Raw genomic sequence first — 72,089 nt, forward strand, 5'->3', positions numbered from 1 at the left:
AGTATATTTACAAAGGTTTCAGAAAGTCTTAATATTCTCTTGTAGGTTGGGTTATCCTACCCAAGTGAAAATAACTCATTGTAAAAAAAGGAAAAAAAATTAAACATTGCAAAGAGATATTTTTTAAAAATTAGAAGGTAATAGTCACATCCAATCCCAGGTACAGGTCCTCCAGTTCTTTTTGAATAAAAGTATATTCAGCACTGAAGATACATATTCACACATTGTAAAATTACCCATGGGGATGGTTTGCATGTTCCACAGACACCCTTTCCTCAGGTGGGTGAAAGAGCTGGAGAAGAGGGACTGGTGTGACAGTTACACTGTCCTTGGCAAAGACCCCTGTGTACACACTGGCCTATCTGAGGTCCCCACCTCACATGCTGGCACACCTCTGCCCCAGACTGAGGAGATCTGGGCCAATAATAACCACCTACCACCCTCTATCTGTAATTTAGGGAAACTGCTGCTGCTTTTCAACACTGGCCCTGTCAAAGGACAGCCTGCTGCAAACACTTGAGGAAATAGTGGAAATGGGTAAAGAAGAAAACAAGAATCACCACCCCCACATAACCACTAATAACATTTTGGAGAATTTCCCAAATACTACACATGTGCATGCACGCACACACCCCCACAATTGGGGTTCACACCATATGTGTAACATGAGAGGCTGTGTGAGTCAAGGTTACGAGCGAGGCCTCTGGAGCCTGACTCTTGGGTCTGACCTGGCCCTACCACACACTAGCTCCATGACCTTGAACAAATGATCTCTCTGCACACATCCCCTCCCCTGTAAAGCTGGAATAATAGTAATAGCATCTGCCACATAGGGTTGCTATGAGCTTAAATGAAGTGATATGGATAGTGTTTCTAACAGCACCAGCATGTAAAGAGCTATGCAACTTAGATTTACCATGATCATACAGTTCTCCATCTTACCTTTTAACTTAACATTTTATCATGAACATGTTGTTAAATAATCTTTAACAATATTCTTTTTTATGATTATACAGTCCTGTATCCTACTTTTTTAAATTTAACATTTTATTATGACCATAAGTTTTTCAACATTCTTTGAAAACATTATTTTTGATGTCTATATAATTAGTACTCTATTTTCTAAATATACCACAATTTATTTATCATTTTCTCCTGTTGCAAGACATTTAGGTTGTTTCTTATTTATCACTACTATAAGTAATACTGTGATGATATACTTAAAACTTTGATCACATCCCTGGTTATTTTCTTAGGATGGATTTCTAACAGAATTTCTAGGATGAGGGGGCATAAACATCGTTTAATGTTCACGTTACCACACTGCTATCCAGAAATAATATACCAATTATACCTTCATCAATTCTGTGTGAGAGTTGTCCTCTCATTATACCCTAGAAAGCATTTTAGTATTATCTGTTTTTCTTTTTGGCCATTTGTGAAAAGAAAAAATTTTATTTCATTTAATTTTGATTTCAATTACTAGTGATATTAAACTTTTATTATATTGGTCATATGCATTTTTGATTGACAAAAAACTGTATATATTTAATGTGTTCAACGTGATGTTTTGATATATGTATACATTGTAAAATGATTACATCAAACTATTTAAAATATCCATCACCTAACATACTTATTTTTTTGTGGTGAGAGCATATAAGATCTACTCTTTTAGCAACTTTCAAGTATGCAATACAATATTATTAACTACAGTCATTATACTAGTCCTCCTCTTTAACTAAAACTTTTGAACGTCTCTTCATCCCCTCCCCCACCCCACCCATACCCCACCACACCCCATACCACACCCCCAGCTTCTGGCAACTACCATTCTATTCTCTGCTTTTATAATTTTGACATTTTTAGATTCTATATGTAAGTGAGATCAAGCAGTATCTGTCTTTCTGTGCGTGGCATATTTCACTTAGTAAAATGTCCTCCAGGTTCACTCATGTTGTTGCAAATGATAGAATTTTCTTCTTTTTCAAGGCTGAATAGTATTCTATTATGTACAATACCACATTTTCTTTATCCATTCATCTATGGATGAACACTTGGGTTGATTCCATAACTTAGCTATTGTGGATAATGCTTTGATGAACATGAGAGTGCAGATATCTCTTTGACATATTGATTTAATTTATTTTGGATATATACCCAAAAGTGGGATTGCTGGATCATATGGCAACTTTATTTTTAATATTTTTAGGAAGCTCTATGCTGTTTCCCATATGGCTGTGCCATGTTTTTTTCTTTGGGGAACTTTCTGTTCATGTCCCCATTTCTATTTGTTTTGTTTCATTTTTAGTTGAGGTTTTGACAAGTGTCCCTTATGTATTAGAAATTTAATTTTTCAATCACATTTAATTTTTTCAGTTTATGGTTTATGGTTTTCATTTACTCATTGATTAAGCACATAGTACTTGAGCACCTGCTACATGCCAGGCACTACTGCAGGTGCTGGGGATAATGCAGGGAGAAAAGTAGACTAAAATCCCAGTCCTCAGGAGCTTACATTTTAGTGCAAGTTTCTATTTGAGAGTATAATTTTGTGGACAGAACCTCCAGTTCCTGGAATGCCTGTTTTATAGTTTGACAAGTACGTATAATTACTTAAACATAATTGGCCTAGTAATGCCATCTTCCTTTCAGAAAACCATTGCACCCACATGAGTATGGAAGAAAGACCCCAAAACTTGGGCTAGTAGAGAAAATTAAATATTTTCAAATACGTATGACTGAAAGGACATCTTTAGACTTTCAGATGGGATTTGAGGCCTCAAGAGTATGCTTAATGGTTATTTCTTTTTCTTCCTTCCACCTACCCTTCCAGGTGCCTCTAAAACCTTACAACCATGTGTGATTCCCATATTCGGGGGCTGGAGAAATGGGGGAGTGCAGGTGGGCTTGATGAGGACAGAGAAACTTGGGGTCCCATAAACGGAGTGAAGTGTCCCCAGGAATGTCTTTATGGACGATCTGAAGCAACAAAGCCAACTTCACAAGAGATTTCTTTTCCTCAATCATAGGAGAGCCACCTGGACCTTCAGCAGGAGTAAAACTCCCTTTACAGCAACCAGTGTGCACACATGACTCAATGACCAGATGAGCAATCTCTCTCCAAAGCCTTAGCACTTGGAAACGTCTCCACGGCCGGGCAGAGGGGATCTTAAATTGATGGAGATTGTGTTTCCAGCAGCAAAATAATAGAGAATAATCAAAATAGAAATTTAATGGGGTTATAGAAAAATAAAGTTCTATTTCTTATACATTTGAAAGACCTTAAATATGTTTTTTAAAAAGGAATCACAAAAAAAAAATCATCACTCATACATTTACATAAGAAATTCCCACTGTTCTTAAGAAGAAAGTGAAAATGTATCCAAAATTCCATTAAATTAGCATAATTTTAAGTTAATTTCTAAAAATGCAATTTGGAAGACACTACCTGTTCCAATATTTCCAAGTCGCAGGCTTGGAACTGAAATATCAGTTCCTCCTTCCTGGTTGGTCACCCACAAGCACCACGTGCATAAATATCCCCAGCGAGCCACGGTGAAGCTAACTGGCTCCAGAAGTTACCCAGCACATATGAACAAGGACCTGCCAATGGCAGGATCTATAGATGGTCTTGCTGGGAAAATTCCTCCTTCTCTTCCCCTTGCATGTGCTGACCCAACTCTGTAAGTCCCCCTTAGCCCCTTCCCTCCACCTTTTATCAGAGGCTGGCCTCTACCGGTCTCATCTTCTTCCTTAATGGAGCAGAGTTGCCTCTTGCTGGGAGGAAGCAAGTAAAGGAAGGGTCATAGAACCCAAATTCAAAAGAAGGGTCCGGAAAAGATGCTCAACACCACTAAACATTAGGGAAATGCAAAGCAAAACCGCAATGAAATAACACTTCACACCTCCTAGGATGGCTATTATTTAAAAAAAAAAAAAAAAAAGTGACGAAATTGGAACCCTTGTGCAGTGTCGGTGTGAATGCAGAATGGTGCAGCCCCATGTGGAATACCCTGTGATCCAGGAATTCTACTTCTGGGTATGTTCCCAAAAGAAATGAAAGCAAGGACTCAAACAGGTACTCGTACATCCACATTCGTAGCAACATGATTTGCAACAGCCAAAAGGCAGAAGCAACCCAAGTTTTCATCCAGGGATAGATGGATAAACAAAATGTGGTATATACAACAATGGAATATTATTCAGCCTTAAAAAGGAATGAAATTCTGACACATGCTACAACGTGGATGAACCTCAGAGACATTATGCTAAATGAAAAAGTCGGTCACAAATGAACAAATACTGTACGACTCCGTTTACATGAGGTGCCTAGAGTGGCCAAATTCACAGAGACAGAAGGTGAAACGCTCACTTCCAGGGGTTGGGGGAGCGGGAACGCGGACTCACTGCGTGCTGGGCTCGGGAGGACGAAAAGCTTCTGGAGATGATGGATGGCGGTGACGGCTGCACAGCCACGAATGGACTGAGTGCCACTGAACCGAGCACTTAAAAACGGTGAAAACGGTAAGAAAAGAAGAACAAGGGAAAGAGGGGGAAGGAGGAGGAGGATTCCCCGCAGGTGAAACAGGATTGGAACGTGGATCGCACAGAACCGGACTCACTGTGTGGAGAACCGAGCGGATTCGCCCGTTCTGTGCGTGAAGGAGACGAGAGAAGGTCCCGGGGGAGCTCTTGTGACGGGGCTGCGCGGGGGGACAGCGACGCCCCGGAGCGCTTTTCTCTCACGTGCTCCCTCGCAGACGCGGAAGCAGCCGAGACGTCCGCGGAAAACCCAGAAGTCGGGGACAGGGCGACTTCAGTGGCCATCTCAATCTTAACGGCGTCTCTTTCCTGCCACTCCCTGCAGAAAGCCCTTTCTGATGTCCCCTAGGCCATGCGTTCTCAACGGAGGCCACGTCCCCCGAAGGGCGTGCAAACTGGTCCTCAGGAGGTGGCGGAAACCTTACTTTTTGTGTATAAAGCACAGATACACGTCCAGGACACACACGACACACGGTCAGGAACATTCGATGGGACTGGGAGGTGATTGGGGGGAAACGTCTAAGGCGGGGGCAGAACCCCCACCCAGAAAAAAACCAAAACTACCGCCCTAAAGTTTGGCGCCTGAACGGATGTGACTCTCGGCCCTTTAAGCCTACACGGCCTGGTTGTCCTCTCACAGGAACGTTCTGCCGTATCTTGTCTGTGCGACCCTCATCCCCTTCGCAAGCTCTCCCCGAGGGACCGCGGGCTGCAGGCGGTGGCACGTCGGGCGGGTCACGGTCCCCCGGCAGTGCACGCGCGGCACGCAGCCATTGCTGGGAGAATCTTTCCCGTGACGGCCACGACCGCTGCTGCGACGTGGTCTGGGCTCTGTCCCCACAGAAGCTCGCGGCGCCGCCCTTCCCCTCCCGCGCGCCAGGGCTCGGCCTCCTTCCTCCCGCGCGGGGTCCGCCCCGCAGCCTCGGCCTCCTCCGCCGCCGCCTCGGCGCGCCGCGCGGCTCCTCCACCCGGGCCCAAACTAGCGAGGCCCGCCGCCGCCGCCGCCGCCACCGCCGCCTCCGCGGAAATGTGTACACTCCGCAGCGCCGCCCGGGCAGCCGAGTCTCTGTGGCGCAATCGGTTAGCGCGTTCGGCTGTTAACCGAAAGGTTGGTGGTTCGAGCCCACCCAGGGACGGCGGCTCTTCTTTTCCCGAGATGAAGGATCATCCTAAAACTGCAAGCCTGAGATTTTTAATCGGAGTACCTACCATGCTTCTAGAGGAGAGCAAAGGAGTGCAATAGTCTCTTAGTTCTCGTATTTGGTTCCTAATGCGGTTGGGCCCAAAGGTGACACTGCGTCTGGATGGAAAACCCATGGTTTGACCATTTTATTCCTACCCTTTATCCAAGAGGAACTTGCGCGTGTACTTTAGGAGACCGCCCCAAGAAGGCTCACAACAGCGGTCGTTCAAACAGCAAAACCCAATTGCCCACTGATAGGTGAATGAATAAATACCACTGGTTTCTCTCGGAAAAAATCTGGCACCAACAAAAAGCAAGTGTAGGTATTCAATATTGCCTAATCTACTTCCAGACGACTGAGCAGCCTTCCAGATGAAAACGTGCAAAGAAAGAGGAGTCATTTTAAATTATGTGGAAGCAAACCATCTTAAGAAACTATTCAATTAAGCTCTGTTATAGCTTTTGGACAATGGAGTTGAATCTAGAGAAAGATGTTTACCTTAGATTGCTGACCAGAATTTTCCATGAAATTAAACTCAAGCACAAATTAATTGTATGGGTTCTTGTTAAAAGGTCTCAGGTGACATTCTTAACTCTAACAGAAGACACAAATATTTTTCAAGCAGAGGATTCACATACCCTCTGTAAAGATAGAGAATAACATTATAATATGATTGATAACATGATAACATAAATCACTTCTGCCATGAGGTCATTTGTTAGATGCTTTGTCTCTGGGATCTACGCATCTTGGATGGAATTTAGAGACCTAGAAGAAGGAATCGGTAACCGAGTCGCTAGGCTGTCTTTAAGGGAATGTCTTGGCAAATGCTGGCTGATAATTATTAATCAAATAATTGTTGATGACGAAATAGTCTCCATTGCCTAGTTAGGAGCCCAGAAAAAGAAGACACATGGTGGAATTCCAGGCATAACAAGTAGCTCCCGAAAATGTTCTTAGGTAGGGGACTTTCTGATGCCGGTTAAAACACCAAACTACACTCAAGAGTAGATTACAGTGGAAATAACAATATGAAGGGAAAATTAGGTTATGAGATCCTTTACACATGGTTCAAATCTAGTCTAACATTTCAAGATGAGGGGACATAATATTTGCCATCTCTAAAATGGTGAAGACTTAGAAAGCATGTCCTTCTACTTTAAAGCTGAATACATTTACCGTAAGTTACAAGTTCCTTAGGAGCAGAGACCATTTTCCATTATTAATGATCACTGTAGGCTCCAAGGGATTTCCTTCAGGATACACTTCAAATTCCTGAGTTTACCACGCAAGGGCTTTCATGATCCACAGCCCTGTCTCTTACCATGTTCCTTCATGAAAATGTCACATGGTTATATGTGGTTATCAAGGGCTCCTTGAATGGCCGGTGCTGCCTTATGCCTGACGTGCCCTTCCCCACCCCCACCCCACTTACCTGGGTAACATTCGCTGAGGAGTCACCTTCTCATGGAAGCCTCCCCTGATGCTGCCCCAGTCTGATGTAGACACCCCTCCTCTATGCAATGACCACACCACTCCGAAACGGTGAGCATGAATTCCTTGAGAGTGGGGACCAGCCGTCATTCACATTGCTTGCCATCTAGCGTATGCTCAGTACAGAAGTAAGCCCTGCCTTCTCAGGGCATGGTTCACAGAGATGGACAGTCAGATACAAACGCATGTGATGAAGTGTCAGCAAGACAGTGCAGAAACATGGCAGCAAAGGAGGCGCCTCCATAGGCTGCAGTTCTAAGTGTCTCCGGGAGGATGTGAAATGACTTTGAGAAATCTGGACGGGCCAGAGGCAGGGAAGAGGCATTTAAGGCTGTGGAAAATTTGAGACAAGATGGGGGCGGTGGCGGGCGGGTAGGAAATGAGCATAACCCGCATATAAAACAAGTGTAATTCAAGAGGGTGCAGCAGAAATGTTCTTAGCTGGTGGAAGGGTCCTGAAGGTCTAGGGATGAGGTTAGACTTCGCCCTGTAAAGTAAGGGAGTAACTATTATCAGAGGTTTCTGCTTCAGGATAAAACGAAATCTATTTTAGGTGGTTGGACTGGCAACAGTGTGGGGGACATAAGAAATCAGAAAATAGTTAAGAAGCAATTATATTTCACAGAAGAGGCAATGAGGCTGCAGCCTAAGGTGGGTATAGAGAAGGCCTGGGTACAATTCAAGGGAAGATTGGACATGTCTTGGAGACTGAAACAGGAGGGCAGTGCCCGGGGTGATGCCTCCGTTTCGAGCCCGGGTGACCTCATTAATAGATATTGGAAACGTAGAGGGGTCTTAAAAAAAACCTAGAAATAAGAAAAATTATGACTGTCCAGACTCTTAGCTTACCTTATTTGTGACTGATTCTCCGCCGTGGAGTTCTTCTTGAAGCTAGGACCTAATTCCAGAAACCATCTTCACTTTTTTTAAAGTTAAACTTTAAATTAAACTTCATTTATTTAAGTTAAACTTCCCAAGAGACTACCTTCAGGGTTCATGGAGCCCTGTGAAAATCTGAATGGGAACCTGAGGATACTTTTCCCAAAAGATGCATATTCACAGAAAAACATTTGTTTACAATGTACAAGAGTCACGGACCCTCTGAAGCAGAGTTCTTGGCCCCCAGATTTTGAAGCCCCGGCTTTTATTTTATTTATTGGATTTGTGTTCTAATAACTGATAAAGGCCATATCAAATGCAAAGGGTTTAGGTATGGAAAAGCTACTAAACTGAAGATTCTGAGGTAACACAAAGAGCCAGAATAGCGTAATACTGCTGACAAGTCACAAAAAGACACCAGGTTGATTTTTATTTTTTTGTCTGAGCAATTAAGTAGATGTGTAAAATGAGTACTAAAAGACTTGAGACAAAAAAATAAAGCTGCCTTAAGGTTTTAACACTTAACGCTTTATTGTTACAATCTGAATGACTGGATGTGAAGGGCTTTAATCTATTGACACTTTCAGGGTCACTTCTGTGGGGATTTACACCATCAGCAGATAACAATTTGTATTTCCTTGTGAGTTACCTTAAAGACATCCAACAAATTGCCATATTTCAGTTACACCTCATAGGAACTGAGCCATTTTTCACTGCTTTTTATTTTTTAGTAAAAACAAAACAAAAGTTATTGTCCATCAAAGATGACTCAAACTAGTTATTTCCAAACAAGTAAATCAAATACACACTTTCAAATAAGGAGATTCTCAGCTACCCTACTAATAAACGAAGTCAGTTATCATATGCACATGTGAGGATGATGATAGTTTATTTATGCATAATTGAACAATACATTCACTTATATTTGAGTACAGGTCTGATCATTGAAATTCACTATAATAAATACTATATAGGTGAAAGTGTGCAATGGATAAGGCCCAATATAGAACTGAAGTTTTAAATATAGAATTTCTCCATTAATTACCAGGTGAAGGGATTCTTTGCATCACAAGTTCCATGGCCAGTGGGACATCAGTTTACAACTGCAAATGTTTTCCCATCCTGCTGAATAGGCCTGGTTTACATTGCCTAAGGGCTGAGGGGAACATTAAATATCAGGTGAGTTGCAGAGACACTTGAACCTTCTCAGCATATTTAGATAATCTCTGCCTCCCAGCTCAGTGGGAAGGCTATAATAAAGAGAAAGCTTGGCAAGAGGGGCACTTTACTAAGATGTTAAGTGCCTGCAATAACTAAGTGGAAAACGCATTTTCATTTTGGGATTTGATGGATTTCACAGGATTCCTTTCCTCCTTTTGACCTCTTGCTTCTGTTGGTTATATTTGATTTTCTATTATTTTAAATTTATCCAACACCAGATTTATTGTCATTTTAGTGCCTTTGCTGTCTTGCAGAAGTTAACAAGTTCCTTTTCATGGATGAGCTGTACTCAGATGCACCCAGGTGTGCCTTTCAGTCCCCCTTGCTTCTTTTGTGGTTTCCTGAGGGAAGTCGGGATGTGGTTTTCTCAGTAGTGAAAAGCTATCAAAAAACAAAAGTTCAACAAGTTGAGTTTAATGATTTAACTGGCTTTTATTTCTATTTCATGAATCGGGCAGCATCTCATCTATGAAATAGAAGGGTGCTCCAATGAGCTGAGCAGAGAAAGTGGGCTTTACCGGCACAGAAAAGCCAAAGAAAGCAGAAATAAGGAACAAAAGTGGATTGGTCATTTCAAAGTTACTTTCCCTGTAGGGGTAAGCAGAGGGGCCTTCTTATCATGCTGGCTCAGGTTGACTGGGCCCTTTTGATTGGTTGTTGTGAATCTTTTGGTCTTTTTTGGAAAATTGGTCCATTTTAAAGTTCAGGTTGATTACATGGCACCTAGCACAAGTGACTTCATTCTAGCTTGGTCTGGTCTGTTGGGCCTAGTGCAGGAACTTAGTCCAAAACAACAGCCTCCCCAAAATTTTACTTAACAAAGCTTAGGACCAAAGATAGAGTCCCAGATAAGTTCACTGAGCAGGCCTGTTTGGAGCCCACAAACCATGGAGCTCTTTACCTGTGGCAGGGGTGCCCACACAAGAAGTTGCCTCTGGACACTGCTCAGAATAATGTCATTTGCTTAAAGTCACTTCTCTGGGATGCTTTCTCTTATCCACCAGATTTGTTCCATGTCTCTCCTGCCATGAACATAATACACGTTTTTTTGGCCCCCAGACTCTAAGGTTGAAGAGACCAGTCCATTGTGTGTTGTTTGCTTTTGCAATACCCAGAAAAATTCTCTAATAAATTGTATATTTTCCCTTTTATACTCCTTTTCTGACTTGAAGGGGTGGGTGCATTATTGTGATATGGTAAGTAGACAAAAAATGCCTAAAACTAAATAGACTTTCCTCCTTGCCTTTTTTTCTTCTGAAAAATTAGTTTTGAATCATTATATTTACACTTTTAAATTGGCATTTGATAATAGATCGTTTACAGTTTTTCCAAATAACCTCAACATACTAAGGGAATTGAACATTTTTTAATAAATGAAGTATAAAAGATATGTGAATGGTTTACACTGAATGGTTAAAGAATAGTGACGGTTATTCAACAAATGGAACAATAAGTTTACTATTTGGAGAAAAACAGAAAAAAAAAGAAATCTAAACATTACAGATCAAAATACATTCCAAATAATTAAAGATTAATACACCAAAAAAGAAAGAAAAAGAAACCTAGTTGTAAATATTTATATATTTTTGGGTGGAAATAACCCTGCTAAAACATAATACCAAAAGGAAAGACTCTAAAGTAAAGCTTCTATACGTCAAATCATTAAAAATGATGGTCAACTGGAAGTCCAAATTGTCAAATGACAGAGAGTTTAATATCTTTATACTCAGAGCTGGTATAAATAAGACTCCAATTCAACCACCGCAGGACTAAAGGGAGGCCCACAGAGCTTGTTCAGACACCTTGCTCTGTCTCTCCCTTCAAAAGATTCCTATCTTGCCTCACCTTCCAAACTGCCCAAGAGGCCAGTCCCATGAAGGATACTACAATTAGAACTCACTGTGCTCCCAATACCCTCTCCCCAAGAGATCCTATCATAACCTGTGCTCTGTGTATCTCTGTCATCCTATGAACCCTAAGCCTCCATTCAACTCCAATAGCCCACACCTGTCCCGCCCCCAATCCTCCTGCAGTACCCTCTGGAATGCATGGTCTGTCCTGGACAGGACCTCCCATGGCCTCAACAACTTCTGTCAATAATCTCTCTCCTGACGTTGTGCTAAGTGAAATCTGAATATCTCCTTAGAAAACAGCCTCCTCTACAGACCTGGCCAGTGGCTCTTTAATCTCCCAAATACTATTAGGCCTGGAGATGGGATAAGTTCTTCCTTGTTGCTTGTTGCTATTTCAGCCACTGTCCTCCCATCCTCCTTACAACCGTCCAGTGCCTTTAAAGTGAAGCCTTTACACTGAACTGCCCGCTACTGCTCCTGTCGCTGTCATCTGCCATTACGTGTTTTCCGCCTTTCCTTGAGGATTTTGGCTCCTGACTGTGTATTTCTTCCTCCCAGAACTCCTGCTGCCATTCAGATGACTTTGCCTTTCACAAAGACAATCCATGCACCGTCCCAGCCTCTTGGTTCCTGCATCTCCTCCCTTTTCATGGACTCTCAGCTAGCTTTGGCCGTGCACTTTCCTTGTCATACTTCGCACCTCATCCTCACTGATGACTGTGCTATTTCTAAAAGCTTAATTTCAAGCACACTACTTTCTAACCAGCTTACTTCCTCCACAAGTCCTGGTATTCTTTGAACCCTCCTCCAATCCACTGAACCTGCCACCACTTTTTAACTAGCACCCATCTTGTGTCTCTACTTGTGTCTTTATCAATCACTGTAATCATTATATTGACCTTAATTCATTTTCTCCTCTGTCCCACTTGCCTGACAATTCCTCTGCTTTGGCTGAATCCAGCTTCCCACTTACTCTCTCTGTCCTGCACCTGAGCAGCTAAACATGACTAGAGAAAATAAATCGCAATTTTGGCTGGTCTCAGTTAAATTTACGACCATAAACCTCAGGTGGGCTCTAGCATGACCTAGCATGCCCACTGCACATCCCTGTTTAGTCAGACTTGCCTTCCTCAATCTTCAATTCCTCCTCCTCTCACACTCTAACTGATGATCTTACTGTTTATTTCCCTGAGGAAATAGTTAGAAAAAAACTTTTTCATTCTTTTATCACCAGTTCTAACACATATACCTGTTTACTTCGTCTTCCCTAGTATTAAAATGATAAAATCTGGCTCGTAAGGTCAAACCCTCCTCCTCTTAAACACTAGACCCCATCCCTGGAGAAATCTCCAGCATCTTCCCCTTCTCTCAGCTACAGCATCCGTCTACCTCCCTCCATGGCAGACTCAGGTGTACACATAAGCACATAATGTCTCCCATCTCAAAAACAGTAGCAAAAACCTTGAACTCACATTCTCCCACCAGAAAACATTTCAAAAGCGTGGGTCTGTATCTTCACTTTCTCACTATCCCTTCTCTCCTGAGCCTGCTCTCACTTATATTCACAGCTCTGCTAAACTGTCCTTGTTAGGTTACCAAGGCCTTCCCTACTGCCCAAACCAGTGGGTCAGTTCTTAATCTTCATGATACTCTACTTCTCAGCAACATCTGACAGATAATTGCCCCTTCTTTAAAAAAAAAAAAAATGTCCTTCCTTTGATTTTCAGGACACCACACTCATCTGGTTTTCTTCTATCACACTGAATATGAACCATGCATTTATAATTCCCAAATGAGTATCTCCAGTGTCTGCCTCTGATCCATTGTCCTACAAAATTATCTCCACTTGGAAGTCTACTAGGAATCTCACACTTAACATACCCCAAGCTGAATTAACTAACCCCCTTTAAATTCTTCCCTTCCCAGGCCTGCCCCATCTCAGTAAACAGCACAACCCACTCTCTCAGGCAGCAAAACCTGGGATTCATCTTTGACCCATCTTTCTACCCCACATCCCATCTATCAATACATCCTGTTAGCTCTACCTTTGAAATGCAATGGTAATTCAACCATGTTTGAACACCTCCACGGTTCACCCTAGTTCTATTCTGACCACCTGTAGTCATTCTTTGTACTTCAGTGATCCTTTTAAAACTCAGACTAGATGTTAACCTCTTGCCTGAAACCTTCCAGTGTCTACCTGTTAGACTCAGCATAGATAAAGTTGTCACTTGTGCCCACAGTCACTCAAGATTTGCTGTCTGCTAACCCCTTTAATCCCATGTTCTAACTCTCCTGCTCATTCCCATGCAGCCACATTTGCCTCTTCCCTGGCCTCAATCATGTTGCTATGGTTTGAATGTTCCCCCCCTGAAATCCACATGTTGAAACCTACATCCCCAATGTATGAAGAAGTGGGGTCTTTTGGGAGGTGATTAAGTCATGGAAGACTCCGCCTTCATAAATGGGATTAGTGCCCTTATATTAGAGGTTGAAGGGCGCACTCCTGGCCATGCTGAGTATACAGCAAGCAGCGCCATCTATAAAGCAGAAAGTGAACCTTTACCAGACACTGAATCTGCTGGTGCCTTGATCTTGGACTTATTATCACCCAGAACTCTGAGAAATAAATTTCTATTATTTATAAACTACTCATTCTAACATGTTTTTTTACAGCAGCCCAAGTGGACTAACACACATGCCAAGCACAACTATTCTCATGACTTTTGCTCTTCCTGGTCACATGGCTAACTCCCTAACTTCACTCATGTCTCTACTCAATCACCACCACCTCCAAGAAAACTTCCAAGTCCACCCAACCTAAAATAGTTCTCCCACTCATCTGCCTTTTTTCTCCATAGTATTTGGAGCCATCTGACATTATATAGTCAATTCTTATTATTTGCTGATGCCGTATGTGTGAATTCACCTACGTGCTAAATTTACCTGTAACCCTAAAAATCAATACTCACAGTGCTTTTTGTGGTCATTTGTGAACAACACAGAGCAGCAAAACATTTGAGTCACTCAATGCTCACATTCCCAGCTGAAGTCGAAGTCCTCAACACTCCACTTTCCCGTTCGAGCCTTATACTGTAAACAAATGTTTTTGTTGTCTATTTTGGGCATTTTTTTGCATTTTTGTTGGTGATTTGACTGTTTAAAATGGCCCCAAGGGCAATGCTAAGTGCTGTCTAGTGTTCTTAAGCACAAGTGGCTGTGATATGCCTTACAGAGAAAAGCTTCGATCATGCCTCAGCTATAGGGCTGTTGACGGTGAGTTCAATGTCAATGTAATCAATCGATATAGATTAAATATGGTGTCTTTAAACAGAAACACACAAAAGGTTATTTGATTGGTGGACAAAAATGTTGTGACCATAGGCCCTGCAGAAACCTAACGCTGTATTTCTTCTAGGAGCAGTTTGGTATCTGTTAATTCAGTGTTCATAGCCAACCCCTTTAATCCCATGTTCTGACTCTCCTGCTCATTCCCATGCAGCCACATTTGCCTCTTCTCTGTCCTCGACCATATTGCTCTGACATAACTGCTGAAAATGACAAGAACCCACTGATAAGAGTATGGATGTGTTGTCCCCTCCAAAACTCATGTGGAAATTTGATCCCCAATGTGGCAGTGTTGGAAACTGATTTGAGTCATGGGGGCGGATCCCTCATGAATGGATTAGTGCTCTCCCTGGGGGAGGAGGGATTAATGAGTTCTCCCTCTATTAGTTCCCGCGAGAGCTCGTTGCTTAAAAAGACCCTGGCACCTTCTCTCTCTCTTGCTTCCTCTCACCATGTGATCTGCTTGTACCTGCCAGCTCCCTGCCACTTTCTGCCATGAGCAGAAGCAGCCTGAGGCCCGTGCCAGATGCAGCTGTCCCAGAATTGTAAGCCAAATAAACCTCTTTTTCTTATAAATTACCCAGTTTCAGGTATTTCCGTTATAGCAACTCAAACGGATTAATACACCCACCATATGTATATCCTATTACCACCTAACATTATATATTTATCTCCTTGTTTAGAAGGCAAATTCCTAAAGGGCAAGAATTTTTTATTTTATTGCCTTAACAGTAATCCAGAAATACCTGTTGAATGAATAACAAGCAAAAGATGGACAAGAATTCCTCAAAGAAACTCAACTGGGCAATAGTTACAAAAAATGTTCAGCCTCACGAGTAATCATGGAAATGTAAACAAAAATAGCCGAAGCTCGTTCTTCACCCATCAATGCTACTACATAGTATTGGTGAGGGTTCAGGGAAGCTGGTCATGCAGTCATTAAAAGACTAAACATGCATATTCTTTGACCCAGCAATTTCCACTCCCAGAAAATAAAACTTGGATCTGTGCAAAAAATCTATCAACAAGGATAATTGCTGCAGTGAAATTAACAATTGCAAAACAGTACAAATCGCTTCAGAATCTAAAAGGATTAGTGAAACAATGGTTATCCATATAATGTAATATTATGTAGCTATTAAAAAAGTTGTCAAAACTATGAGATGGAAAAATGCTCATTCAACATTAAGTAAAAATAAATCATACAAACAGGTACAATATGATTTCATTTTTATTTAAAATCTATATGCATAAAAATATTAAAATGTTTGCAGTAGTTATCACTATAAGTATTACAATGGATGATCCAAAATCATCTTCGTGTTTTCCTTATTTTCCCATACAATAAATATGCATTAATTTGTAATCAGAAAAAAGGGAGGGGGAAGTATGGGAGTAAATATGACAAATAAATTATGAAGTACTCAGTCTCTGGCAAAGTATTTTACCCAAAACCACTGACGGCCACCCTTAAACCTCAGTAATTACTATCAGCTCAAATCCCTATAGAAGTGGTGCTGCAGGGGTGCCCAAACTTTCAGTGAAGCCTAAGGTGGAACATACATGGAGAAGCTCAGCACTTCTAACTGCTGTGGTAACCACTTTACTCATTCCCAGCTCTACAACTTACTAGCTGTGTACTGTTCTCTTACCTGTAAAATGTGATAAAAGCATCTACTCACAGGAATGCTGAGGTTTAAATGAATTAACATTTCATATAACATTGCATATTAACAAACACATAGCAAGCCTTACAAGCATTGGTTATTAATCTCTCCCAAAACAAAACTGTTAAGATGGTATCCCACTTTGGTTACAGAAATAAATGTCTTGGGGAGAAAGATGGTACTTATAACAACATGTAGCTTTTAGTACGTTATTGAGAAAACACAAAATTTTTCCTGTTTATTGATCACTTAACATCACTCAAAGTTCTATTAATAAGATTTCCTGCCATCTTTTGTAAGGAGAGAAAGGAGACAAGCGGCATGGAGGAAGTTTACATTCCGTCGCACCCTACTGGTATAAGAAGCAGGCTGAGACTCTTGTGTAAGACCACAGAACCACAAGCGAAAGTGTCATGCATTCACATACAGTATACAACTTAAGTGTGTATAAACTAGTGTTTTTCCTGAACCAACAACATAACCAAAATTTAAAATCTGGAAATTTAATGCACCCAAATGTACAAACTGCCAAAAACTAGACACTACTTTTCAACTTCAACATTTTGAAATCTTCATTCTCCTACAAGTACAAAATGACACCACCAACAACACATTCCTAATGATTTTAATTTGTAAAACAGATTACATGCTTCAAGGACAGAACCAAAGGTAAAGCCTTCGGTAGCTGACATTTTGTTCATGGTATCACACAAGGCCAGTGTACAAACACTACCTGAAAACATAGTAAGTTTTTCTAAGAGGAATAATAAATATTAAACTAAAAAGATTTAACAAACATTCAACAATTCTCAAACAGATACTCATCAAATTGAGGTAAGTCTAACGTGTCATTTGCTAAAGAACTTAATTCAGAAGTAGAGAAAAACTCATCAAAAATATTGGTCTTCATGGAACTCTCCAAGTTTATAACGCAGGCATTACTTGTCAGTGCATCTGGCTGAACCTCATGTTGATTTTTCTTGGTAGGGCTGCAATAATCATGGTCCTGTCTCAGATGTGTGTCCTGGGGAATATCATTTAATTCACTAGGTACTGGTGCTGGGACATGGTTATTTCCCATTTCCAAATACCTAAAGTCAGCTTTCACATTTTCTGAGAGCTCTGTTGAAATAACAGCTGTAGGAGATAACAGCTCTGCTAAAATTTCTTCATGAGTTTGACTACTGTAGGGGGAAGCACCAGGAATAGTGGTGCATCCAGATTTATTATCTGCAATATCAATTTGATACTGTAGTTCATTTAACAAGTCTTCTATTGATTCACAGTCATTTGGAGATCCAGAATGGGGCACGTGTTCTAAATTTTCACTTGGAAGTGCTCTACTTTGGGGAGAAGACATAAGAGCAGCTAATTTTTTCTTCTTTGCCTTTAGTTTTTTTAGAAGTTTTAGACGAAGTTTATGAATCTGACCTTCAACTGAGTCTCCATGGCTTGCTGAAGAAACGCCACCTTCATTTCCTTGAGAACTGTGGTCAAGGTGAGCTCCACCTGAGGCGCGCTCACACTTCAAAACTTCAGCATTAGCAGCATTAGCAGCATTAGCAGGAGGAGCAGCTGGGCCACCTAGTGATGGCGCTTTTGGTGGGGGGCTGCTGACTGCAGGAGGCTTACTTGTAGACCTACGAGCTTTCTTGGATACCTGGTTAGACTTTTGGTTTACACCTTTAGTTTTAAAGCCACCAAAATTATTTGCCCCTTTAACTGAAGGCTGTAACTCAGTTACAGTGTTTCTACTATGAGCTGAAACACAAGGTGGCATAAAAGAAGCACCCCTGCTTAGTAAGCCTTTAACCCAACTTCCCACAAATGGTTTCTTCTGATTTTCTTTCAGAGACTGACTCTGTAATGACTTAGCTGTCATGGTTTGAGAACCTGCTGCAGTTCCTTTTTTCTTCAAATTAGATACCTTACATGGACCATGTTGTTCTGATTTTAATTTCTCAGTTTTTGGTGTAAAGAATTGTTTTAACTCAGTGTCCTTCTCAATTTCTACTGAATTCACTCCCTGTGTAAGACCAGTAGCATGAAAATTATTCACAGACTTAATAATTGCAGTATCTTCTGTATTCAGCTGTACTGACTGCATGTCTGTATTTACAACTTGAGATGGAAAGCTTAAATCCACAAATTTGTCTTGGATAAGCTTTTCTTTAAATGGAGCTGATACTAAAGAAAGCATTAGTGGTTCTTGCAATTGCAAAGTATTTGTTTTGACAATTCCTGTATTTTCTGCCACAGGTTTATTTTCAGATAGGAAAGTTTCAGAGTTAACCTGAAAAACTGAGGCAGTTTTCTGGACAGTTTCTTCAAGTGTCAAAGGTAAACTATTATTGTCAACCAAACCTTTTGGACTTGAAAGTAAATGATCTCCATGAGCTACAGCCTCATCCTGTGGAGGAGTATGAGGAGCAATGGACACGTTTGTAGGGTGAGTTACTAGGAATGTTTCAGCTGAGGCAGCATTGCCCATGGAACACGACGCTGGAGATACTGGTTCCTCATCCCCAAAAGGGCATTGATTATTAGTCTTTTTAAGTGGAAGGCAGGCAGCTTCTTTATCTGTCACCTGGGATGTTCTTTCCCAAATAACAATATGTATCTCTGAAGCAGGAACTTTAAACTTCTCATGCCTCTCGGTATGTGGGCCTTTTAAGTCATCGCATTCCAGCCAGCCTCCTGGGGATGGGAAAGACAGAGAGGAGAGAGAGGTCAGACGTTCAAAACCACCATCCTAGGTTAACTTTTCTCTGGCCTTAAACTGCTGTACATCACTGAATACCTACCAAAGGAGAACCACTCTAAAACACAACCTTGTCCTTGTCACCATTCTTCTCTGCAAATGTTAATGTCCTTATTTGGATAACAATAGTTATAGCCTAACATATTCAGAAATTTGAAAACCTGAGGCAGTTTTTTGGATAGTTTACACTCTTTCTAAAATACCTACAAAAATCAAGACAGACATTAAACTCTGGGACTAGAATATAGCACTGCCTAATTTATCCAACATTGGAAAATAGAAGTTGTTTCACATGCATGAATTCTCAAGATAAATGAAGCTTGTTACCTCAAGTACCAACATCTGTTTTAATTCTTTTTTGATTTCTGAGCTTCTGTTTTGTCATCTGTCAAGTGGGAATGAGAATATGGATGACAAAGAAAAACTTTAAGGACTAAGAGAGGTCTACGGCATTGAATACCATGGACAAGAACTGCGAAGACTCCATTATTAATAGCAGCTTGGTCACTGGCAGTTATTTTTGTCTGCCCAATTTCAGTGGTGTGGTAGGAACAGGAATCATTTTGTAGCGAACTAAAGTCTGAAAGAAGAGTAAGAAGGTAACTTGTTTAAAATCATTCCTTAAAAAAAAAAAAGGACACCCATTAGGATGGCTATTATAAAAACAAACAAAAAAAGAAATAACAAGTTTTGGTGAGGACGTGCAGAAATTGGAATCCTTGTATATTGCTGGTGGGAATGTAAAATGGTGCAGCTGCTATGGAAAAGACTGGAGGTTCCTCCAAAATTTAAACATGGAGTTACCATAGGCCTAGCAATTCCACTTGCAGGTATACACACGAAAGAACTGAAAGCAGGAACTCAGGTTCCGTCCACCAATGTTCACAGCAGCATCACTCACAACACATAAAAGGTGGAAACAGCTCATTGAGTCCATCAACAGATGAATGGATAATACATACAATAAATTACTATTCAGCCTTAAAAAAGATTTTAATCTTTTAGCTAAATGCTACAACATAGATGAACCCTGAAAATGTGCTAAGTGAAATAAGTGAAACACAGAAGGACAAATAGTGTATAATTCCCCTTAGATGAGGTACCTAGTACAGGCAGATTCATAGAGACATACAGTAGAATAATGGTTACCAGGGGCTTGCGGGGAGGATGGAGAGTTGCTACTTAATGAGAAGAGTTTCTGTTTGCCATGATGAAACAGTTCCGGAAGTGAATGGTGGTGACGGTTGCGCAACACTATGAATGTATTCACTGCCCATGAACTGTGCACTTAAAAACGTTAAAATGATAAATTTTATGTTATGTATATTTTACCACAATAAAAACAAACAAACAAAAAGCATGGCTAAGAAGAAAGGTGGCTAGGTACTGACAGGTGAGGTGGGGCTAAGGAAAGGTGCACTTATTTATATTTTACTTACTACCAGCATGATAATTTAGGAAAAGCTAACCACAGGCCTGGATGAGTAACCACTTTTAAATAATCAACAATTATCTGTGCTTTTATTACTGACTTTTCAAAATAACCCATACTTCTACTATAAATCAACATCTATATATCTATAAAATGAAAAGAGATACAAAAAGAATAATGTCATGAGAATTATGGCAAATGCGTAGCTTAATCTATTTCTATGAATCCAAATAGATTAATAAATCATGACGTCAAATACTATACTTCTTATAAAACATTTTCTATTCCTATGATTAAAACAGTGAGCCCCCAAACCACTATATTTCTTCTAGGGAGTATTATTTTAGAAAACACTGTTTTGGTAGAGAAGTAACAACCAATATAGTGTTCTTTAACATTGCAAAAGTATGTTTAGAGACACTTAATCTTAAATATTAAAAGTGCACTAAGTTTCCCTTTTCCTGATTCATGCACATCCATCCTTTTTGAAAAAAGATTTCTAAGAGACACACAGTTCACACAGATGTGACAAATCTATCAGATTCACTTTTTAATGCTGAGAAAGACCTTAAGCGTGTGAGGGGAAAAAGAGGACTCTGCAACAGGCTTCCTATAAGGAACTAATCTTGAGGAACAGGGAAAGTAATGAAAGAAGAAAGAGACCGACTGGTCAATTTCTAAGGTATCATTAGTGGCTAATTAAGAACAAACAAAGGTCTAAGACCCATCAAAGATTTAAAAAACACTCCCCAAAGGGAAAAATTAAAAACAAGATTAAAATATTAATTAAAATATATCTTATATAAATAAAGTAAAACGAGAGCATGTTACATAACAAAAGTATGGATTCTTTGTTAAGTCACAAAAAGGAAAACAAAATATACTCAGAGATCTGCTAACCCTCCACATACACAAAGACAAAACCATTCACTAAGTATGTGGTTTATGTATCCATGCGGTTTATGTGAATACACCATCATCAACTACCTGAACCTACTATTTCTCATTCTATACTTATTAAAACTTTGAGAATCTTTTGTTTTCCTGTCAGTGGTTCTCCACCACGACTGCATAGGAGAATCACCTGGAGGGCTTTTAAAACAATACTGATATTTAGGCCCAGTCCCAAGACGCATTCATTGGTCTGGGGTAGAGCTTGGAAATTTTTACAAGCAAACTAAATGATTCTTATATGCTGTCATGGTTGGAAACGATGCTGCTCTTGAAGTGGACTTTTCATTCCCTGGAATTCAATAGAAAGTGAAAATAAGTTGGTTGATGTTATTGAGAACTACTTCTACCTAAAATCTAAAACAGGGTAAAACTTTAAGGTAATAATTACATTTATAATGTGAGTTTCAATTTGCAAAGTACTTTTATAATACAGTATTGTGTCATCCATACAAAACATCCCCGGCAGGAAAATATCAAGTATGAAAAGTATCCAAACAATAGAAAATGCTTATATCAAAGTGAGCCTTTACCAATGGCCTGATACAACACTGTAAGGAAATTGAGTTGTCTTGTCTAAGACAAAATGAACACTACGAGAAAAACAAACCCAATAGTAAACCACATTAGACATGGAAGAGAAAAAATTCCCCAAATTCATGAACTATATTTATTTAGTATTGTACTGAGAAGTTCAATTATTTAAATAGGGTTTATCTTAGCTGTAACTGTTAGCAAATTATGGATTACAGATATTCTATTTGACTATGATAGAAAGCTACATAGTCTAATGTTTAACAGTCTTAGAAACATGTTTATTTTTGTATTGTTTATACTTACTAACAATTGCAAACTAAGCTAAATGTATTTGTGCTGTTCTTTCTCAATTAAAAACCTTCAGTATAATTCACTTTTTAAAAAAAGTACAAGGTATTTAAAAAATTAAAATTCCCACCATTCGTTTTTCTACATTGAACATATATTACTCATGTAATAAAAACAAAAAATAAAAGCAAAGCTATTAAGTGAGAAAAGCAAACTGTAAACCAATAGTAATATATGATCTCATCTTTTATCTAAAAAAGAAATATGTGCCTGGCTAGCTCAGTCAGTAGAGCAAGAAATATGCATATGCACATGTGTATACCCATAATATGTGATATAAGAAAAGGAAAAAGTAAGGAAAGATACTAAAATCACCAAACTTTTAATAGGAGAGGGGAGGGGCAGAAGAATTAAATGCAAAGACAAGAATAGAACGAGAAGAGTCAAGACAAAGTTTATCTTTTTTAAAAAAACAAAAAAACAAAAAACTAAAGTTTAGTTTCCATGCCTATTATCATATAAGAGAACATTTAAGCACTTACCATGAGTGTCTAAAATCCATGTTATAAAATGACTATTTGCTTGGTACTGAATTACAGAAGTTATCTGATAAAGACAGCCTTCAAAAGAAAATGCATAGCGCTGCAAGTCATTCTGTGGTAAGCCTTCTACAAAGTGCAACATGAATACAGGAGATGTTCTGTGGGGGACAAAGGCAAGAGAAGTCAAACAAATTTAATGCCATGTGTCTGGTAATACAAAAGATGGTCTGAAGCAAACTAGTCACATATAATACTTTCAAGGCTAACTGCACTAATTTTTCTTGAGCACCTCCAGATGTGTGCCTTAATTAGAAATGTAGAACTCGCTCTAAGAAGTACGTAACACTAAACCCTTTTCAGAATGGTATCACTGACAGTTGGAAGCCATCATGCAATAAAACTCTAACACAGACCATTAAACAAAAATTGCTCTGGTAAGCGACAATGCTGCTTTGGCTTAAAGAAGATCTCATGGTAGCTACTCTGTAAAATCAAAAGAAAAAATACAGACCTTTTAGAATTTTCTTTGGTATCAAGTGTCCAAATTAACTGCTTTTATTAGGTGGGGTAGGTAATATGTGAAACAAAAGAACCTAAGATATTCAAATAAATATTAATTTGGCCTATTTCTCTCAGTTATCTCTGCAAGTAGAGCAATTTATTCAAATTAAAATTTCTACTTAGGAAAAGTTTAATTTTAACTAATTAAACAAGAAAATATAACATACTGGTTGATTTACTATAAAGGTCAAAACATCCATAATTTCAAAAATACTTTTCACCATTAGAGCATAATGCTGAACCAGAAAGCAGAATCCAAAGATGGGCCTAAAATAACTGAATTTAACAAAGCTCTCAGGATTTAAGAAAAATGTTGACTATCCCTTTTCCCAATATTTAAACAGCTGTCAAAACTTACTTAGCTTATCAAAATTTGTTCAGCTGAACGGAACTTGAATCAGTGTCCAAAATGCAGATTATTTGGACTGACGAGGGATAATTTGTAAATTACTCCTTGTCAATCATTTCATTAGAGAATAATCAAGTCCTCAAAATTTAAGCACTTATAAAAAAAAAAGTCCTGCAAACTATCTATAAGACTAAACTCTTACCCATTTTTTTAATCATACCTATTTCATTAAACCTAAGATGTCACTGATTGTAAATGTAGCACTATAAAAAAACACTGCCAATTAAACAATACCATGCCATAAATTTTTAAATGTATTCTCATTTCAGATATGTTAAAATGTGAAGTGTATGTCTCTGAATCAATGATCTACAGTAAAATGAGTGATGTATTCTCACAGCTGGATATGCAGTGCAAGCTTTTGGCACCTGCCTGATTCTTTAATTACTAATATTTAGTTCCCTTGGCTTCATACAATACCTTTCAACATAAATCTTGAGGGTAGTTACTAAACAATCTCTTGTTGATCCCTAGACTACAAAACTTCACTGATTTCTGCCTTTGTGTGAGTTTACACATGGAAAATGTTTTTAAAACTACATATTAATATGAATAAAATAATGCATGTAAAACCACCTGACACATTTTTACATTTTGTACATTCCAAGCACTCTCAATGATTCTTTTACAAATTAGTAAAAGTAAAACCACCAAGACCAAAACCCACACACAGCACACTTTCTTGGATGTAATAGATACTCAAACTCCAGTTGAATACACGTAAATTCCCTTAGATAACAAGAAATTACTTGTCAGAAACCTCCAAAGCCTGCTTTGAGATCCAGATAGGGCAGAAATTTGATTTTCTTATCCAGCAAAAAAGGGATGACAACAATCAGAGCAATTACACAAATTTTAAAACATCCTCTTAATTATACTAGCCTCTCTCTCCAAAAGATCAGTTAGCACACCAAGGTTATCTAGGACTTAATGGGAGTGAAATGATACAGAGCAGAATCATAATTTTTTAGTTTTACTACCATTTCACCCAGAGGCAAAACCCTCAAAATTATGCTATAACTACTTTCTATAACTATGAAACATTGTTTTGTAAGTTCCAAATGCCAAATAAATTCCAATCTCTGAGATTGGGATACACCTTATAGTTGATGACACACAGTTGAATACACAACATTTCTTCCATAATAATATATTTTTTAAATGGGTGCAACTTATAAACAATGGCATCTTGGAGTCAATCAAATAATACACTTCCTCCCCTTTTCTTGTTCATTTTCCTCCTTGGTTCCCCTATAAGTCACTGTATTCTTCTACCTGTAATTCCATCTTGTCTCATTTCCAGCCTCTCAGGTGAGGGTAAAACTTTACCTCTAGACTTTGTTCTCAGGCTTCTTCCTACCTGTAATGCCTGAGCGTCAGTCAAAAATAATGATCAGGGTTTAGGAGAGTAAGTTAGGTTCTGCCTTAACCATAGGAAAATTGGGTAAAAAGAATTAATAGAACTGGAACCAAGAGACAACAAGAGATTTCAAGCTAAGACCCATTTGTATTCACCTAATGTGGTGCTGAATTCCTCCTATTTTAAAGCTCTACCCTCAAGAAAAGAAAAAAGAGAGAAATACAGCACAAGGGAACTGTGCTAACCCCTGGAACAGCAGGGGAAAACCGAGTCCTTGTCCCACAAAAAGCAGCCACAGTCTTGCACTAATGGCCTGGAATACAAGTTTTTGATTCTCATCCCAACTTATGTAATAATTCATATTTTAGAAAATGAAAATTTAACAATGTGCATACATGTATATCCAAACTGTATTAATGTAGGTTTTAGGCAGAAAAAAAATCTCCAAATAAAATTTTTACACCTCATTACATTTTAGGGCTATGATATCATTGTTTGAACTATTTCAGCCTCTATGACAAAAAATGAAAAATAAATAAAATAGGAGTAAAATCAGCTATAATTCAAAAGAACTACAAGTGGTTCACATTAGTTGTAACAAGAAAATATATGTTTAGAAAAATTCTGAAACAAGTCAGGCACAGAAAGAGAAATACCACATGTTCTCACTTATTGGAGGGAGCTAAAAATTAATATATAAATTCACACACACACATACACACACACACACACACAAACCGGGGGGGGGGAAGAAGATATAACAACCACAATTATTTGAAGTTGATACAACAAGCAAACAGAAAGGACATTGTTGGGGGGGAGGGGGGGAGGGAGAAGGGAGGGAGGTTTTGGTGATGGGGAGCAATAATCAGCTACAATGTATATCGACAAAATAAACTTTAAAAAAAAAATAAATAAAAAATAAAAATTGTAATTTCCAAAAAAAAAAAGAAAAATTCAACTGCTCAAAGGTTTGCAAACCTTTGGAGGTAGTTCAAGGATCTTATAAATAAATAAAAAAGTATTTTCTGCCAAACAATGAAGATTTAAATAAAGAAACATAATTTTAACTATTTTGTGTATCAGCATTCCACCCAAAATTTCATAGGGGAGATGTACTTTATCTGTTTAAAAAAATGCCTAAAAATCATTGTATGAGACACTTTAATGAGCTCTATTCTATAAGCACAGAACAAAAATGTCTTATCTCTCTTCCTATCACTCCCCTATCCTTTACAAATGGTTATTTAATGAACTGTTAAACTGAAGTTTAAATATATTTAAATACATTTTTCATAAGCCAACCCAGGATAGTATATGACCAGATTCTAAAGACTATGGCAGTAATGACAGGTTTAAGAATTTGTGAAGTAAAATTAAATCTGATTTTAAGTTCTTGGTGCTCCATGTCATTCATCCATGCTTTGAATATAACCCTGAAGCAATTTACCTAAAAGGGCCATATTTGGACCTGCTAGGCATCATTCACCTAATTTATCAATGGACTTTTTTTGTAATGGGAATATGTTAAAGATGTAGATTATCTGAGAGAAGGTGTTCAGGGAACTTACAACACTATTAGCTTTTAAAATCCTGTTTGATTCAATTACACATTGTATCATGATGGACGTAATTACTTTTAAGTTATCCCTAGAAAGTATATTAAATTTGTATCTAAATTCCATTAGATGCCAACAAATCAAGTTATACAAATTTCAAAGCAAAAAAACCACAAAGGACTTATGTAAAGATCTTGTCGTTTAGAATTTAAGTAAAATTTTACATACTAGTTCAATTTATTTTTGAAGAATATAGGAAATGTACAAATTACAAACTGGCCCATTTGAACTCAAAATACATTTTCCACTGAAACACTGTTTTACCTCATGGATACATTTTCAGATCAGAGCATGAATCTTTAATATAAGTAAAGTAACATATCTGTATAATTAAAAAGTATATGTTGCAATGCAACCAATCAACAGATAAAACAAAATAATGGTGTGAGTCTATCTTCAGTGCTGGGACTTGAAAAAAAATCAGGTATAAACAGTTGGATGAAATTATATACACCAAGAAGGCTCAAGCAATCCAGTGGTCCAGTGCAGGATGGCAGACACCCACACCCTGATGTCCTTCTATCTGCCTCATCATCAAGAAAAGCGCTTAAAAAAAGAGGCTTCCTCAATACTTAGATCTCAAAACTTTGACACCAAACAGCCAAGACAGACTACAGACATCTGGTTAAAGAAACCTCCTCTTCCTTCCCACTTTGCCCTCCCACTCAAATGCTACCAAATGATAGTGACGGCCAAAAAAAGAAAAAAGGTAAGAGTCCAAAGAAAAGAAAGGAGAAATAAGCAAACAAGAGGTCAAAGGATATTCAGAAGACAGAAAGCAAATAAAGAAGCGAAAACTTAAATAGCAGAATGGATGAAGACATAAGTGCTACAGAGCCGGCATACTGATGAGAAGAGCTTATTTGTTCCATAGAACCCCTAAAACACTTGATATTTATAGGCAACAGATGCTGTGGAATGTGGGGATGAGGCCCTGGCTAAAAACTGGGATAGTGACTGAAAGTGTGTATAAAGAGCACCCCTGAGCACCAGGTGCAGAGAGGAATTAGTATAGACTGGAAGACTAGCAGAAGAGAGGTTTTCAGGAAAAATAGGGAGGGGGGATTAAAAATTATGAAGCATTTGAGTGTTGGGAATTTATTAATAAGTGTTTAGAAGAGCATTTGGAAAAAATTCACAGTGCATAATAAACTAAGCAAATGAAAACACAAGGCAAATAATAACTCCAGGAAAAGTAATTATAAAAGAAATGAAACCTAACCATTTATATACTTCTTGGCTAGAGAAGGAATACTATATGCATTAATAATGCAAACACTGATTACTGATTTAACCAAATATGTAATCACGTTGGAAGGACAGGGAGAGGCTAAACAGAGATGGAGCCCAGGTGTTGGTGTAAGAACCCTAGTCCTCAACTACTATAAAAGGAGAACAGACTGCATTACAGCAGAATAAGCACACCACTGTGAAATGTCAAAGTAACTACTACCTTAATTTGAAGGTTTAAAGTAGTTGCCTAGAGAGGGGGTGGGGCAGGGACTACCCTGTTTTCCTTTAAAGCCTTTTGGCACTATTAGATTATCTGAGAATTTCTTACTTTAATGAAAATAAACCTCTAGGAAAGATTGTGAGGGGTCTCTGACATATTCAGGGTATCAGCAGTTAATGTCACTGGTTCATTATATCAAATTATACCTCGAAACATTTCCTTGACACAGAGTTAGACTGAAAATGAAGGTTAAAGAGGATGTACACATATGTGAATACATTAACAAAAGACACAAACTGCTTAAGAGGAACTGACCTGTGAGTTTAAAGAGAGGGGGCTTTTGCTAACATTGAAAAAGGTAATTCTGACCAACTTTCCTACTGAGGACAAACAGAAAAGCTGGCAAAGTACAATGAAAACAATACCTGCTCAAGGGCAGGAGAAATAGCTATGATAAGAATGAAGAATTAGCAGGCAGAAATCTGTGAGAAAATGGAAATTCAGACAGATGAGCCCATGGCTCACCTTTGAATCATCTTAGTTCCTGAAATTAGATTAAAGAAATCCCAGAATTCTAGTGATTCCAGGCACTTGACAGAAGAGAAAAATATTGAAGCTTAATATCCTTAAAGGGAGAAAAAAGGTAAAAAGGAAAGACACTAGGAGAGTGAGGCCAGACATCAACCTAACTCAGCTCCTCAGTGGCATTTCACCTGGGACAGTTTGCTTACTGGCCGGAGTTCATGAAAAAGAGAGGCATTTGGCAATTCATAAGTATATGTTAACTCAAACTTCTGAAAGGTAGTTGTAGTCACCAGTTCCAATTCTACACTTTACAAAAAATGTAAATTCACCTTCATTTGTTCTAAAAATTATAAGGCAACTTTAACTCACCTTTCCAATACCATTTTTCTTATTTGTGATTTGTTGCTGCAATTGTTGCAGGGACCAAAATGGGCAGCATTAAGTGGGTGCCACTCAGGGATGACATTTGTAAAGGTGACCAGACTCTTCATACACCTATTTTAAAAAAAGATACAACTGAAATTCATTTATTTTAAATGCATATACATAAATTTAAACCGATGTCTAACGGGTACTCCCCTTCATTTGTTTATTCACACTTTCCTTTTTCACCAAATATTAATATGGTAATGTTCCACCCAAACCCTAAGAAGCTCTCTGTGAAGACTCTTCACATTAATTATCTATAGCTTTTCAGCTATGAGATGAAGCAAGAAAATGTTAAAGGCAGGGTTTCTCAACAATACCACTGATATTTTGCACCAGATAATTCTTTGCTGTGAGGTGTCGTTCTATACATTGTAGGATGTTTAGCATCATCCCCGACCTCTACTCACCAGATGCTAGTAACAGCCCCTAGTTGCAACAATCAATGTCTCCAGACACTGCCAAATGTCCTGTGGGGGGCAAAATAGCCCCTTGTTGAGAACAACTGTGGTAAGGCTAACAGATTTATAAAGACCTCACCCCTTACTCAAATAACTCAATCTAACTAGCCATTACTGGCAACCACAAATGAAAAGGGGAGTTTTCAAATACGTAATCAGGAATACATACAACATAATCTTTTTGATCCCTATAAAAAAAATTACAGCATCAGTTGTAAAAGAATTTTTTCACAGGTTTCACCAATTCTAAATTTGTACTTTTAGTCTGAATACTTGATAGCAATAGCCATCTAAAAAGACGATCTTTAAAGATACACACTGAACCTCAACTGCATCCACTTTAATAAAAATATTAATTTTAATTAAATTTTAATAAAAATATTAATTTTAATTAAATTTTAATAAAAATATTAATTTTTACTAAATTTTAATAAAATATTAATTTTTACTCAACTATAATAAATAGTAACTAATAAATATTAATTAAAAGAACAGTTACATTTTTACAGAGGAGACACAAGCTTATTTTCCTAACAATAACAAATATAAATCACAAGGAGATAAAGCACTGGCTATTAAAAATGGATCAGCTCTCAGGGAAGTTAACATTTATTTTAAAAGCAAATCAACATAAAAGTATCAACAAATAAACTGACTGTATTTCTGCTAAATTCTTTGTTCTTATAGATAATTATTAAATAAAAAGGATCCTACATTTCAGCTTATAAAAGAGAGTTTGTCTCAGCAACTAAGTGTTAATGTTCCATATGACATCTAACACTTCTGAGCACTTACTGTGCCTAGCAAAGCGCTAGGCAGTACTGTTCCAAACAACTCTAAGTGGCAGGTGCTATTCTTATCCCCATTTTACAGATGAGGAAGTGAAATACAGAGTGCCCATCAGATACTAAATGACAGACTTGAAATCTGAATACAGGGAGTCTGCTTCCAGAGACTATGCTTTTAACTGCCTCCAGAATATACTTTCTAAATCAAGTAAAAGCCCTTTAACTGGCACTAAAAACAGCAACACAAAAACAAATGAATTTGGTGGATAATATTCCTTCGGCTTAAGTGAGTGGAAATAAGTTTTAAGTTATGACATACTAAAACACATTTAATGAAATGCCACTTCATTTTAACTTTTCCTCTATAACCACTTTTATTTTTAGAACAAGGTAAAATTATTTTTAAAAAACAAAAAAAGGAAATTAAAGTGGCTGGTGGTTTCTTCCCCCTGGGCTCTCAGAGCTTTTTCTATACACCTCTATAATGCACTGATTACCTTGCGTTGAAAGATAACATAAAGCAGGCAATGAATTAAATTAATTACTAAGTCAATGGCCCTCTACTATGTGCTCCGTAGCTAACTAGTCTGAATTTGGCCAGGACAGAGACTATTTCCAGTGCACAGGTGAGTTCCTGGCACATGGAACATACTCAATGAAAAACTGTCACACTCAGATATGGATTCCAGAAAAGTAACAATTAGTCTGACTTTAATCATCAAACTTGCTTATATTTTTTAAAACCCAGGTAGTGATTAGGGAGTACACCACAGCGAGCAAGAAAGTCTTAGAGACCAGAAAAGCCTAGTATGACTCTGGATTCTGCCTCTTCTCGTGTGTCACCTTTGGCAGGGATCTAACCCCTTTCAAACTTTAGTGTCCACATTTGTCAAATAAGGATACTGGGGTCTTCCTCACTGAGTTATTATGAGAAGGTAACCAAATAATTTATATTAAAGTCAATGAAAGACCTGGGAACAGATACTTGTTCTTATATTCACTTGTTTATACAAAATTACTTAAGTCCTAGGTATGAGTAAAATGTTCTAGTAGTTTTGAGCTACTTGGTTTAAAAAATCAAATACTTTCTCTTGGCTGCATTCCTTAGAGCTTCCTCTCCCAGAGGTTGGCCCTTAAATATCTACAAAGAATCTCATATTAAGATAATAAATATCTAAGTAGTATTTTTCTCACACATTTATACTTAATAACTTTGAGAGACTCAAAGTTTCTAACTTACTAGTAGGTAAGTTAAAGAAGAGGAAAAGATTGATCTCTATTGTAATAATGACCAACAGAGCCAGTATGATAATCTTCTTAACTGCCAGCCAGCAACATTCTCAGGTATGGACAAAGTGAGGGTATCATGTCTGATGAAAACTTTCTCTCCCTGGATTCTCTTCGAAAACCTAATTCCTTTTCTTATGTGGTAGGTATACAGAAGCAAAAGAAAATCTGAAGTTTCTTTCTTCTCCATACTTCCTCTAAAGTGCCAATCTCTGGGCCACATATATTACTCATAGCCTATCTAATTCTCACCTAGAGACATCAGGGAAGTAGAAAGTATGGCTGAGACTGCTCACATGTAGGAGCTTTCTGGTGGTCAATGGGGCTGAGGGAAGGAATGGGGAAGAATTGCTCTGAGAATTGCTGCCAAAATCTAGAAGCCTAAAATCAGTTTCTATGATGTTAAAAACTTAAGGTAAAAAAAACCACACACACACACACACACACACACACACACACACACACACACACACACACACACACACACACACACAAAAAAAAAAAAAAAAAAAAAAAAAAAACTTGGTCTCTAACAGAGGCGTAAAAAAAATGCATATAGTTTCAAGGAGTTCTGAGAGGTATTTTAACTCAACAGGGAATCCAGAGGGGGAGTGTGTGTGTGTGTGGGGGGTCATCCTTCTCATTAGTCCCCACTTCCCACTAAAGAACTTCTTAAGAAAACTCCTATTAGCAATCTATCAAACCATAGGTTTTTGACCATTCAGTTTAAAGAGGTAAGCAAGCTGCAGTTTCAAATTTATCTTTTTAACCTATGGAGAGACTTCAAGGTGTGGTGGGAAATCCTGGCATGGGTAGAAAAAACCAGGAAGAGTGCAGCGCTACAGGTAGAAGCAAGTTTTATCCAAATTACATTACTTGAAACCATTTTCAATAAAATGAATTAATTTTAAAAGACAGAAAAACTTACCTGTTTTGATACTGGTGTCCACACTGTGAACATTCAAAGTTCCAAGAAAAAGAATACGTGAAGAGCTTTTGAATGTTGGGTTCTAATTTTAAGAGCAGGGGAAATGCAAACACAGGACTTTCCATATCACCTTCAAAAAGAAAAGGAAAAATTATTGCTCATAATTAACCACAGAAAGTAAACCAAAATTATGAACTTTTGTCTTTTCTCACCATATTTACAGTATGAATATATGGGAATACAGTATGACAGAGTAAGTCATTCACAGTTGGGTGGGGGAAAGTTTTTAAAGCATTTTCCTAAAAATGTCCCACATAAAGATTTAATTTTCACCTCAGCCACTTTCATTTTTTTTTTTTGGTGGACATTTATGAAAGTTTCAGAAGACAGAAAACACAAAAGACCAATGCTGTTTTCTCAAATCTTTCTAGCTTTCCTCAGGGGGGAAAAAAAGTCCTCAGAACTATAATAGTCTTAGAGTATATTAAAACAAAAGTTATGTAAATGGTTTGATACAGATACTAAAAAAACATAACTGGTGAAAACACTGTAGAATAATATCAGAACTGGACAAAATCATGAAAACACCATTCCTATTCCAATCTTGTTCTGCACATGGAGAGGGCAGGACATGCAAGCGTTAAGGGACCAGCCTTGATCCCAGCTCTTCATCTACCACTCTTTTCAACCTTTTAATCTAATCTTTTCATTTAACAATTAAATTCCAACAACTCTGAAATTAGAGAAGATCTGAATTTTGTTGTCATTAAAATAAAAACTGAACAGTTACCACCGGCTTCCAGCTTTGAGATCAGCAAGTAAGTTAAATAGAAGGATTTACGTTCTTCTTACATTCATTCTCCAGTTGGTTTCTCTCCTTCCTGTCCTCAAGGGAGCTTAGATACTGCCTTACTGATTTGGCCCCTAAGGGACTCTGAGTCTTTCTATCCCCTTCTTCCCCTGGATAGAGCCTCACTTTCATGGTCCAGTTCTCCCCCTAGCCTGGAACAACAGCTACCCAGAACATGGCCAGGAACAGTCACCTTGGCAGGACCACAAGGCAGACAGTAGGTATTGTTGCCTAAGCATATTCTATAAATATCAGTAGTTACAAAGTCTATTTTAATAGTTACCTATGTGGTATATAGTCCTGCTACTTTTGTACAAAAAAACTAAATCAATACAAAATATTTTTTACAAACAGAAATACAATCTCCTAGAAACAAAAACACACTATACCATACCTATAAACAATACATAGTACAGTATGAGTTTGTAATTAGTCATCAGCCTTTAAATGCTTATTCTATTGTAACTAAATATTAATTGAGAAAGCACACAATATACATTTCATAATGACAACATAAAATCTTCAGGTATAAAATACATGAAGTTCTGGGCCAGCCAGTTAGAGTGGTGTTGATAACACCAAGATCCAGGGTCTGATTCCTGTACTGGCCAGCCGCCAGAAATAATAAATACATAAAATAAAATATATAAAGTTCTCAGTGAATCAAAATATCATGAAAGAGCTCAAAACAAACTGTCAAATAAGTTACATTGATTAGAAATCATTTTAGGTAATTCATATAGCTCCGAAGTTGATCTTAATTATTTTTCCTTTGATTACAAATTTTATGAATAGTAAGTACAAAGCATCTTAATAGAGAGGATAATACCAATGCCTAATTTCAATTTTTATAACCTCCTTCCTAAATTAACTAAGTGGTCTCTGCCTCTAGAATCTTAACCCCAACTCCTCACTCCAACCCTTAATCTAGTTTGCATATTTCCCTAAAATACCTTCACTTGGCATGATGCAAACCTCTGACTCTTTGCTGTCTAGCTATATAAGTTGTCTCTTCTGTTAACTGCTCATTAATATTTTCAGGTCACTTTTCTATTAGGTTTTCTTTATTTGCCTGATACACAAGCCTTATTTATAATATGTCCTGTATATTATTCGTTTGTCCTATCTTTGCCAAGAGGTTTTAAACTTTAATGTAATCTTATTTACCATCTTATCTTTATCTTATTTAAGAAACTTTTCCCCATTTTGAAGTGATAAAGATATTCAACTATGTTTTCTTCCAAAGTTTTACAACTCTGCTTTTCACATTCAGGTCTTTCTGACTATGGTGTGAAGTGGGGATCTAATTTTCTCCCTGTGTCAGGAACCAGTTGTTCCACCACCATTTATAGCCTTTTCTTTCCCCACTTACCTGCATAACTACCTCTGTCACAGTATGAAGTAACCAAACGCAGAGGGTTCTGATCTTCTGATCTAGACTCTTATCTGTTTTACTGGTCTCTCTATCCTTACACCAGTACACAGTACTCATAGAGTAAATTACTTTTTAGACTTATATAAATAAGTAGAAACCATAGCAATATTAGCTTGTTTTTTTTTTTTTTTTCTTTTTTTAAAAGAAATACAGACATTGTAGGGAAGAAAACACCAAATTGAAGAGAGTAGTTACCTTTGTGGGGAGATAAGGAAGTATTTGGGAAGAATACAAAGGGGGCTTCAGTTGTATTTGTAATGTTATATTTCTTAAACTGCAGGGAGGGAGAGCAAAGGGGACAGTTTACAATGTGTTTTTTAAAAACAATAGTCAAAATGATAAAGAAGCTGATCTTAAAAGTTTAATCAATATTCACCGTCAGTACAGATTTGACTTTATTAATAAGATCTTAAGCTCTAACAGAGCACCTGTCACTGTTAAATAGGTAGTACAAACAAGAAAGGAATCCTACTGTACTGGAAGAACTGTATTGCTTGGCAATTGTTAAGATTACACAAAATGATAGTTTAAAACATTTGATTACTCTTGGAGGGAAATGACATCTGCCAAATGTAACACGGAAGCAAACCCCTCAGTCTATACTCAGGGGTCTTACCAAAAAGGCTCCTTTGAAGTAAGTATTCACCAGCAGACCAGTGTTTGGGGACGAGGAATGAGGCTGACTACAAAGGAGCCTGATAAAAAATTTTAGGGTGACAGAACTGTCCCATATCTTAATTGTGGTGATGTATACAAAACTGAACAAATTAAAAGATTTTACTGTATGTAAATTATACTTTGATAAAAATAAGAAAGAATATTGATTACATCTGAGATCCCACCTGATGATAAGTGAGAACAATTCTTTAGACCTAGAGGAGGCAATGCCTGAGATTTGGCATATGAAAAACCAGTTTTTATTATAATAGAGTAAACTTAGACAAAGGCACTTCAAAAAGTTCATGGATTCATATTATCTTTTATTTATATTTTTCCACAAACTTTCCGAAGTACCCTCACATAACGTAGGAAGCCATGAAAAACAACGTAGAAAACTAGGGAGCAGAACTGTCGAACAAAGAAGTAGGTCGGGCCAGTTAGCTCAGTTGGTTAAGAGTGTGGTGTTCATAACACCAAGGCCAAGAGTTTGGATCTCCATACTGGCCAGCCTCAAAAGAAAAATAAATAAATAAATAAATAAATAATAAATAAATAAAAATTTTAAAAAGTAGGTCAAAAGTTGTCTAGCATGGACAAAAGTTTTTATGCTTCCAGATATAATATTTGGATCTAATGAAATAAAGGCCACTCACTGAAAGAAAATCTAGAAAGCATTGATACTCTACATAATTTAATATGGATTATTACTAACAGGGAGTATCATATATTCTGCTACTATAATATTAATAGAAGAGTCAATACAAGGATAAAAGGGAAATAAAGATATTCCTTTCAAAAAAAAGTCACCAGCAGCTCCTTTTTTTAATACTAAAAAAATTTAGAAAGACCTAGACTTTCTAAGAAAGACTACAGCTCCCTTGCTCCACTCTGCTTCTATAGGCCAAAAACCAATTCAGAGGTCCCTTTTTAAAAGTGAGAAAGTTCTCCCAAAAGGTCATCAGTGTGTTTCTCCTAATAGCTCTCTGACCAAAACTTTGTCATCTGTCCATTCCTAAACCAATCACCAGTAAGAGAAACATAATTACCATGGCTGGTTTAGATCAGAGATTCCCAACCCTGTCCACACATAAGAAACATGTTGGAGCTTCTAAAAATTACTGATTAACTGGGACCCATCCCTGAGATTCTGATTTAGTTCACCTGGTATGGGCCCTTAGCACTGGTATTTACTTTGAAATTCCCTAGGTGCTTTTTAATGCGTATTCAAGATTGAAAATGCTTGATTAGTCTACGAGGGGAAACCACTGAAGAAGCAACCAGTGGTGTACCCCATAAGTATTTATCTGTTTCTGAGAACTGTACCAATACTCAAGAGGTGGGACAAGAGCCTGCATATTGATATGGAACGCTCTGCCCAACAATGGTTTTACCCAATGGCAGACTCCTAAGTCAACCTACCCAGATTCTCTCTCCCAAGAATCTGATCATCCAAAGTAATAAAATATTATATTTCCTTACGATGTACATATTTGTGTATGGTAGGAGAGTACCACAACAGTTAAGTTACACCAAGTACTTACCTAATGTGCATCTAAGCTGGGGCTGGAGTTTAATAAAAATTTCATCTCTGACTTCATTCAGACAGGTCTCTATCTCTGCAAATATTTCTGAAGAAAGTTTTTTACAATTTCCATCTAAAAAAATATATAGAACATTATCAATTTCTCATCAATGTGTATTTTTCCACAGAAAATTGAGACCATTAACAAGAATAAAACTTTATCAGAGTCAATAAGTTTTGCAATGACAGACAAAAACCAAAACACAAAATTTCCATAATTCTTACTCCTCTGTGGTATAGCATATAGTCCCTTAATATTGTTAGCAGCACAATAATATTAGTACTTACTGCCTGGGTAAAATCTCTGAGTAAAATCAACACAATTATCATTGATGCTTACTGCCTGGGTAAAATGCCAGTGATAGCTTCTCCCACCCAAATATTCACAGGCCTAGTAAAACAGCTAAATTTGCGGTTACTCTGCCTATCTTTGCAACAGCTGAAGCTATCATTCTATGTGCAATTACTTATGCTAGAAGCATCTAATTACTTATTACATTTTGTATAACTTTTATTAAACTTAGCAAGGTCACAGAGTCTCAAAGTTATGATTATTTCCCAAACTGATATTCGATATATTTCTCTCCTTTGATGTCTTTTTTTGAGGGGTGTGAAGGAGTCCTTCGGTAGCATCGTAGTGTTTTCCCACCATTCTGCTTTGTTCACACAAATTTGTTTCATTAGAGATTTTGTGTGCTAGTTATTACACTGTGACTGACACAGTTTTACTCATCATTCCCCCACTGCTGGACATTTGTTTCTTTTTTCATTATTATAAATATTATAGTGATAAGCATCATTGGGCACATCTCTGTCCATGTATGTGATCAATTCTTTAGGATATAAGTCCTCAAAATGGAATACTGTGATAAGAAACTATCCAAGATTAATAAGAAAATTAGTTTGAACAGAAGCCTCCATATGCTGGCCCTAGTTGCTCTTAAGCTACAAATGGATCTTTTTACTCAAATCTCTTATAAATAATTTATACAGCCTGATCATGTTCTGTTTATATGTTTCACTAATGAAATATTTGGATTTTCCTGTGGTATAAAGTAAATGTTAACCAGAATTTTTTTTTGAAATACCAAAAAGGAAAACCTACAACGCAAAGTAATGCAGCTTGAACAAATGTAAGTAACAACCAGATTATAAAAACTACAATTATGTAAAAAATAAAATAAAATAAAAGATAAAGTATAAAATTAAAATTAATTCCAATATGCAGTTGTTGCTCTTCTGCAAGAATCAACTGAATAACTGTCATCTACTCAGCATTGGGGTTCCTATAATTATAGAAAACAGAAATTGAGTGAAGAAAAATCAAAGGCAAAAATGCTTGTGAGAAACTGAAATTTTAAACTGCAAAAAATCACAAAGGACACATGAAAAAAATTCTCTTAAAGAAACTTAAATTGAAACAAAATATTTCTTACCTAACAAAATCATAACTTTCTAAATATTTATACCCAAAAGTGATAGAGCACTGAGTTATTTTCTTTTATATAATGAAAATAGAATTACATTTTGATACAAGCCTTCTGGAAAGCCATTGAGCAAGACCTTTAATATTCATATATTAATACCTCTCCTAGGATATTAATGAGCAATAGATTCAAAAGATATATGGATATTTGTCAGCAGGATAAAGGTAAGCAGCCTGAATGGTCAACAATGGGGAAGCAATGCACAGAATCCACATAAAAGATTGCATGAACAATGTCATTCTTTTTAGTACATTAATGAGTAATACTTACAATGTCAAGTAAAGTATTATATCGAGTTTAAAAAAAAAATGTACAAGATGAAATAAAAAATATACCAAGACATTTCAAAAGAAGTTGAAGAAAGATGAGGATTATTGCCCTACCAGAAAGACTTAAAAACCTAATAATAATTATTGTGAGTGCTGGGATAGACAAAAATGACCAAGAGAACAAAATTGAGAGTTAAGGAACAACTACACACATATATAGAATGCTGATATATGAAAAAGGTGGCATGGCAGATCAACCGAGAACAAAAGAGCTAGAAAAACTGCTTTTGCAAATAGAAAATAAAAATGAATCCTTATCTCACACCATATACCAATACTAAGTCCACATGTATGAAGAATCATAATATCAAAGGCAAATCTTTATAATTTTTCAGGGAAAATAAATGACTTTCTGTCCTCAGGAAAAGGAAGGTTTTCCTTAAAAAGCCACAAACCAGCCCATGGCTCACTTGGGAGAGTGTGGTGCTGACAACACCAAGTCAAGGGTTAAGATCCCCTTACCAGTCATCTTTAAAAAAAAAAAAAAAAAAAGCCACAAATGTTACAAGATCCAAAAGGAAAAACAAAAAAGTCTTTAGCTTTAAAGACTTTCTTGTAAATTCAGTTAAATTAAAAAGTAAGGGCCAGCCCGTGGCTCACTTGGGAGAGTGTGGTGCTGATAACACCAAGGCCACGGGTTTGGATCCCTATATAGGGAGGGCCGGTTAGCTCTCTTGGGAGAGAGTGGTGCTGACAACACCAAGTCAAGGGTTAAGATTCCCTTAGTGGTCATCTTTCAAAAAAAAAAAAAGTAAAAACACATGCTATGAATCAGAACATTTCAGCAACACTTACCTGACATAAAAATAGCAACGAGGATCTACAGTAACTCATAAAAATCAGTGAGAACATGACAATCAATAGAACAAATAAGGGTAAAACATAAAGAGACATTTCACAGAAGAAATCACATATATGGTCAGTTTACACATAGAGACAATCAACCACTTTAAAATCTGGGAAAGGCAAATCAACACCACAGACCATTTTACATCACTCATATAGCAAAAATCTCAAAGTGTGAAAATAACAGAGGGAGAATATATGATCAGGAAGACCTCTTATACATTGCTAACAGGAGTAATGATTGACACAAGCACTTTTGAAAACAACTGCCATTCTATCTTGTATATCTGGACTCAGAGCCTATGATTTTGCAATTACATTCCTTTGGTATTGCCAAAGGAAACTCTTGTACTGTGCCTAAGGTGATCTGCCCAAGAAAAATCATAGCAGCAGTATCTATAATGGTAAAAAATAACCCAACTGTCCACAGACAGGTAGATGAGTAAATACACTGATATATTTATAAAATGGAAATATTACATAGCAGTGAAAATCAATGAACCACAACTATAAGCACCTTCATAGATAAATCTTGACAAAAAGAAAAAAAAAGAGAGTCCCAGACAACATACTATACAACGCCCTGTTTATAAAGTTCAAAACAAACTAAGAAATAATAAAACACATTTCCAGATAATGATTATCTTTGGGGGTAGACAGGATATGGGTGGGAGGAACACACAGTAGATGTAAGTTACTGGGAATGTTTTATTTCTTCTTGGGTTAAGAGGTGGGCTCATGGGTGTCCTATTTTGTAGAAAATGAAACAAAAAATATAACCCTCATTGTGAAGAAAGATTTTGGGGGATTGTTGGATCATACGTGATTTCTATTTACTTCTTCATTCTGCTTTTCACTAGTTTAAAAATGTAAATTTTGCTCTGATGGACACTATGATGACCACTATTACCCTGACAAGCTAAGACACACCACATCATCCTTTTCCTTTACTATTAGTTTTTTTAAAAGAATGCCTTTAGGCAGCCATAATAATGAAAGTGGTGTTATCTCAAGCTTCATAATTCTTTCCTGGGTCCCTTGCTCCCAGGTCTTTACATAAATAAAAGAGAAGCTACAGATGGCATCTTTTCCACAAGCTGGGAGACAAAATTCAGCATTAACATTTTAAAGAGAAATAAAATATTAGTACTCACCTATAACTCCATTCAATTGACTGGCATTCAGAAGCTTATTTGCTTGATTGTATTTTGTAAACAACCGCCAGAATATAGATTCCTCCTTAGAGCAAAGTTCAGTCACAGTGTTCTTTAACCCTTCCAAGTGCACCAAAGCTGACAGGATACAGTCTAACCAACAGAGAGCATAAGCATTTTTCCACTGGACACATAAAGTCTGGTGAAATGATACATATTTGCTCTCCAATGGCATTTCCAGTTCAGATGTGCATCCTTCATTTTGAGGGGGAGTGCCCTCAGTTCCAGAGACATCAACAATAATAGGATCTCCTCCAGTAGTCATGTCAACAATATCAGCTTCCAAAATCCCATTCTGCTCCAAGGAATCAACTGTCCTAATCGGATTCTGTTGACTACTATCAGGTAAGTTTGATGAGGTTTCATCAAATACTTCTCCATTGTGTTTGCTGTTCAAAATTTGTTCAGCATCAATAACAATACGTCTTCTAGCTTTTTTGGAATTTGCTAAAAGAAGTGAATCTTTACAGCTGCTTTCCAAGATCTTTCTTTTTTGAGGCTTAATTGGAGTGTGACAATCTTCTGAATCAGGAGAAATTAAGTTAAGTGGTTTAGAACCCAAAGGATAGATGCACTAGAAAGAAAAAAATAAAATGATAAAAACCACAAAAATTCAAATACACTCAAGTTTTACTTTACAGTTTCTATGTCACAAAAAATATGTATAAAATTTCAGCATTAATTTGACATGAGAGAGTAGGTTTATCGACCTAAATTTGAAGGAAGTAGAGACAAACAACTAGAGGCAGTCAAAAATCTGGTCCCCAAAATAATAACTTTTCCTAGGGTTTTCTAATCAAGGATTTAATCTGAGTTACATTAGGGTAAGCTAACAAGAAAAAAACATGATTTTTGCTTTAATAAAAATCTAATGTCAAGTGAATTTAAAAAATTACAATGACATAAAGATACACTCTACGATGCAATTCTTTTGCATAACATTAAATTTAGAAAAGCATTTTCAAACATTAAAATTAGAAAAGTATTTTCAAATAAGAAAAATTACATCAAGTAATTTCTATGTTTCCTTTATTTTGAAACTGAATATGAATCTGAGAACACTGCTATTTTACATCCATATTGGGTCTAGAGTCAAATTAGTTGAATAATGACCTCATAAAATCTTACTGTGCATTAACACAATTTCAACCAAATATCAAAAATGTAAGCAAATCACCAAAATAATCAGTGAAATTTTTCCTAAGTTTGAAAACTTCCAAAATATTTTACAGGACAAATTCAGGAAACATATACACTAAATGCCCTCATTTAAAATATACCTTTTTCTACACAAGTATGGTACACTGCTACTTTGATGGCCTCCAATTAACTAAAGAACTACACCTCCTGGTAATTCATGATTTTTACATGGTAGACTGGGTTTAGCCATGTGACCAGCTTTGATGAGACATTAGCACACATGATGTACATGGAGGCCTGATAAGCACCAGGTTACTGGGCTTGTCCTCTTGAAGAACTTCCTCTGGAACACTCTTTAGTTCCAGCTCTCATACTATGAAGAGACCAACTGACCTCATGGAGAGACTTTCACAGAAAAGAACTGAGACCCCTGGCTGACTGCCTAAACTGAGCTGAGATCTCAGCCAGTAGCTAGCACCAATTGCCAGCCATACAGACATTTCAGCTGTCCCAGCTGACACTGTATGCAGTATAAGAATTGCCTGGTAAACCCACATAATCATGATAAATAATATATGAAGCCATTAAATTTTTTAAGCCACTAAGTTTTGACATGATTCATTTCACAGCAATAGATAACTGAAATGTACTAAATCACCTCATACAGTTTCTTCTACATATGTGAACACTATACTCATAATACTGCACTTATTATGAAATTCTTTACTATAAATGGACAAGTTCTGGATTCTTCTGACTCTTACTGCTGCACAGTCACCATCAACTAATAACCTGACCATCAACTTCACACCCTGAGATTATTTCCTAAATCCTACCATATGTCAGAAAACCAAAACTGTGTTAAAATCAGTAGCAATAATTGGGTATTCAAAGAGGCATAAAAATGTATATATCCAAAAAAACTGAAAGCAGGATCTCAAAGAGAAACCTGTACACCCATTTTCTCTGCAGCATTATCTACAACAGCCCAGAGGTGGAAGCAATCCAAATGTTCCTGGACGGATGAATGGGTAAGCAAAATCTGGTATATACATACAATGGAGTATTATTCAGCCTTAAAAAGGAAAGAAATCCTGTCACATGCTACAACATGGATGAATCTTGAGGACATAATGCTAAGTATAATAAGGCAGTCACAAAAAGACAATGTATGATTCCATTTATATGAGAGACCAGATTCATACAGAGAGTAAAATGGTGGTTGCCAGGGGTTGGGGGGAGAGGGAAACAGGGAGTACCTGTTTACTGGGTACAGAGTATCAATTTTGCAAGATTAAAAAAAGTTCTAGAGATCTGTTGCACAATAATGTGAATATATCTAACACTTCTGAACTGTACACTTACAAATAATTAAGATGATATATTTTATGTTTTTTAATCACTACATAAAAATTTAAACAAAAAATTTTTAGAGGCAACAAAAAGACCCCAAAACAACAACAAAACCCTTCACCAATCTCAGTCAAGATCATGCTATACATATCCTACCTAGACCCCTACTTAATTAAAAACAGTAATAATAAACTGTAAGGGGCCTTGGGGCTGCAAAACTTAGTGGCCTGGATGCCGGCCTCCCTCCATTCTTTCCAAATGTCTTCACTTTTTGTTTTTTTGGCAGCTGGCCAGAATGGGGATCTGAACCCTTGACCTTAGTGTTATAACACCGTGCTCTAATCAACTGAGCTAACCGGCCAGCTCCCCCTCCCCCCTTTTTTTTCCTTCACTGACTTTCTTTCTAGTCTGTAAACTCTGCTCCCATCATAGGGCCAATCTAAAATATAATTTGTCCTTGCCCTGATTTCTCCCTTTTATAAATTAATGCTTTCATGCTTTGCATGGTATGCAAATATACCATGTCATCTTATATATGGGTAACTGTGTTTAAAGTACAGCCAAAGACAAATGACAAAAATAACTTACACTCACTTTACAAATGAAGAAAACCAAGAAAAAAAGTGTTTTCTTTGATGACTTAACACTAATAATTTAAAAATCTCTTTAAGTTAGAGAATGGTGCTGATAACACCAAGGTCCAGGGTTCGATCCCAGTACTGTCCAGCTGCCAAAAAAAATTTAAAAATTAAAAAAAAAACAACCTCTTTATTACGTTTCATGTTTTTTTAATTAAAAAAAAGACTGAATAATGAAATGCTCCAAAATAAACAATCTTATAATTTAATTCAATTCTGATGCTATCTACACCTAGAGATTCTATCAGATTCTACACATTGAGGGCTCAACCCCACAAGACTGCCCCTACTTCAGATGCCAATCACAAGTCTGTGCCACCCATACTTCTGATCAACTGGCTATAAACTGTGGTTCCCATGACCCCTTCTTTGGGTCCTATTAATTTGCTAGGATGGCTCACAGAACTCAAGGAAATACTAACATATGTTACTGGTTTATTCTAAAGGATATCATAAAGGATTCAGATGAAGAGATGAATAGGGAAAGGTATGGGGAAGGGGCTACAGAGCTTCCATGCCCTCTGGGTGCACCACCTTCCCAGCACCTCCTCCAGCAACCCAGAAGCTCATCAAATCCTTGTTGTTCATGTTTTTATAGAGCTTAATCTCCAGCCCCCCTTTTCTGGAGGTTGGTGGTGAGGGCTGAAAGTTCCAACCCTCTAATCACTTGGTCTTTCTGGTGAGTAGCCTATCCTAAGGAGATCAAGGGGCTCTACCCTAAGTCACTCATTGACATAAACTCAAGTGTTATCAAAGAGGCTCAGCTCATGAATAACAAGAGACACTCCTATCACTCAGGAAATTCCAAGCATTTAGAGCTGTGAGAGGACCTGGGGACAAAGACCAAACATGTTTCATACTATATTACAACTAGTCTCCCTGCCTCAAGTCTCGCCCATTACATATATTTTCAATACAGCAGTCACAGTGGTCCTCTTAACACATTAGTTAGATTGTCACTCCTCTGCCAATATCCCTACTGTGGTTCCTCATTTCACTTAGAGTAAAAGCTTATAAGACCTTACGTGGTCTAGTCCCCCTATTATTTTTCTGACCCATCTTCTATTACTCTGACTCTCACTTAATCAAACCCAGCTCTGCTGGTTTCATTGAAGTAGCACAAACATGAAAGGGAGCCTCCACTCTCTCAGGGCCTTCCTATACTTGCTTCTCTCCCTGCTAGAAGCCTCATTCCTCATCTCTTTCAGGCATTTGCTCAAATTTCACTTTCTCAATGAAGCACTCCCCTCACCACTCTATTTAAAATTGCAAACTCCCCCTCCCCTGGCACTCCAGTCCTCATTGCTTTACTGTTCTCAACAGCACTTTTCATCACCTGACATAAAAAAATATACTTTACTTGTTTATCTTTCCCACTCTAGAATATAACCTTCTTTAAGAGCAAGAAATTTATGTTTTATTCATTATTCTACCCCAGCATTGTATCTGGTACAGTGCCAACACAGTGACACTCATAAAACTATTTATTGAAGAAATACATAAAAGAAATATATTTCGATTTGTAAACATGCCTGAGATTGCTTCTCTTCAAATTATACCCAGGAAGAGTACCTATCACCAACTATGTGGTTTAGTTTAGTATTTTCCAAACATGGCTGATTATCAGACTCATCCTCAAAAGCTACAAAACCACAGAATTCTGGGCCAACTCTACTGAATCAGCATATGTAGATGAGACATAGAACTTTTAATCACTCCAGGTGATCCTGATGAACCGCTAGTTTAGCTAGAATAAACAGATCTAGAAATTAAAAGACTGCACTGCAATTACATTTTTGCCACTCTTTGAAGATGTTGTGTTCCTAAACTCTCTGAATCTGTCTTATCCATAAAATGGGAATTCCTATCCTGCAAAGTTTTTTAGTATTAAATGTGTATAAAACAGTTTCATAAATTGTCAAGTACAATAAAATACACTTTATTTTACAGAATTTAATGAGCTCCTATATAAAAGTAGTAGCAGTGAGTACAAATTACTGTAATTAATTCTAAAAGATTTACAACTTTTTAAAGCTGTAAGTGCATACTATTTAGCTCAGAGCATATACTTGTTTTCAGACTAAGCAATTTCCAAAATACTTTTCCAGGTACATTAGAGATTAATAACTTTTCTAATCAGTCCCAAAGTTAACAAACCAAAGAGATGAAAGAGTAACAACTACATGCTGTTAGCTAACAAGGACTCCCATAAGGTTAAAAAAAAAAAAAAAAAAAAAAAACCCCTCAGTCTTGAAAAGTATTTTTTCCTCTTACAACTCAAATGGTAATAAAAAACACTGTTAGGGAATAAGTCAGTAAGTCAGGTGAAAAAAATAACAAACTATTTAAAATTGTATACCAGACAGATTAAGAAATTCAGATTGTCTGTGGATTAAAAATCTACAGTCTAAAAATACAAAATGAGTAAAAATTTAAACAATGAAAAAAAAGCAAAAAGCTAAAACCTATATAAGATTAATACTTTACCTGCAGATCCTCACACAAAAAGACAGATTCTTGAAAACTAATTCGGTAAGTCTTTAGGGCCTTTAACTTTCCCTTCTCTCTACAAGTAGGGCAATAACCGTCTGATGTAACTTTAGCTGAATCATAATTCTATAAGAGAAATAAAGCAAATTAAAATATAGACATTCCTAGATTATATCAAGTTATAAAAAGTTAAATGGAAAGGTAACCAGAAAAAGTTACAATTTTGAACGAGAAGTATCCTGGCAAGATATTTTAAAAATGGCAAATAAAAGAAATGCATAAGTCTTTAAATACAGCTTTTATTCCAAAAAGAATATGATATAGTTTTAAAGATTAAATTTTAAGTGTTAAGAAAAGCATCAATTTTATTTGCAAGAAAAAAAGTAACATCAACTGCCAGGGAAAATGCATGTTTCATATTTTCAAAGAATAGTAAACCATAAGGTCTATGTTTTATTTCTACTTTCACATATCAATAAAACACAGAGAGGTAAACACATTAAAATAATCTTTCGCCATTGCTGTAAGATTTCCGTGGAAGATACAGTTTTTTTAAAGAAGTTAATTGGTAAAATTAAAACCAAATTCAAGTCTCAAAAATAGGAGGGGGAAAAAAAAAACTTTGCACTGAGGCAAAAAATAAGTTCACTAACTTTTCCCAAATACCCCACCACATGGAGTGAAGATATCCCTATATCAGTCCCTGGTCCAATCACTGGCAAACCATTTCCAATCTTCGGGGAATCCATCATTCCGAGTCATTGGCTAATTAATGTCACTTGAAACATGTCAATATCACTAAGGATTTTTCAATGAACCCTGGAAAAAAAAAGTCAATAGACAATTAAATAAAAATCCTCTTTAAAAAAAAAAATCTATGCTACTTTATAAGATGTATATATTTTAAGTATATTCTGAGGGCTCTATGTCCTAGGATAAACATATTCTAAAACTATGATCCTGAAGTGAAAACAATACCTAATTTATAAATCTAGCAAATTTGTGGAGAGAGGGCAAAGAGTAGCAATAGGACCAGTTTTTATAGCATACTCATTTGTAAGCAAATTAAACAAAACTTGAAGTAGAAGCAGCTACTACTTAAAGCAAACTATATTGACCAGAGTTTTAAAACTTAAGTTTCTAGAGTCTATGCACAATTTGAAATTAATGTCAGCATTATACTGAGAAAGTACTTTTTAAAAAAACCCAGATTCACAAATACCGATAGTCAACTCTATACCCCACAAATATGTATAATCCATTATGTTTCAATTAAAAAAAAATACTATTCAAAAATAAATAAATAAAAATTAAAAACCCCAGATCCATTATGCCATTACTTGATAGGGACAAAATAACTGATCAACCCACATATCACAAACATTCCTGTTGTTTTCAACCACCAAGAATACTTTACGAGTTGAGAATAATGCTACTTTTTAAAAGCTGCCAACAAATTACTGTTTTAAATTATCTCTAAGTGATCTGCCCCAGAACAAAAATATAAACAGTGTCATACTACAAAATCACATATGTGACAAGCTTGTTGTGAGTGTAGTCCCATGGATTAGAACCACATTTAATAGAGTCAAAATTGTGACTGGAGCTCAGTATAAGGAAAAAATAAAGAGCAGTTTAAATACGAATATAAAACATAGGATAAACCAGATAGAGGAGATCACCCTTTAAGCAGAGGTGAATTACCACTTAGCAGAGATGTTGTAAAATAATTTCAAGTATAAATCTTTCCCAAATCTTATATCCATGATTCTTCAACAACCATCTCCTCAAAATCAATGGCTGACATATTCACTTCAAAAACTGGTTTCAGTAGTCCCCCTTATCCGTGGTTTTATTTTCCTCAGGTTCAGTTAGTTGCTCGAGGTCAACCACAGTATGAAAATAGGTGAATACAGTACAATAAGATATTCTGAGAGAGAAACACACACATCACATTCATGTAACTTTTATAACAATATATTGTTACAATTGTTCTATTTCATTAGTTATTGTTGTTAATCTCCTACTGTGCCTAATTTATAAATTAAACTTTATCACAGGTATGTATAGGAAAAAACACAGTAGATATAGTGTTCAGAACTACCTGTGATTTAAGGAATCCAGTGGGCGTCTTGGAATGTATTCCCTGAAGATAAAGGGCAACTACCGTATGCTATGCTGCTCTAACTGTATAAACTTCACAAACCTTTCAAGCCAAGGAATAATTTCAAAATAAAAATGCTTTTTAAAAAACTGAGTATCAGTGAATCTCAATTTCCTATTCCTGAAGAAATAACCATAAGACAGAGCTTTTCGACTACGGCACTACAGACATTTTGGACCAAATTACTCTTTGTAGGAGTTGTCCCATGCATTGTAAGATGTTTAGCAGCATTACTGACATTTACCCACTAGATGTGACAGCCAAAAATGTCTCCAGACATTGTCAAATGTCCCCTTGGAGGCAAAATCACTCCAATGAGAACTACAAATGCTAACTTTTTCTCCTTAGGCTCCTCACAGTCACCACCAACTTACTACCTTTGGCTGGTTCTATTTACAATCTACTTTCAGGGCTGGCCAATTAGCTCAGTTGGTTAGAGCACAGTGTTCTAACACCAAGGTCAAGAGTTTGGATTCCCATACAGGCTGGCTGCCAAAAAAATTAAATAGAATATAATCCACTTACAAAAGGGAACTATGTAGGAAAGTCAAATTTTTACGGTTCCAGACTGGTTAAAAGCATGGGCTTTGCACCTGCAGATCTGGGTCCAAAAATTTATTTAGGAATTAAATGAGATACTGTATGTGGAAAGCTTAACACGTAACACATAGTAAATTAAAACTATTCTTTGGTGCTAATTTTATGCCTTGCTCTATGTGGAATATACATAGTGTATCTTGTATCATTCTGTGGTGTTCTCCAAAGAGAAACACCTGGAAGGCTATGTACCTTGAATAAATTGTTTTTGATGAAAACTTCCAACTGCCTAACGGAATTTATTTGTTTGTTTGTTTGTTTGTCTTTTTCGTGACTGGCACTCAGCCAGTGAGTGCACCGACCAGTCCTATGTAGGATCCGAACCCGCGGCGGGAGCGTCGCCACGCTCCCAGCGCCGCACTCTCCCAAGTGCGCCACGGGCTCGGCCCTGCCTAACGGAATTTAGAAAACTTTCGTGTGGTTCTTCTCTCTCTTTCTATTTATTATAAGAGTAAAACATGAGGAGCTTTCAAATCTGCTCTCCAGATCCCTCCACCCAACATTTCAATGGGAAAACCAGGTAGGTTGGTGGTTGAAATCTTGAACATACAGAACCTCTCACAAGAAAATTCATTAAAAAAAAACATTACCATAGGTAAGCTCTCCAGGACTTCTTTCAAATATAATTTACTTTGTCATATATACTAAATCCTGGAGTAATTCTTACAACTTAACTTGTCCCCAGATAACTGCCTTCATTGTCCTACTTTCAAAAATAACCTGCTCCTCCAACCTGTATCTCATCTAAATTTTGGCATCTCCATCCTTCCAAACACACAGGCAAGCAAAGTTTGAGTCGTGCTACTCTTTCATATCCCCACCTCTCTTTTCCCATTCCATACCACTGTCAGAATGAGGCTCCTATACAATAAGTCTGAGTCTGTCACTGCTCAGCATAAAATCATCTATTTACTCCAGTGTGATTACGCGAAAGTCTGTCTAATCAGCTCACTATGACCTAAAGGTAGTACTATGACCTAAAGCTCACTGCGCTGTGAACCAACCTAGCTTTCAGTCTTATCTCCCTCTACTCCACTGCACCCCCAGCATCTTTCTTCTAACACCCCCTTTTCATACTTCTGTGAGCCGCTGATACTCCAGAAGCCCTAATGTGAATTACTAGCCTAGTATGGACCCAGTTTCAGCATAATGAATGTAAAGTTGGCCCTGAGAATCGCTAGAAGTACGCCATTAAACTTTAATTTACAGTCCCATGTGCAAAATGGAGAACCCAGAGAAACAGCTGTTCGAAGAGAAGCCTTATACCCATTTGAGCTTGCCCTCCGAGACCAAGAGGGCACGTAAACTGTCAAAGGCGAAGCCACATCAGACTTGAAGCCGAAGAACAGGGTCGGCTTTCAGAGACCAGACTGACTCGTACCAAACCCAACTGTCCAGAATTCGAGACGGATAGGTCACCAGCCAGGTAAGTTTCAAAACACAACCTTGGAAACCCAAGGAGCCGCAGAGTTCCGTTAATCCTGAGCATCTCCACGCTCCCCGGGAGACGGGAGCAAACTATGGTTTCTCTTCAGCGTTTACCTCTCGGCGACTAAACGATCTATACCTTAATCACCACCCCTTCCTACCCGAACCTTGTCCCCGCCCAGCCCATCCTTCCATCATGCCGGCTACTCCATAGGTCACTCCAGTTCTGTCCCGTTTACCCGATTTCGAGAGCCGAGGGAAACTACCTCCTCTTCTTTCTTACCTGCCGCGGGGTTTCCCCTTTTTCGTACCGGCTCGATCCGAACTCCTGTTCCAGCTCAAGTTCCACACACACCACCGAGTTGCAACGTTCAACTCACGTTCCCCTCCGAACGCTTCTGCCCCACCGGCGACTCCGCTAGAAAAGCAGCTTCCGGTTTGAGTCCGCGGCAAAAGAGTTCCCCTTCCTGCTGCGCGCGGGGCCTAAACGGACATAGTCGTGGCGGGGAAGAGGTGCACAAGAGCACTTCCGGCCGGGCGCCGCAGAGGCGTGGCTGTCCGCCTGGCTGCCGCAGCCGCAGTTTTTAGCTGCGGCGACGAGTAGGGGCGGGGTTGGTGGCTGTAGAGCCCTCCCTGTGTGAGTGGCTGGGTTTGGGAGGCAACGTTTCTGGAAGCTACTGGAAAGCGGTCGAGTGGCGGAGGTGACGCCAGCGGCCAGGGGGTGGGGCGTGATTAAAACTAGTGCGCGGCCGGCTGCGGAGGGATTACGCCCAGGAAAGAAAGCAGTGTGTTTCTCTTTGTACCCTCGGCCGCAAAAGCTGTCGTCGAGGGCCCTTGAGTGACCCGGGGGGTGGGGCAGGGAGAGGCTCTCGTAGAGGCAGGGGATGCCATTTGAGGCTGTCCGCCGGTGCGTCCCTGCGGCGCCGCGGACTCCACAACTGGGCCGCGCCAGGCACCCATAGTTCGCTCTCCCAAAGCCTGAGTGAGAGCCGAGCTGTCACAGAGTGCGTGTTCACAAAGGGTCACCACACACGGAGCTGCCCCTCCTTGTCTCCCTAAACCTCACCTTCGAGGCCAGGGGCTTTCCCACCAGGATTCTGGGGTGTTTCTCCTCCTTTCCTCCCTCCCAGATGTTCTCACGGTAAGGGGAGTAGCGAATGCACAGGGACTTTGCTGCCCGTGACCCGTTCTGACTAGTCAGCAGCCAGTCTGTCCCTGCTGCACCAATTTCAGCTGCCCTACCTTGTTATAACTTCAGAGAAAGGGGGAGTTCTCCTTTAGTTTATAAATTTAAGGCTCCGCTTTCATGGGAAGGTCATGTGGTTTAAGGGACATCGTGACCGCGTATGCTATTTCTGAGTCTGCATTCTAAGTCTTAAGGGCACCGTATTCCAGAAGTCCTTTCGGTCGATTGGTTCTGTGTCCTAGAATAACAAATTGTAGTTTCTGACCAATTCTGTACAGAGTGACCACGACTAGCATTTTGGACGGTGCTTTTAGTTTTTTTTAGTGGTCTCAGACTAAATGATTATTTTCTGGAATAATGCTGATAATTTTGTTAGGGTGTTATGGAGGAAACAAGTCCCACGTATGAAGAAGTTCTTCAGTGAAAAGGATTTTAATTTTTGGTACTTATGAATGTAAATAGCCAAGTACAATGGGGAGTTCTTTTTTTTTTCTCCAGACAAAAAATAGGCTCGTTAGGTTTTGTTTACCTTTTTAGTCGTATTAGATTATTAGTGGACTAGTATATTTGTTGTAAGACCTAACTAGTAGTTTTTTTGTTTTTTGGGTTGTTTTTTTTTTTTTTTAAGAATTATGATGAAAATTTGAGAAAGTAATATTTCTTCCTGAAATAGTAGTCAAAACTCAGAAGGTTTTTTTGTTGCTCCCTATTGCTATTTCCATTTTTAGAATGGAGTACACTGGTTTTTTTGTAATAAACACTTCCTGAATGTTAACTCATACATTCAACAAAACAATCGGTTTAGTTAAAATGTAGCTAAAATTTTTAAGATTGCAAAACATCACCAAACTGAATTCAGACATTGTCATCCACAAAGTTGATTTATAGTCTTTTAGTGCAAATTCGATTTTTTTTTTCACAACAACAAAAATATGTAATAGTGACAGAAACCAAAGGAGGTAAGGCTTGGGTTGTGGAGAAAAAGGAAAAGATTTCAGTGTGTGGTGTGTTTTGACTCCAGAGCTTTTCCCATTGTAAAAGGTAGGGAAAGTCCTAAAAGATAAGGGAAGGATTCTGATACAGGAGATCAGAAGAAGTTAACTTGAAAATTCTCCTTTCATTTATATTATAGAGTAATGGTCCCAAGTTGAGAAAATTGTTTACATTTCTGCTTATTCCTTATTAATGTATTTGGAATGCCTCTTTATAGGAATGCTGGTCCCTAACAGAGTGCAGTTACCTTTCAGTGTAATTAAAGCTCGTTACCTCCATCATCTTATCAGCAGTGTGTGACAAATTTTATTTACCTATTTCCATTTATAAACTCACATGATTTAACCAAAGGAAGCTTTTATTAAACTAATAACTAATGAGTTACAACAGGAGTACAGTGCTGTACAATTAGGATTTTCATTTTTTTCTTATTTTCTCATGATGTGAGCTCTTGCACCCTCCGGTAGGTTGGATCCCTTAACCATTAAACAAGTCTTCGGCCCAAACCTGGGATATAAAAGCCGCCTGCTATGATTGCTTGTTCTGGTCTCATCAAAAAGATGAGAGTTGAAGTGAGTAACCATACTTTCTAGCAACACCCTTGTGAGTACAGTCTATGATTCCTTATCTAAATCTAACATTAGGAGAGCTCTGAAAACCAACAAGTTAGGAGACAAAATTCATTTGATAGCATAATATGACCTGAACTAATGATAAGTTATATAAAGTCTTTATTTCATGTTTTGCTGAAACAATATGGTTGATTATGGGGTGGTGCCTTTGGCCACTGGTATGTAGGGTGTTATATAATGGTTTGCGTACCTTGTAACATTTTTAAATTCCAAGAAATACTCATTTTTAAAACACCCAACCCATGTATTGGGCAGTCACCAAAAAAATAAATAAAACACCCAACCCTTCAGTTTTATAGTTAAGGATCTGTGAACCTATATTAATATTTTTGGAAGTACACTTATATTAGGTGTTGGTATATTTAAAAGATTAAAATGATTTAGGACATTTTGGTTCTTCCCCTCAGTGAATTCAGTTGAGTTAGGATAGAAAAAAATACATTTATCATCCTGTCTAAATGCAATGATAGAGATATATGCACAGTCTATCTTAAGTGTAGCCACATAGTGATCCAAACAAGAAATTAGTAGTCCCAGGGTTTAATGTTATTTTATACCCTTAGACTAAAATTTAGGTCGAACATGACAAGTCATAATGTAGCCTTAACTTATTAGCTCTGTTTTGCCCACACAAAATGAGAAGATAGTATAAAGAAGAATCCTATAGTAGATATTGGAGTATCTGATTTCTAATCCCATCTCTTCTGCTCTGTGACTTTACACCAGTCATTTAATTTTCAAGGCCTTAGTCTACAGGTCTATAAAATGAGAAGTCTGAAATAGATGGATTTATTAAAGAAGTTCCTTTATATTTCCAGTGTTCTACCTGCACATATTTACTCTTGGAACTACCGCCTACTTTTTAAAAATATTTCCCACTAAGTATATGATCCCGTTTCATCTCAAACTGCCATCTGTTGATCTAAATTTGTCATTTTGTTTTGGATTAGGTTTATACATTCACATGATTCAAAATTCGAAAGGTACAAAAGGATACACAGTGAAAAGTCTTCTTTCCACACCTGTCCCTCAGCTACCTAGTACCCTGCCTGGGAAGCAACAAATGCTAACAGTTTTTTTGTGTATTTTGTAAAAAATTTTACCATATACAAGCACATAAGTACTATATATATATATTTTTTTTATATATAATAGTACATAATGTGCATATTGTTTATGTATCTTATTTGTTCACTTATGTTAGATGTTCTGTATTCTTGTATAAGGTGTTTCCTCATTCTTCTTTATGGCTGCATGATATTCCATTGTATGTTGTATCATTATTTCATCAGTCCTCTCCTTTTGGACACTGAAGTTTTTATTCAGATCTTTATTAAAAGCATTGTGTAAAGAATAACTTTGTACATTCATCATTTTCCACATACAGGAATATATCTGTACCCTAGACAGTGGCACAGCTGGGTTCCATCTACTTTGAGGAATGAGTTTCCTATGCCAGAATAATATGTTGGTATAGTGGAATCAACATGCTATTTGGTTCTAAAGTAAGCATATGAGATAAACCATATCACCTGAATGGCTGTTTCTTCATTTCAGCCCTAGAGGAAGCAGGTGGATTATGTTTAGGGACCTTGTCCTAACAACTAAACATATAAATCTTTAAACATTAAAATTATGCAAGATTTACAGAGCAAGATTTACAATGACAGACATATGAGAACTGAAACTGATGTAAAACTGATTTGTGCTTTCCAGCTCATGCTCATCCCAGGGCATATGCTCATTGAGTACTATTTAAATTGTTATTTTTCTTTTAAATTTTTTCACAGTATGTATAGTTGAATTTGCGTACAGTGCCACTTCTATGTATGTCTACTTTAGAAATAAGAAAACGAAGCCTAAAAGAAGTAAGCAGTTTGCCAAACTTTGCATAATAAAGTGGCAGACCTAGGACTAAAGCCTACATCCTCTATGCTATGGGTTAAATGTGACTGCCAAAAGTTCATGTTTTGGAAACTTTATCTTCATTGTAACAGTGTTAAGAGGGTGAGAAATCCTATTATGGTAATTGAAAGGTGGGGCCTTCAAGAGGTGAGTAGACTGTGAGGAGTGTACCCTTCTGAATGGATTAATCCATTAATGGTTCAATGAGTGGTCATGGGCATGGTTCTGATGGCTTTATAAGGAGAGAAGTGAGAAGGTTAACTCTTGCTCAGCTCATTCTCACCATGTGATGTCCTCATCAGCAAGGGACTCTGCAGAGTTCCTACGAAGAAAAAGGCCTCCAAGATGTGTTATTTGGACTTTGGACTTCCCAGCCTGTGAAACTGTAAGAAATAAATTTCATTTTCTTTATAAATTACCCGGTTTCAGGTGTTCTGTTAGAAGCAACAGAAACGGCCTAATATACTATAATTTCTAACCCAGGGCTTTTTCCACAGTATAACCCACTTTCATAACTGAAGGTATAGCTCCAGCATTAGATTTGAGAATTCCAAGTGGTTAGAGACTGCTTTAGATTTATTAGAGCAACCTAGAGTTGAGAAAGCACCAGTGGGTTTTTCCAGTGATAAAATAATATTCTGTAAGTACTTGTTGAAGTAATCATACCACATGCTGATTAGTAATCAGGAGGCTTCCAAATCAAAAAAATTAAGCTCATACAGAGAAACCCTGTTTCCTAATTGGGATATAGTCACTTCAAGGTAAATTTATCAGTCAGGGACTGGAAGGAGTTTAGGATTATTTGGAAATGTGTAGTCTTACATTCTCCAGAGTTCATGCCGTCATTTAATTTCATGAGGAAATTTAAAACACTTATCACCAGAAAAGGAAAAATGGTGAAATAAACAAGAGCAAAAGAATTGAAAATAGGTTAGGGGATGTGCTTTGGTAGGTGTATTTGCCTGAAGCTGGCATTGCAGCTCATGACCACCACCCCTTTTAGGGACTTAACTTCCTGCTGGCAATACTACATTCCTCTTCTCGTAACTTAACTGGCTTTGCTCATCCTTGAGTCTTGGCTTAAATGTCTCATATCAGGTGGTCCACCCTATCTGAAGCGCCCTCTCTGCTGTACCCCGACTCTAATTCTTTATTACCACCTGCACTTTTTCCCCCTCATAGCATGTGAATTTTTACTGCATTCTTGATGATAGAAAAGTAGAGCTGAAGTCCCTGTAGATGGAGAATAGAATGAATGTTTAGCTTCACTGTTTTAAAGTGTTCTGAAAAGAGTAATATCAATTACTTTGTGGTCAATAGTAATACTGACCACAAGGGATTTTTATAAAGCATTGTCATAAAGCAATCTTTAAAAATCTCAGTTATAAATGAAATTACTACAGCCTTAAACATTACACTTCTGAAATTAAGGCTAACCATAAGATCAGTTTGACCATTCTAACTACATTGGCAGCTCCCAACTAGTAGCTAAGTCGTGGTTGAATGATGAAAGCAGACTCAATTTTTAAAAAGAGATTTTTAAGTCTTTAATATATGATTCTCTGAGCACATCACAAATTAAAATGTGGACTGGTTTTTGATGGTCTAATTTGATTTCTTTTGCTTTCCTCCTACCTCTGTGTTTTCCTAAGCAGTAGAGAACTTCTCCTCCGTTTGTTTAAAAAAAAAAAAAAAAAAAAATATATATATATATATATATATATATATATATATATATATAAACAGATCTGATTTCAACTTGGCCACTTTCTAATCCCAGTTGTACCACTTTCTAATTTTGTTACTTTGGAGAAAATATTTAACCTCCCTGGGGCTCAATTTCATCTATAAGATGAAAATATCTACTAATCCCACTTTCGTCACTTAACTAGTTTTATGACTTCAGGCAAATTATTTAACCTTTCTGAGCCTCAGTTTTTCCATGTAGGAAATGAAATTATCTAAAATGAGGTAATATATGGAACAGTATCTGGCAGGTAAAAAAGCCCTCATAGCAAAGTTGGTTTTCCCTCATCCTCTTCCCTGTCATCTAAACCACCTGCAAGTCCTTTAAAGTTTGTTTTAAGTTCTGTTTGCTATAACCTTTCCTTTGCTAGTTCATGGCCCTCTCCTTTTCCAAAATTGTTGCACTCACCGTATATGACATGGGTTCTGAAGTGGGGTATGGATCAACATTATATGGGAACTTGTTAAGACTGCAGTTGCTTGAGTCTCATTCATGATTTTCTGAGTTTGGCATGGGGCCTGGACGTCTATTTTTTCTCTCTCAGATTTTCACATGCTCACCAATGATCATAGTTTTTTACCTATTTGTTAATAATCATGTGTTTATTATACTTTATGTTTGTTAGGTAATTCTTATTTTATTATATAACTCTTCAAGTGTTTTAGTTTAAACCCCAAATATACTGTAAACTCCACAAGGGCACTGCCATGGATTGAATATCCCCTCAAAACTCATTGAAACCTAATCTCCATTGTAATAGTGTTAAGAGGATGGGAAATCCTATTATGGTAATTGAAAGGCCTTAAAGAGGTGATTAGATTGTGAGGACTGGATCCTTGTAAATGGATTGAGCCACACATGAAGCAATGGACATCTCAGGCGAGAAGCTTAGCTCTCTCTTGCTCAGCCATTCTCACTATGTGATACCCTGTGTCTCAGTGGAGAGTTGCCACCCCCAAAGAGGCCCTCACCAGATGTGTTCCCTGGACTTTGGACTACCCAGCCTTCAAACTGTAAGAAATAAATTTTATTCCTTTATAAATTACCTCGTTTCAAATATTCTGTTATAAGCAACAGAAATGGACTAATATAGTCACAAAATACTTAGTTTAGAGGTTAATAAGTAATGTCCCTTCCCCCTTTTTTCTTTGCCTGAGTTTGAATCCAGTTAAGTCAAATAGATAAAGTTTGAAATGTCAGTTTACTGAAAAAGTTGTTTGGAAAATGTGGCTGAGGTTTTCAGCAACAGTGAGTTTTCTAATATTGTACTCCAGAATTAGGCATTTTTAAACCTCAAATTTCTCTACCTACAAGAATGAATCTGTCTGTCCCACTACATTTACTGAATGGCAGAGAGCAGGCCAGAACAAATGGCTCTTTTCAGTCAGCCAAATGCCAGATGGAAAGGAGAGAAGAAGTGGCTGAACCTCAGAATTTCTTCTCCCAACTTGCTATCAGATCAGTTACTCCTTCCTACCCTAGGAAGGAGTTAGAGAGTATAGATAAGCCATGAATGTTACTCTAAGGAAGTTTCATGTGGAGTATGAAAGAGCTTTCATGCCCTCGATAGTACTTAATAGGTATTTGTTCATGGACTTTTAAAAAAATACCTTAATGAGAAGTTACAACTTCAACCAGTTAAATCAGTATATATTACTGCATTAGTTATCTTTTGCTATGTAACAAATTACCCCCAAACAGCTTAAGGCAGCATTTATTATTTCACAAAGTTTATGATGGCCAGAAATCTGGGAGTGATTTAGCTAGGTGATAGGGTCTCTCATGTGGTTGCAGTCACCTGAAGGCTGCTTGAGTGTCCTTACAACATGGCAGCTGGCTCCTTCTCCCAACAAATGATCTGAGAGAGAGGTAGAAACCACAATGTCTTTTATAATCTAGCCTCAGACATCTTTTATAACATACCATCACTGTGCTATATTATATAGGTTGCATAGACATCATCACAGTGCTATATTATATGGGTTGCACAGACCTACTTTGATACAGTATGGGAGGGACCTACACAGGCTATGAATACCAAAAGGTAGCGTTCATTGGAAGCTGGCTACCACAGTTATGTAACATCTTAGTTTGATTTTATACCTCTCAGAGCAAGTAATTCAAAAATATTTAATATCCCATTAAAATTGTTAAAATTTTAATGATAGTATTGTGAAATAATTGTATTGCATATAATTTACTAGCTGGAGAATAGGTTAAAAGAGTAGGTTCAGGGGATGATTTTCTACTACTGGTCCTTCCGTCCTGTGTAGCTTTGTGTCTAAATCAGTAGTTTACATAGTATGATTAAGGACTTTCTGAGCTGTGAGGAAAAAAAAAAAAAAAAAACACTACTCTGCATGTCCTTTTAGATAGACTGAAAGTTCAAGTGATCTATAGGCAGACTTATTGTAAGGTGATAATAGCTACAATTTTAATTTGGGTATGAATTCATAATTTACTTCTGGTCTTCTGGGAGGTGCCTCATAAAGTCTGAGTCCCATTTTTCTGATTTATTCAAGTGAGGATTTTTTGGGGGTTTTTTTGCAATGGCAATCAGAATGAGGTGGACTAGATGGCTAGTGAAGGTAATTTATCTGACTGAAGTAGTCCATAGACCCAAAGGAGCTGAAAACTTTCACTCTAAGTAAGCATCAATAATTTGATTAAAATTCTAATGCAAGAGCATTAAAGACGTCCAAGTAAATGAAATAAAATGATTAAGAATATAATTTAGGGGCGGCCCCATGTCTCACTCAGGGGAGTGTGGCACTGGTACTGCCGAGGCCACAGTTCGGATCCTATATAGGGATGGCTGATGCGCTCACTGGCTGAGCGTGGTGCAGTCCAGACCGTTCCAAGGGTTGTGATCCCCTTACTGGTCAAAAAAAAAGAATATAATTTAATTTCATATAATTTGCTAAATAATTTTAGATTTTGTAAGAGCAAAAAAAAAAATTGCAAGGTAAGTTAGAGGGAACTAGAAATGTTCATCGAATTAGAGAATATGTAATTCATTTGTCCTCTATAGCTTTTCAACACAATGGAAAAGATAATAATTTGAAAATATGGCAGAAGGTGTTTTAAGATAAACTAACAGTGCCTAAATGTTCTTTGGAATGTTAACCATAAGCATTATTGGATCAGTTTGCATTTTAAGTGGCTTAAATAACTTATACATGAACGACCAGTTACAGAAGCCCAAATATTGTTATAATCAGTTTTCTCATTTGGATGTAAGCCACTTACTATATAGATAGAACACAGTATAGAGCATACCAGACCAGTGAACTCATTTGGATGTCATCATTTCCAGTCATGTAGGCATATTTGACAGCAGCTCTCACCCTCAAGTTTTAGGAGGCACTATTTTGCTAATTAGGAAAGAAATTTTAGGAAATTCATTTTACTTTCCAAATGTAATTTGTTGTGATTAATCAATAAAGTGATATTTGGTTTGGGTACTGATTAGCTTTAAGATGAGATCTCCTATGAATTATTATGGTAAATGAGAGGTGGTACAACATTTTTTCTGAATATGGAATATATAAACCCTGGAAGTTGCTCAGTTGAGTCTTCAGAGCTAATAGGCGGTGGCTAAATTAAAAATTTTTTTTAAAGTGGAATAAATTGAGGATTTTCTGAGAATGAAAGGACAGAGAAATATAGGAAAGTTGGGAAATGTTGATCTTAGAATATCGTGCTGGGAATAATAAATATATTCACTGTCCTCAAAAGCTCTCCTTCCAGAATAGAAGAGCAAGTTAAATAGCATGACATAGAATTAGTCAATCAAATCCATCCTATAAAACAGGTCTTTTTAAGAAGTCATTATCATTAGGAGACACCAAAGAAACATGACAACTAAATGCAATGCATGGACTTTGATCTGATCCTGGTTTGCAAAACACATGTTAAGGAAATTTGAATATGCTCTGCTATAGAATATATTTGGGAATATGTTTTTAATTTTTCTAGGTGCATTAATGGTTATTATGGCTATGAAGGAGGTTGGACTTATTTTAGGAGGTATATCTGAAGTGTATTTAGAGGTGACGTTATCTTCAAATAGTTTAGATATATACATAAGTACGTATAGGTAAAACAAATATGGTACAGTGTTAAATGTTGAATCTGTGGTAGATATAAGGATGGTTGTCATACTTTTCTTTCAACTTTTCTGTAGGTTTCAATATGTAAAATAAGAAGTTGGAAGGAAAAAAAAAAAAACCCTCTCCAGAATCCTGTTCCTTTACTCAGCTTTATAGGCAAAGGCCTCAAGAGAGTGTATTACTATTGTCTCTACCTTCCCTCACTGATATCTCTTCTGAATCCAGACCAATTAGGCTTTTATTCATACCTGCCACCAAAACTCTCAATTCCACATCAGCACTGGCCTTCATAGTGCCAGATCTGGTGGTTATTTCTCAGTCCTCATTTTCTTTGACCTCTCAGTAGCATTTAACACCATTGATCATGCTCTTGTACTCGAAGTTCTCCTCCTACTTCTTGGTTTCTCCTTCTTAGTCTCTTTTGCTGGTTCCTACTACTCTTTAAACATTGCAGTGCCTCAGGGCTCAGATGTCTTCTCAATTTGCATTCACTTCCTAAACTTATCCTGTTCTATGGCTTTATTTATTTTTCTTTATTTTCAGTTTAGAGTTCTATAGCTTTAAATACTATGTAGGTGGTACTAAGGCTCCCAAGTTAACACTTCAACCCCAATCTCTCCCCAGAACTTCAGACTCATATATCCGTCTGCATACCTGATATATTCACTTGATACCAATCAGGCATTTCAAATTTAATATGTCCAAAACTGAACACTTCAGTCCCATCAGTCTCTTCTGTTCACCCCCAAACAAAGTTCCTCCTTTCTACCTGCTGTTCCCACATTCCTCATTTCAGGATGATGAACTTCATTTTTCTGATTGCTTGGCCAAGAAACCCTGGTGTCAGCTTTGATTCCTTTTTTCCCCCTCAAACCTTACATTTAATCCCTCAGCAAATATGGTCAGCCCTACTTTAAAAAATATATTTAGAAGCTAAAGCACTTTCCCACCTCGCACCACTACTATCTTAATCCAAGCTACATTCTATCAGACTGTAGCAGTTTCTCAACCTCCGCACTATTGACATTTTGGGTCCTTAATGTTGGGGGGAGGGACTGTCTTTTGCGTTGTACTTCGTAGGATGTTTAGCAGAATCTCTAGCCTCTACCCACTAGATGCAAGTAGAAACCCATCCCCACAGTTGTGACAATGAAAAATGTCACCAGACATTGGCAAAATGTTTCTTGGGAAGAAAAATTGCCCCCAGTTGAGGACCAGTGGATTATAGCAATATCCTTCTGTTCTCCCTGCTTCCTTCCTTGACTCTCTACAGTTTATTCTCCATCTAGCAAGCAGTGTATCATGTAAGAACATAAGTCAGATCATGCTATTCCTTTGCTCGGATCCTTCTGGTGGCTTCCCATCTCATTAGGGTAAGCTGTAAGTGCCTACAGATCCCTTCCCTACCAACTCCCTCCCTCCCTCCCTCCCTCCCTCCTCTCTCTCTCTCTCTCTCTCTCTCTCTCTCTCTCTCTCTCTCTCTCACACACACACACACACACACACACACACACACACACACACACACACACACGCCAATTGGAGAGCAGCTTTGTCTCTTTGCACAAATTCAAAAAGGGCACCTTTTCCACTAGGTGGATGCAAGCTCTTCCCCTGCTTTATTTTTCTTCACTACATCATCCATCACCACTTTACATGTTATATTTGTTGAATGAATGGTAAGGTGAGAAGTACAATCGTAATAGTGTATATTTAGTAACAAGGTAAGTTTCTGAAAAAGCACACCTACCCCAGTCTGAGAATGTCAAGAAAGGCTTAGCACCTAACCTAATCTCAGAGATCCTATAAAGGTCCTCCAGAGGAAATGATACCTAAATAAGACTTAGTCTGGTAGTGTAGAAGAAGAGAAAGGGTATTAACAGTAAAGGAGGGGCTGGTCAGTTAGCTCAGCTGGTTAGAGCATGGTGCTCAAAGCACCAAATTCCAGGATTCAATCCCTGTATTGGCCAGCTGCCAAACCGCCCCCCCCCCCAAAAAAAGAAACCAGTAAAGGGGAAGTAGAAGGAGTGGAGCAAATGATAGGTTCGATTTTGAACTAACTTCGAGATACCTCCAGAAGGAGATTGTTCTACCAGGTAGTTAGATGAGTCTTGATCTCAGGAGAGACGTCTGGAATATAGATACTAATTTGGGAATAATCAATAAATAAGCAGAAATGAGAGGGCATTTACATGTAAGAATTAGAAAGAAAGCCTTGAGATTTAGTCTGATAAACTAAAGAAACACCCTAAACAAATGCCACAGAGAAAAGTATAGGGGAAAATTAAATATAAGATGGAAGACAGCTGATAAGACAAGGGAAACAAACAAGATAGGGTCATTTGGTTGTCTGTGCTTTAGGACTTTCCCTTACTTTAGTCTGGTTTAAGTGAAATAATTGTTCTTTCTCAGGGATTTTTGAGGTGTTGATTACATCAGACAAATAAAGCCAGCTGGCTATGGCTACTCATATAGGTTGTAAGGTTATTTTAATTATTATGAGTTAGAAAAATCAGTCTTTCTAACTTGGAGATTTTTGGAGGAAAAAACTGTTAATATATGGATTATGAAGTATTCTTTCTTATTCTTTTACTTTTAATTTGGAATTGTAAGTGAACATGTTTTTAGTGTAACTGCAATAATCATGTATTATTGTGCAGCAAACCATCTCAAAACATTATGGTTTAAAAATCATGATTTACTATTTTTTGTGATTTGCAAAGACATTTAGGTGCCTGGAAAGTTCTTTTGCTGGCCTCACTGGGTCTGTTCACGCAGCTGCAGTCAGTTGGCAGCTGGCCTGGGGCTGAAGGATCTAAGGTGACCTCAGTGACATTTCTGGGGACGTGGTGCCAGGTATCAGCTCGCTGGCTGTCTTTCTCTTCCTGTCTCCCCCTCTGCAAGCATTCACTCCTCATTATAGTCTCCCTCAGGCTTCTTAACATGGCAGCAGAAATGTTTGGAGAGGGCAAAAGTGAAAGCTACAAGGCCTCTTAAGGCCTAGTCTCAGAAGTCACACTCACATCAGTGCCGCTGCCTTCTACCACACTGTCATGTACGTGGATTAACTCATTTAAACCTCACAATAATGCTATGAAAAGTAGGTACAGTCATGTGTTGCATATGCAATGGTAGCTATACCATACAGCCTAGTGTATAGTAGGCTATGCTGTCTCGGTTTGTGTAAGTACACTATCCACACATGGACAAATTCACCTAATAACGCATTTCTCAGAACAAATCCCTGTGGTTACGTAGTGTGTGACCGTACCTTATTATCCTCATTTTTAAAATGAGGACACTAAAGCTCAGCACTAGCAGTTTGACCACAGACCCCCAACAGGCAAGTCACAGAACAGATATGGGTTTCAATCATTTCTATTAACAAGCGCTATTATATTAATATATCTGAGCCTGTTAACTAATCTGTAAAATGGAATTAATACTACTATATAGAATTATTTTTAGGATTGAATGGAAATGATGTCTAAAATGCCTCGCAGAATGTCTGTTACCTAACAGGTACTCAAAAGGGTTCATTTCACCACCTTCTTCTTACTCTTCTCAGGTTTCTTTATTGGATGAGGAAATGTTTTTATACATGCTATTTGTCTCATTATCTTAAACAAAACTTGAATGACCTAGACTAGAATTATTATTAAAGGAGACAGTGATTAACATTCCAGTAGCAGAGCAATAATAAAGAAAATTCCATTCTGATGGAATTAGTTATTTTAAGACTGTGATTTGAGCTATTCTACCCTAAGTGTTTGTGGCTAATGATCACTTAATATATTACTCTTCCAGAGATTATTTACATTTTCAGAGGAAACAAAATACCAATGAAGAAATAGAATAGAAGAATTTTAGGTTTGGTGGCAAACCAATGAGGAAACTATGATTAGGAAAGGGATCTTTCAGTGGTGCTCCTTGTGGTCTATCTGCCACCATAGGCCAGCCTTGGCAACTTATCAAGTAGTTCACCACAATTGGTATACAATTTATAGATTTGGGTTTCTACAGAAAAAGAGGGAGATGCCTATTTAACTTTTTAATTTTTTCTCCGGTGGCTGGCTGGTACAGGGATCTGAACCCTTGACCTTGGTGTTATAACACCGTGCTCTAACCAACTGAACTATCCAGCCAACCAAGAGATGCTTTTTAATAAATTCAGATCATCATGCTATATTATTTCATTTCTATATGTGACATTTAGATTAGCACAGATGAGTTATTGTACTTTATAAATCCAAACTACACTGCTGACAAATTAAGGTTTGAGCCTGTTATAGGCTGAATTGTTGGCCACTCCCCCCTCCAAAAAAAATTCATATGTTGAAGCCTTAACTCCCAGTACATCAGAATGTGACTGTATTCGGGCATAGGGCCTTAAAGAGGTGATTAAATTAAAATAAGGTTTTTTTTAGGGTGGGCCCTAATCCAGTATGACTAGTACTCATATAAGAAGAGGAAATTTGGACACACAGGGAGAGAAACAGACAAACAGACCGACAACCATGTGAGGACATTTCGAGAAGGTGGACATCTGCAAGCCAAAGAGAGAGGCCTCAGAAGAAACCAAGCCAGCTAACACCTTAATCTTGTACTTCTAGCCTCCAGAACTGTGAGAAGATAAATTTTTGTTGTTCCAGGCACTCAGTCTGTGGTATTTTCTTATGGCAGTCCTCACAAACTAATATAGGGCCCATTTTCTACACTTACGCATGGTGTTTAATATTTGTTATTTTTTTTCAAAATCCAATATTTTTGTCATAGGAAAACAAATCAGGAGTGACTTATAGACATCTTTTCCCATGTAGTAATCAAATTAAGTTACAGGACCTGGCATTTGAAATAAAGCCTATTAGAAAGTCTTCTCATCCTTTACTTTGCCACCAAGGCTGTATCCCCTTTCCTTCCATTTCTCCTCTTCACCCTGCTCTGCACCACCCTATCTGATTCCAACATACATGCAACCTGTAGCTGGCTCTTTTACCTTCACCACCTGTATTTTCAGGTATAATTTTCTGCAACAAGCTTTAGTTATTTTTCCTAAGCAACAGGAAAATCTTCTGTGTTGCTTCTCTATCTTCCCTTCATTAAAATAACATGAGTTTTCTCCTTATGAGAAGGAAAGAAGGCCTCAATATTTATTGAGCACCTATTTTATACTAGGTACTATGTTACTCACTTTACATAAAACATCTGTTTTAGTGAGAAGACAGCAGTGACCCAGTTTAGAAAAAGAAAAGGAAAAGCAACTATAATAGCCTACTAATATCATTTTAGAACTTTGAGTGTCTGGCCATTGCCCTACTTTCTGTATAGTTAGCCATGCCATTATCAGATCTACAATACCTTGTAATTATGAAAAGTACTTGAATGTATAGATGTAAATCATTTTCTGAGATGTGAAAGCAGCCTATCCATGGGGTATTTGTCTATTAGAATGGGCCTAGAAATAGCACGGGAGTCCTAGTGCTTCTGAGAATATATCATTGACAGTCATAAGTAATTTGCAGGTGCATGTCCCCTTCTTAATGGACAGTAACTGAAGGAAAAATTGAAAATGTTGCTAACTTCTGGACTAGTAGATGATAATTCTGAGGAAGGGATGGCTACTCTAAGGATGTTTTAAGCATGTCTGGGCTGGTGTAAGATATGTTTCATCACACAGTGAAGAGGGTTTGAAATAGTTTCCTCAGACTTGGAATGCTGAAGAAAAGCAGTCCAAGTGAAAAGAGGCTTGTTAACCCTACACACCAGGAGTCAGGCTGTAGGTCAAATGTGGAAGCCTATTTTTGTAGGTCTCTTGGGCTAAGAATGGTTGTAACATTTTAGAAGAGTCGGGGGGGGGGGAATATGTGACAGAGACCTTATATGGCCCACAAAGCCTAAAATATTTACTATCTGACCCTTTGCAGAAGTTGTTTGCCATTCCTTGCATATAGTTATAGAGGTTCTGCTTGTGTTTTCAACTGAAAGACTGGCGGTATACTATAAAGAGTTGTAGATGAGAAATCTTCCCAAACATTGTAGTATGTCATAGAATTATCTGATTTTAGACCTTACAGAATGTTAAGAGAGCATCTGTTCTGTATTGGTTAGCTAGGGCTGCTGTAACAAAGTACCACAAACTGGGTAGCTTGAACTACAGAAATTTATCATCTCATGGTTTTGAAGGCAGGAAATCCAAAATGATTTGTTGTCATGATTGGTTCCTTCTGAGAATTGTGAGGAAGAATAGGTTTGCCAGCAATCTTTATTGTTCCTTGACTTGTAGATATGTCACCCTGATTTGTGCCTTTGTGTTCACATGGTGTTCTCCCTGGGTACGTGCTTCTGTATCCAAATTTCCCCTTTTTATAAGGATACCAGTTATATTGGATTAGGTCACCCTAATGACCTCACCTTAACTTACTTACCTGATAAGACCCTATTTCCAAATTAGGTCACATTCACAGGTATCAGGGATTTGAACTTCAACATTTTTGGTGGTGGAGGGGGATGTACAGGGGAAGGCGTACAGGTATGGGTTAGAACACAGAGGCCAAGAAAGTGTAAAGATGTGCTTCAGATCTCACAACCCTCTAGGAGAAGAACCAGTACTAAGACCACTGACTGGTCTAGTATTTGTTCACCTGCATGCTTTACACTATATAATACACAATTGATTATAGTGTAATGAGGTTCAAATCAAGTGTAGTACTTGTTTGTACTAGTTACATTATTCCAGTCATCTTTTGTGTGCCTTCCATTCATCATAGAGGAATAATGAATTATAGATGGATCAGAATTAAGCCATCATTTCCATTACAGAAATAAGCACATCATGCACTAATGTTAGGTTAAAACCATCTTTGTATATTTAGTTCAGGAAGAGGTTACACAAGGTCTACTGTTTGCCGGAGAGTGTCTAAGTGTACACGTATAGTATAGGCTAGGCAGTGTTTGCTGGAAAGTTGTAGAGACCATGTATTGGTCTGTGTCTGTACATTGCCTATTTTAACAGTATTTATGAGCAGTGGCTCATCCAGAGGTTCTAGTCACAACCTTGCTACAGGTTGTAGACTCAAGTCTAACTGGTTTTGTCCTTTGACAAAGTACTTTCTTAAGCCTTAATTCCCATTTAAAGGAAGGGATGATGAGGCTGGCCAGTTAGCTCGGTTGCTTAGAATGCAGTGCTAATAATACCAAGGTCAAGGATTCGGATCCCCATATGGGGATCCATGAAAATAAAAATAAGTAAAGGAAGGGATGAGTGTTTCAAAAATCCCATGTACCTCTAGGATTCTGTATGATTCTGATTCTGTGAGTGCAATGAGATCCTCTTGCATTTGGGGCATCTGTTGGTTAGGGACAATACATTTAACTTAATGCTGAGGCATATGTGGTAAACCCCTATACAGACTGAGACTTATCTAACCAACCAGGATTATGTGAATGTTAACTGTAGGGCTACAGTATCTGATTATAAAAATGATACTCACCAAACAATTATTTGTGACTTTGTAAATCTCCCTTTGGATACATTCTAGCATATGCTTGATTACAAGAGGGAGGAATATTACCAGACTGTCATATTTCCTATTACAATTACTGGTCACATTACTGGGCAAAGAGCTAAATTAAAAAGGTCATACCCCAGAGAAAATACAACCTTTGTTGATTTTTCAGGTCATGTTTTTTTCAGATCATTGTTTTTATCTTTATCTCCCACTAGATTTTTATCTACTGAAGGGCAGAGTTTGTGTCTTAACTCATTTTTTTAGGCCTTACAAAGGTTATTATAGTCTTCTGTAAATACTTCTTAAATTGAATGTGATTGACTTGTTATCATGGCTAGAACATCTGGGTTGATCCTATTGCTTCCGTTTGGAATGGTATAAATTACCTCTACCATTTTATTTGGAAACAAATGCAATATTTTAAATGTTTCCTTAAAAATAATTTACAGTGTTTGAAATATGTAAATGAAACAAAATATAATTATTTATATCAGACTTAACATTTTAACAAGGATCTAAACAAATGGCGGTGACTCACAGTAGAACCTGAAAAAACGGTTGAAGGAGGTGGTAATCTTTGAAGAACTCACTAAATAAAGGAATTCCTTTTTGCCTGCTTGCTTTTATTCTATTTGGAAATAATTTCAAACTTACCAATAAGTTGGGAGAAAACCTGTATACTTTTTACCTAGATTCACCTAGTTATGCTCATGTGTACTCTTGCTGTCTCTCTCAGTACACGTGTGTGTAGATACACACACATAATGTTTTTTCTACATCATTTAAAGGTAAGTTACATACACCTTAGCCCTGTACCTTTAAATTCTTAGGTGTGTAATTCCTAAGAATTACAGCTAGCAATTTCACTAAGTTTAATATCAATACTTCACTGTTTGTAATCCAGTTTTGTCAGTTGATCCCCAAATGTCCTATATATACCATTTCCCCCCTTCCTGGTATAGGATTCAGTCTAGGGTCATGCATTTAGCTGTGTATCATTAGTCTCCTTCAATCTGTAACATTTCCATAACCTTTCTTGGTCTTTTAGGCATTGATATTTTGAAAGAATAAAAACCCCATCCCCACCCCGTTTTTAGTAAAATGTTCCACATTTTGGGTTTGTCTCATGTTTCCTTGTGATTAGGTTCAGGTTATACATTCTATAAAATATTCTTCTAAATATTCTAAAATGTGAAAACAGTATTCCATCCAAACAATCAATTTAAAGCAAATTTTAGGTCAAAGTTTGAAAGAATTATTAGAAGTCAAAATGGAAAACTGAAACATGATGTAGAATCAACTTCCTAGAAAATTAAATGAGTAAGATAGTTTTCAGTCTTTTGAGTTATTTTAGACGGCTGATTCAACAACTGGATTTTAAAAAATCAAGAAATGTCTTGGCATTGAGGTGGCTTTAGATGGTTTTATTTAGCTTCGTCATGAACTCTGCTCCCCAGAAAGCCAATGGTATTTTACTGTGGAAACAAAGGATTTTCTTCCAACTTCTGCTAAATTTATTCAACAAATATTATTAAATTCTTATTACCTGCTAGACACTGGGGTGAACCCTGGGAATACAGAGGAGAGTATAACATAGACTCAGTATGCTGCGCTGTATGTTAAAAGAGAGAAAAGCTAACATGCCACAAAGGAGCTTCTACTTGGGGAAAGTCCATAACTGCTTTGGAGGGGGAGTACCTGAATGCTCTTCTCTGCCCAAAAGGGAAATCCCCGTTGTTCCTGTAAGAGTCACATCCATTTGCAAAAACAACTAATCTTGCTGGTGCTTGGCATTTTTACCTATTTTGTTGCAGTGGTTTTGTAATATATGAAATTCCCCAGAGATCCACTTTTTAAAAAATAATAGCACTAAATTTTAAATTATGTTTCGGTTTATTTATGCATCATTCCCAACAGTATCACAGGTGAATGTGTAAATATTGTTTTAAGGTGGAAAATGTTTTTTAAATCTGAAGACAAAGGCAACTTTGCATCTTCTGATGCTGTCATCATAGTGATGGCTTTGTTTCTGACATTCTGTGTGGCAAGGTCTTAGGCAATTCATTTCATCTGAAGACTAATGCATTCTCAGCTACTCAACTTTGTGAGTCTAGTTTCTGTAGGGAAATGTCATGACACATGGGCTGCTGAAAGGACTGTAACTTAAACCTGGAAATAAAATACTAATATAATGAAGCTGGGATAATTTCTAATAAGAGTATTACTAAACATAACTTCTGTTTTTCCGAAAATAACATAGGGGAATGGGAACAGATGTTCTTTAACTGAAGTTGTATTGCCTGGAAGATTGATAATTTTCGTGTCATTCTTAATATAAGAATAAGAAAATGTAATAGTTATCTGTTCTAAATTCTATGTCGTATTTTTTCTAAATACAGCAACTAAATGTTATGCCAAAGCAAAGGAGCTGTGATTTTGTATTGTCAGAAATATGACTTTAAAAGACACATAGTAATGGAAAGGAATGAGGACCCATGAATCTAAGATAGGTGAAAAATTTTCTTAAGTGACTGTGTATAAGTCCTTGCTTTTGTGTTGGCAGATATTGATCAAAGAGAAATATTTTATTGGTAAATATATATTTTAATCAAAAGTTTCTGATATGACATTCAAAATAAGCTAATTTTGACAGTTTTCCTTCTATTAAAATGAGTGGAAAGAAATACAAATGCTTTTCTCCCATGCAGTTTAAGTGCAGCTAACCATAGTATATAAATATAATTGGTCTTTCAGAGTACCTTAGCTATTGGGCTGCCCACAATAAAATAATATTGCGAAGCATAAGGGGAACTCTGAATCTGATTATAAATGAAACATAGATGACTTAGAGGTTATTTCTTATTTATATTGTTAATATCAAATAAGAGTTGACTAGGTTGTTTTAAAATCCCTGTTGCTTTGGACAGAGCTTAGAGAGCAGGATGCAAACGGTTTTAAATTCCTTAGCACAATATATTATCTAAAATTGCCAGGGATTTCTTTTTCAAAATTGTTTGAATATCAGAAATTTTATATAATTCAACCTTAAACAGCTTCCTCTGTAATAAGCCTTCTGCCTTCCCCTCTAGCCTGCTATCCTTCCTCAGTCAACCTTTGTCTTAGTCCATTCAGGCTGCTATAACAATACCTTACACTGGGTGTAAACAACAGAAATGTATTGCTTACAGTTCTGGAGGCTAAGTCCAAGATCAAAGTGCCAGCAGAGTAGGGCTCACTGTGCTTCCAAGATGATCTTCACATGGAGAAAGAGACA

General features: G+C 37.4%; 1 protein-coding gene and 1 non-coding gene across 4 annotated transcripts; one reads left to right on the plus strand and one right to left on the minus strand.

Moving 5' to 3' along the window:
• The first annotated feature begins 5,607 nt into the window (after positions 1-5,607).
• TRNAN-GUU (transfer RNA asparagine (anticodon GUU)) lies at positions 5,608-5,681 on the plus strand. Its single transcript has one exon. It is a non-coding gene; the product is annotated as a tRNA-Asn (tRNA).
• Positions 5,682-15,737: 10,056 nt separating this feature from the next.
• USPL1 (ubiquitin specific peptidase like 1) lies at positions 15,738-51,239 on the minus strand. 3 transcript variants are annotated; one of them, XM_063102991.1, is made up of 9 exons: positions 51,016-51,239; positions 47,197-47,362; positions 46,541-46,669; positions 40,863-41,496; positions 37,006-37,119; positions 32,520-32,649; positions 28,999-29,124; positions 22,703-22,860; positions 15,738-18,888 (listed from the first exon to the last, which is right to left on the minus strand). In XM_063102991.1, the coding sequence occupies exons 2-9, from the start codon at positions 47,293-47,295 to the stop codon at positions 16,991-16,993; spliced, it is 3,288 nt and encodes a 1,095-aa protein (XP_062959061.1). In that variant the 5' UTR covers positions 47,296-47,362; positions 51,016-51,239; the 3' UTR covers positions 15,738-16,990. The 3 variants fall into 3 exon arrangements, with proteins under 3 accessions (XP_062959061.1, XP_062959063.1, XP_062959064.1); XM_063102993.1 differs by lacking the exon at positions 47,197-47,362 and having other exon boundaries at positions 51,016-51,095; XM_063102994.1 differs by lacking the exons at positions 46,541-46,669; positions 47,197-47,362 and having other exon boundaries at positions 51,016-51,080.
• Positions 51,240-72,089: the final 20,850 nt, after the last annotated feature.

This window comes from Cynocephalus volans, chromosome 7 (genome assembly GCF_027409185.1).
Source record: "Cynocephalus volans isolate mCynVol1 chromosome 7, mCynVol1.pri, whole genome shotgun sequence".
Lineage (NCBI taxonomy): Eukaryota > Metazoa > Chordata > Mammalia > Dermoptera > Cynocephalidae > Cynocephalus > Cynocephalus volans.

Excerpts from the sequence above, each read along its gene's own strand:
- USPL1 (XM_063102991.1), bottom strand. The coding sequence starts at position 47,295 with ATGATGGATTCCCCGAAGATTGGAAATGGTTTGCCAGTGATTGGACCA. Across the intron at positions 41,497-46,540 it reads TTTTGTGTGAGGATCTGCAG|TGCATCTATCCTTTGGGTTC; the intron begins GTAAAGTATTAA and ends TTTTCTTTCTAG. Across the intron at positions 22,861-28,998 it reads AGAAAAATGGTATTGGAAAG|AACATCTCCTGTATTCATGT; the intron begins GTGAGTTAAAGT and ends TGTCCCCCACAG.